Source organism: Nerophis lumbriciformis, linkage group LG11, assembly GCF_033978685.3.
Source record: "Nerophis lumbriciformis linkage group LG11, RoL_Nlum_v2.1, whole genome shotgun sequence".
Taxonomy (NCBI): Eukaryota; Metazoa; Chordata; class Actinopteri; order Syngnathiformes; family Syngnathidae; genus Nerophis; species Nerophis lumbriciformis.
The window spans coordinates 4361005-4433093 of record NC_084558.2 but is presented as its reverse complement, the minus strand read 5'-3'; the positions used below and the strand labels follow the sequence as shown (position 1 = coordinate 4433093).

Genomic DNA, 72089 nt, shown 5'->3' with positions numbered 1-72089 from the left:
GGACTCGATACCGGTACTCTTTGGTACCTGTTTGTTCATGCATTAATATACGTTAATTTCTAAAATCTAAAACTAAAATACATTTTTTAATTTAAGTTTTAGCAGTGAGCTGATAATAACTGTGCTGTCCTTTTCTTAAACTTCGGGGTATCATTTGCAAAAATTATATAGCAGACCTTGCATGCAGTTGCAAGCCCAAGACATTAGATAGTAGTGTATAGACCAGTGGTGTCAAATGTACGGTGCGCGGGCCGGATCTAAGAATAAAAATTAGCTGCAATTTTTTTTATGAAAGAAACTGTGGTCCTAAATGTGTCTACTGGATGTCGCAATAGCAATACTAGTGTATTGTTTGAAGATGACGTGTCAGCTGACTTTAAGCGCCCTCTGGATTGGAGCAATCAGCAGGATTGGAGCAATCAGTTGCTCCTGTTGTGGATGGCTGCAGACTAATGCTGTAGCGACGCACAATACCTTCTTTAATTGTAAATTATCCACTCAACAGATAAAATAATGAAACTGTAAGATGCATCCTTGTAGTTAGTTCCATGCAGCGCTCGCAATTTGTGATGTGCACTCTGAAATCCATTGTAAAAATGTGTTTTTAAATTTGTTGTTCGTTCTTTTATTTTATGCTTAAATCTACCATGTTCACATTGGTTAGGTTTGTAGTTATGTTACCTTTAATTAGGCTGTTATGGTGTCAATATTATAATTGTTTTGTTTATATTATAATTGTAATATATGAATGTTGATAAATGAATGTGTTGTGGCAGTTACGGATGTCACCAATTTTGAGGAAACACTTGATTGCTTTTCCAAACACGTCTTTAATGGTGAACTGCCAACATGAAAATGCTAAACAGGAAGGGTTTCAAGTTTAATGGCTTTGTAAAAACATTGAGACAAAGTCTATTGTGTAAAGTTAGTGTTCTTCATGGTGTTTTTGAAACGGCACTGATTCTTTCCTCAGAATTTTCAACTTTTGCCAAGAGGATAATTTGTAATTTGTACATTTTCAGAATGTGCTTGTTCTATTTTTTTTAATTAGTTTTACTATGCCATGAGTTTACCAGTCCGGCCTGCGTGGGAATAGATTTTCCTCCATGCCACCCCTGAGCTAAAATTAGTTTGACACCCCTGGCAGAGACTATGCGGTGTGTTGCCGAGTCAGGGAGTAGTATTTGCCATTAAGCTAAATATACTCTTTTGTTGCGTCCTATAAAATGTTTGTACTGTAAGTATTGTACTAATTACTACACACCAGCTGTTTTACAGTAATGTGCATCTCACTGGTAGTTTTCATTACCAAATTGTGAGGTGTTGAATTAGCCATGTAAAATTGCTAATGCTAATCAGTAGCATGTCTATGTAAAATCTAATATAAATTAGCATGGAGCTAGCCTTACTGTATGTTTGAGTGTTTTCTATAAGGCATACTTGCTTTGTTGGCATGGGAAATTGCAACATTTCCCAGAAATAGTCCAAATGAGTCTGCTCTGAGTGCTTACTGAGTGCTTTGTAGCTTGCCAAGTGTTTGCAGCGGACATGACGTGACGAGCAACAAAGGTATTGAAATATGGAACAGTTTGATTTTACGTGAATTGATACACGATAATACCGACGGAATTAGGTCGGTGCCTATAAAAGTACCTAATTCGGTACTCATCCCTACATCTTTAGGAGCTAACAGTGAAATTTTAGCAAAATTGGTTGAATTGCCACGAACCAAAACATATTTAAAAGTAATTGTCTATAAGTCCTTTTTTATTATAACATTTTGAAGATATCCTTATTACATGTATGCTACCATGTCTTCCAACACATTAACACAACCCATTCGGGGCTCAAAAAAGATATTTATCTGATGTTACACATACTTTTTTAATGTCTTTTTATTTCATTAGTGTTTTAATGATTTTTGGAATTTGAAAAGTCTTGCCAAAAATGTCATGCAAGCATCACTCAAAGAAGAAAATCTCTTGCTGTTGCAATTCTTGTTTTAAAAAATGAATTTCAGGGATGGAGTCTGCTTATAAAAGATTAGGAGTGACTCTTGCCAAGACGGATGGAACATTGATCAATGGCATGTGTCTGAGTGTGAGGAAGCCAAAGTGGGAGGAGTTGATCAGCCAAGGCACTCCATCAAAAAGACTGGCTACTATTTTAAAAGTGAGCTGGACACTAAGGGGCAACTGATGGAATTAGTAATTCATTAGCATTCAGGCCCAGCTTCCAAAAGTAGCAAGTTCGTCCAAAAAAAAGAGAAGAAGGCAAAGAGAGAAAAAGTGGTTGGAAGGTTGCAGAGATGGAACGATAACACAGGAGGTAGAGGAGGAAGTTGATCAAGATCAGATAAAACTGGAAGGAAATATGTTTAAAATTAAGAGAGACAGAGAAGGAAGGTGACAAGCTAGATGGAGTGAGACACTGAGCGGGGACATATAAAGGTGGACAACTGCAACGTTCTGTGTCTGTGCTTGGAATGACTAAATATGGCCTTTTCCATGCATGCTGCTGGGCCTGCCAGGAGATTCTTGCAGTGGGTGCTTAAACAGACTGGGAACATTGATAAAGCAATCCCTCTTGAAGTGACACTAGTCTTTTTTTCATTAAATTCCAATGACTTGCAGTCGCTACATATCATCAGGACCATTAGCCACACGTTTTGCGTAATCTTTTAAGATCTTTAATTATTGTCAGGGTGTTGCTATTGTGGTCTCGCTGGCTGATATTTCAAAGACTTACCATCCGTCTGAGGAATATAATTTTTAACACTCAGTATTGGTATTTCCCTTTGGGAGTGGGTGGGCACACATTGTGTTTCATTAGATGTGGTCTAAAGCTGACACTGCTGCAGGAAAATACTACAAGCAGGTTATATATATATATATATATATATATATATATATATATATATATATATATATATATATATGTCTTAATAAGGTTATCCAAAAAATAGTGCTCGATACCGTAGTAGAGCGCAATATATGTATGTGTGGGAAAAAAAATCACAAGACTATTTCATCTCTACAGGCCTGTTTCATGAGGGGGGTACCCTCAATCATCAGGAGATTTTTAATGGGAGCATTCGCATACCATGGTTTATATAGGGCACAGAGTGGGTGGGTACAGGCTGGCGTAGGGGCGTGGTGATTGGCTCATGTGTTACCTAGGAGGTGTTTCCGTCTATGGCGGCATGCTGCGAAATTGTAACAGCATGCCGCCATAGACGGAAACACCTCCTAGGTAACACATGAGCCAATCACCACGCCCCTACGCCAGCCTGTACCCACCCACTCTGTGCCCTATATAAACCATGGTATGCGAATGCTCCCATTAAAATCTCCTGATGATTGAGGGTACCCCCCCTCATGAAACAGGCCTGTAGAGATGAAATAGTCTTGTGATATTTTTCCCCACACATACATATATATATATATATATATATATATATATATATATATAGAGTTAGTGCTGGCATTTTCAGAAAAAAACAAGGAATGGTTTGAATTATAAATAATTCAAATTTTTTTGGGATATACAAAAAATGGCTGACATTTTTTTTTTAAATACCAAGAGTTTCACTCCACGATAGAGCTTTTAATACTATTTTCATATCGTGATAATGCAGGTTGACACATTCTAGCCTTGTCTCGGAAATTTGACAGCAACAAGGGAACAACCATGTCAACGTAATCTCGCGTCCTCGCGAGCTAACTAATCCTTGCCTCCATGGCAGCAAATAAAGTTTCTTACAAGTAGGAAGACAAGGACTAGCTAAACATGTTGCACTATACACCGTGGGAGGATACAAGAAGTCATGCTAACCGCTAAGCTAGAGCTCTTGATTGTAAACACGGGTGGGCGCATAGATACAAATATCGACAAACGATACCAAGTATAATGACAGTATATGGTCGGCAGTACAGTGATTAGATCAATATTTTTTTATTATCACAGTTATTTTTGGGTGGTTTCTGTTGTTGTTTACAAACTCAGGAAATATGGTCCTGGACACAGGAGAACTTCAAGGGCAAAAATCTAAGGTTTAAAAGAGAGCCAATAGTACTTTTTGCTCATGTTTAAATATTTTGCACTATTGATTTTATTTCAAAATATTTTATATATTTAAAGGGAATAAGGAAATACTTATTCAATAGAAATTGTTACGTCGCCATCCTGTGTTCTTGTCTAATTATAGTTGTGAACAAAACTGTAATCAGCTAATGATCTTACCTCGGAAAGTAACCAGCTATCCATCCATCCATTTTCTACCGCTTATTCCCTTTGGGGTCGCGGGGGGCGCTGGAGCCTATCTCAGCTACAATCGGGCGGAAGGCGGGGTACACCCTGGACAAGTCGCCAACTCATCGCAGGGCCAACACAGATAGACAGACAACATTCACACACTAGGGCCAATTTAGTGTTGCCAATCAACCTATCCCCAGGTGCATGTCTTTGGAGGTGGGAGGAAGCTGGAGTACCCGGAGGGAACCCACGCAGTCACGGGGAGAACATGCAAACTCCACACAGAAAGATCCCGAGCCCGGGATTGAACCCAGGACTGCTCAGGACCTTCGTATTGTGAGGCAGACGCACTAACCCCTCTTCCACCGTGCTGCCCAGTAACCAGCTAATAACAGTAAATTAGCAAGTAGATGAATAATAGTTTGGATAAAATAATACAACCAAACTATTATCTGGTACTATCAATCAATCAAGCAAAATGTCAGTGCATGCCAATTAAGGAGCCTTTGTAATGGTTCCATTATAATTCATATGCCACAAAATATATTGTAATATATATCGTTATCGCAGGAGGCTGCAATATATATTGCAATATAGTTTTTTGGCCATATTGCCCATACCTTTCCATCCATCCATCCATTTTCTACCGCTTATTCCCTTTTGGGGTCGCGGGGGGCGCTGGAGCCTATCTCAGCTACAATCGGGCGGAAGGCGGGGTACACCCTGGACAAGTCGCCACCTCATCGCAGGGCCAACACAGAATAACAGACAACATTCACACTCACATCCACACACTAGGGCCAATTTAGTGTTGCCAATCAACTTATCCCCAGGTGCATGTCTTTGGAGGTGGGAGGAAGCCGGAGTACCCGGAGGGAACCCACGCAGTCACGGGGAGAACATGCAAACTCCACACAGAAAGATCCCGAGCCCGGGATTGAACCCAAGACTACTCAGGACCTTCGTATTGTGAGGCAGATGCACTAACCCCTCTCCCACCGTGCTGCCCTGCCCATACCTAGTTAGAATGTATTCTTCCACGGCGTTGCAACTTTCTGTTTAAGTCCTGTGTTCTGTCATTGATCAGCTTTTTGGTCATAAAACAAGTAATTGAGATTGATGCATTATTTACAGAGATGCTAAATAATATGCCAGGAATATTAACATACGTTTAAATATCTGCATCAGTACCAACACTTTCTTGGTTCTACTTCTTTCCATACACCATTACTCTATACAGTTTAACAAAATCTGATTCAATATCCCAGCTGCATATGCATTCTTCCGCTCTGTTGTGACTTTTTGTCTGACAAGTAGTGTTATATTACTACAGTAACAAATACATGATAAATAAGTCACCAACTACTGCATTTTAAGGCAAACTGCTTCAAATAAAGAGCTGCTTGGAGTGTTGGGAAATAATCTATACTGTATAATGTAAGATATAGCATTTGTCTGGGGACTAATGGCAAGGAAAAAACACTTTTGTCCATTAGGACTGCGATAAAATATGATAAGAGAATTAGGCTTTCCATGTCCAAGCTGTACATTGCCACCACTCAGGCCATTTGGCAAGTGGAACACAGTCAATGGTTTTAATCATCCAATGACAGGCCAATTAGCAAAGGTAGATGATAGAGGGCAAGAGGGAAGGGAAATGAGATTAGAAAATAGCGGGGGAGCGGGAAGGACAAGAATGGGAGGATGGCAGGGTGGTCTTGTGGTTTCAGCAGAGACATTCCGGGATTCGTTTTTTCAGCTTCTCCCTGTCACCGGGAGATCATCCCATGTTGAGTTGTCTCTCTTTCAAGCGTGGGCTGCCTCAGTCAGAGTTCACAGATTAGGAAAACAGAAGTCGCTGAGAGGCTTTATTTGGCTTGGGTGTATGGATGGCTGGAGCAGGGGGTTTGGTGGTGGTGGGATGTGAGGATAGGAGTGGGACAGCTGAGCTGCTTTGTATCCCAAGTGGGAGCCTATCACGCTGCTCGAGTAGCTTCTCTGTCTCAGACGGGGGGCGGAGAGGGGTCTTGCGGGTCTGACACTCTCAGATGACTGCCAGCAGAGACCCAAGTGGTACCCCTGCTGTCCCCCCAAGCTGCTTTACAGTAATCCCTGGTGGGGTTATTAGTGGCGTTGCACAACTACTCAAGCTTTTTTAATAAGGCTGTCACCTCCAATGTCACTGTCGCTGCTGCAAGATGTATTGGATAAACACTACTGTACAAAAACAGCCAACGATAGCACAACACTTGACAGAAGTAGCCACGTTGGACCCCCATCCGCTTTGTCAGAACTTCAAAACAAACACTACATTTCCATCCACTAAATTAGTCTGATTTCTCAAATAATTAGTTTTTTTGTATTTTCACACCTACGTGTGAGTGAAGTGCAAGTGTCCATGCACTTTCTCTAATGCGACTATTGGTCACACGCCATGTGCCTCATACACAGGGGGGCACTTATTTAATTTCATTCAAATGCATTCCTTTTCCGGTTGACCTATGAAGTTACACTAGCCATCTGTGGATCCTTACAACTTGATTTAAGTGATGTCTGCTGTAATATCGACACAGATTACAAATAATATGTCTCTAATGGCTATTTTGATGTTAAATTGCAGACGGTATCAAGAAATGATCTTGGATTGCGCTACAAATATGACGCTACTACCAAGAATCGGGGCGGATGCAGGTCCGAAGCAAAGACAGACCGGCGGAAGAGTTTTTTGAAGGAATTTTCGGACGAAGAATCATGGAAACAAAACTTTTGAATGTCTCGGGGTTCATTCATAAGGCTCTAATCCCGAAGGAAAAGATTGTTCGTGCCACGGTTTGCAATGTTCTGGACTATCTTGCCAGTTGTGCAGAATACAGAGTTATCAGTTTCATCTGCGGTCCCCTCCAAGGTTTCTCATTGTCCCATTGGGTTGAGTTTTTCCTTGCCCTGATGTGGGATCTGAGCAGAGGATGTCGTTGTGGCTTGTGCAGCCCTTTGAGACACTTGTGATTTAGGGCTATAGAAGTAAACATTGATTTATTGATATTTTTACTCAAATAATATTTTGGATAAATTGTACTTGTCAGAGTAGTTTTAGTGCAACATACATTTGTTTTTTGAGTAATTTTGTGAAGATGAAACATTACTTATACTCTGTTGTATTGAGTTTCATTCCCATTGCTACATTGATTTATATCATCTTTATATATATCTATGTAAAATCTATTAATTACTGCTGGCAAAGAAACATGCATTCTCTTAGAGAGCATTCTTCCAGAGGGAATTGTCTCATGGCAATCAAACTAAGCCTGGCAGTCACATGACGGCACGCAAACTACGCACTGTTAAAAAGTAACAATGTCCGACGAGGCGATGTTTACCTAACAAACTAGGAAAAAGAACATATATATCATACACTGTAATCTGTCAGTACAAATGTTCACATTTTAAACGACAATAATTCTACTATTAACTTGAGAAAACACTGTAGTAGGTTGTAGATGTTTTAGTTGTGCACCTACTCAGTGGCCTAGTACCTACTCAGTGGCCTAGTGGTTAGAGTGTCCGTCCTGAGATCGGTAGGTTGGGAGTTCAAACCCCGGCCGAGTCATACCAAAGACTATAAAAATGGGACCCATTACCTCCCTGCTTGGCACTCAGCATCAAGGGTTGGAATTGGGGGTTAAATCACCAAAATGATTCCCGGGCGCGGCCACCGCTGCTGCCCACTGCTCCCCACTGCTCCCCTCACCTCCCAGAGGGTGATCAAGGGTGATGGGTCAAATGCAGAGAATAATTTCGCCACACCTAGTGTGTGTGTGACAATCATTGGTACTTTAACTTTTAACTTTAACTTTATATGCTAAGATTAGCCTTGTTACAACGTCGAGACAGTAAAAAGTGCAGCGTCTGTGGTAAATGCAGTAGTGGGGTCTCTCTGTCTCTCTCTCCCATACACACAAGGACCATAGGTTGTAGTGCAAGGAACATTAAAAAATAGCTACTAAATAAATCACCAGTTACTCCCAAAGGCTCCATTGTAAAATGACTTTTGGTATTTGGAATACATTAAAAAAAATCCATCCGTCGTCATGTCTTTCATAAAGATTGTGAATGATATGCACTATTCTAAAGGGGAACTGCAGTTTTTGGAATTTTGCCTATCGTTCACAATCTTTATGTAAGACAAGAACACATATGATTTTCTTTTTTTATGCATTCTAAATTGTAAATAAATGCGATCAAAAGTCTGCTTACAATGGAGCTTTTGGGAGTCACTCTATTCTGTCTATAAAGCACTTAAAAACATACAAACACCTCCATTAAGGTTTTATATTCATACTGTAAGTATATATGTAATGTAGTAATGGGCACATTTATAATAACATTTAATATTTACGTAATTTGCTCATTTAAAGCATACGCAGCGCATTAATTTAAAAAACGCATCACGAAGTTCACTTTTTTCCAACATATAGTTTGTCTGCGTTAGCGCTTCTAATAACAATGTCACTAAGACTTGGTTAATATCCAAGTCACAAAATGAAAATAGAGTGTTGTTGACTCTTTTTGGATGTTTTTTTTATTGGGTTTTAGGGGCGGAATACAGTACCTCCCATTGGCTCCGCTGTAAGCGGACTTTTATGCACGTTTATTTACGAGTTAGAATGCATGAAAAAAAGACAACAGTCGTCATGTCTTTCACAAGAATTGTAAAAGATAAAAGGGACCCTATTATTCAAAACCAACTTTTCTTACTTGTTGGTACGTGCTGTTGTGGATTTGGCATTTGCATAAGTCCCGAAAATTTTGTGTAGGCATTGTGGAGATATTTATAAAATAATCTTGCCTTCTTTCAGCCGAGAAATGAGCCATTTGGAATTTGCCCATTTTATGACGTTTTTCCCATTGGTGATGTCAGCGGTTTATCCATATATGGTATAAAACCCAAAGGGTTTTGCGCAAGTCCGCCACTGTAGTCCGACAGTGTAGTCAAAAAGCTCCTTTTTCGCTATCTTATTGTGGGGCAGACTGGTTTGTACATCGACATGCATCCTCCGCTGTTGCCGTTTGTATTACAAAGTGGCGTATATTTTTAACTTAATCTGTCAGTATACTCGCTCTTAAAGCGCAAAAACTACAACAAAGACGGCAGGGAGAAGACGCAATCAAAGTGGAGCATCGTAAATAAGATCGCCAACAAAACGGCGCATTCTGAGGAGTCGGAACACAGCTTGAAAATGGTCTGTAAAACATAATCTATGCAACATTTTGACCAAAAACACTATTACATGTTATGCAGACCACAAAGAAGTGTTTTAAATTAATACAAATACAATATGACCACTTTAAATGTAGTTTTTTCCTTATTGCAAAACAATTTTCAAACAGTGTTCGATTGGTCAGATCTAGTCAGACTATAGATCTGACCAATCTAAGTCTATGAGCACGAACTGATGAAACCTACTCGGATGAGAGGCGAAACATCTTCCAAGACAAACCAAACAGTCCAGTTGCGATCGATTGAATGCCCTGGGAGACATAACACAATTATAACTTCTAAAGTTGGTATCCAGCTCCGTAGTGATGCATATTCCACATCTTCAATGTTAAGCCAGAAAACAGAAAAAACATCCTGGATAACTGGTAAAGTTTTCTTCAACGGTTGTTTACTGGCAAAGTGCAGGTCCATGTAAAACCTCATATTGGATTTAAATATATACGGTATATAAAATAAGAACAAAACGTTTTTGAATTTTTTGTTTTACTTAAGAAAGAAAAAAGATAAAAATCAAATGAACAATTGATACACCGATTCAATTTATACCAGCATGCAACAGTTGCCAGTATAAAACCTCCATTAACCATGCAGGCAATGTATTTAGTAACATTATGTGTAAAAATAAGTGAATACCTCTACTTTTAACAGTTTCACTCCTGTGTGCATTTTTGTTCAGGAATAGAGGCTGTGGATCTAGTCTTATATGTAACCCACACAAGGTTAGAGCAAATAAACCTGTCCATATGAGTCAACATGACTGACAGGCCTCAGGTAACAGGGGTCACACGCCCTAATGACGGCTATCTCCACAGCGGTGACGACAATGCTGGTGTTTGTATAAGCCTGTGTGTTGGAGGTGGCTGGGTGGAGCAGTGGGGGTTTGGCGGTGGGAACCCAGGCCAGAAGGGGGTCAACTCTCCCAGCTGAGGGCATCATTAGCAGAGGGATCACTGACAAATTTCCGAAGCCTGCTCATTCTAAGGAGGGGCGTCTGCAGGATTAATAATGCACATTTTTTCTAATCCAATTAAAAATTTGCTCATCCTCACTTTAAATTTCAATGATACATTTAAGATAAAGTGCAAAGTTGCATCCCTTTCTCCCCTATTCCTATTTTTGCATCTGATAAAATGAGACACATACCAATGTAACATGTTCTAGCCCAAACTCCAAACAAGATTCTAAAGATCAACACCCAGAACCATACTGCAAGAGAGGGTGGGGGGTTCAAGGTGTATTTCGAGGTCAAGGCAGTTCTCACAGTATCTGCACAAAAGTAAGACAAAATTGCTGATTGAACAAGCTACAGTGTATTTTTTCTGTGTCTGGAGGGTTCTGTGAGGTCAGTATTTTGGTGAGAAAATAGGAGGAGGAGGAAAAAAAAACATGAGCTGAGGTAACAGTTTGAGGTACTAGGACTTGGGGGTTAAAGAGGGTTAATTTGCCAAAATCGAATTAAGCAGCCTTGCACAACGATGGTGTGATATCTTGTTTATCTAAAAATTCTTAGAATAAAACCTCTATTTTAACATCAAACAAGACAAAACTTGACTTTCCTTTTTAAAGCAACAATATGTAAAATTGTTAAACTACTACAGAATGTCAATGATACCGTGTTGGCAGGAACTACTTTACTGTCGCCTCTTACTATAAGCAGTGCATATTCAAAAAATTGGTCCACTTTTCAGTTCATTGTAATCTGTCTGTCGTGTCAATATCACAGTAATAATAAGTATAAACAAAGGCTCTCAAAATACAATTTTCTTTAGATCAGATTAACCATATCCATCCATTTTGGAATTTGGATTAATCATGATTAATCACAGGAGATACTCGCTTGCTTAAGAAAAGACCCCAATATTTGTACACAAATGCAATTTTATTGTAAGAATATCATCCAGGAACGTTTTTAAACATGTTGCTTGAATATATGTCATGTATTTGCACACAACTTGGTAACAGTTTCATCTGAAGTCCAGTCAGGGTGTATTTTAGAGTGAAACCAGTTTGAGTCTCCTCACTCATTTTTGTACTGATGCATGCATTGCAGTCACTGACTGTATCGCAGTTATGGTAAAAGAACTTGTACGGTTGAAATAAATTGCATGATTATTTTAAGTGTGTACATGGGAAATGCAATATATTTTTGTAATTAATCACATGAGTTAACTTGGTAATTTTGACAGTCCTAGTAGAACAATTATACAGGTATAAAAAGGTATGTAGTAAAAGTAACCAATATAGACCTGTATCTATTCTGTATATTAGTATGCTATGGTATTGGTAAGTATAATTGTATGTTGTACCCGTGCATAGCTGATCAATACTTTGAGCAACATAAAGTTAAAATATGAGTCTGATTAGACTACTATAGTATCTGCATTGTTATTGTCGATACCAAGCCCTGTTACTTGATTTAATATGGGTAGGAAAACTTGCGTTATCACCCAAGACTAGCTTGTTATCAAAAGAACAGTGTATATTCATCGGCCTGGTATACAGCAATTGGTGGGCCAGTCAGGCCATCTCTTGCGCTGCATGGCAAAGCAAGGGCAGTAACATACTGTATTTGCATTTACTGCTATTGTGATAAAAACACAAACAACTGTAGAAGAAGCCCTGTATGCAAAAAAGTGCCACCATTATTACTTAATAGTGCTTTACATTTTCCATTTGGATTGTGTGGGAAATTTGGAGCCGTAAGGCTGAATAATGTTCAAAATAAGTGTTAATGGCTTTAGAAAGATGTGACTTGTTTGGTGGGATGGAAGACTTTAAAGAAAGAAGTGGGCAGTCTTTCAAACACCTTTGAAAGCATTCAGCCACTATGAATTTGTATTAAGTGCTTGGAATTCTGGGATTATTGTGTGAATTCCACTTAAACACACATGTACACACAAGATGGCCTTTGAGCGGTAAATAACTTTAATACCAGCGTAAAATTCAACTCAAAATGTGTGTGTTTGAATGAAAAATCTAGTTGGTGGGCAGAGGTGCAGACCTCACACACACATATACACACAAACACACACACACCTGCATCTGGAGGAAACGTGTGGCCAACACATGCATGCAGGCCAAGCGGGATGCGGGGAGTACTGTACAGGCAGGATGAAGCATGCGCATGTTCGGCCCTGGTCCGTCTTCTCTCCGCGAAGAGACATCTGAGGTGTCACGCTGACGAACGACAGGTATTTTAACACTTTAACAGGCGCCGCGAAAGGTGAGCGCCCACGCAATTTGTCAGGAGAACAGAAATAACAACAAAAGACCACTTTGACTTTACTCTCACCTCTTAAAAAGAGAATGTGCAATTTGTGTAGACTCACACCCCCATTCACTGCAGTAAAACGTCATTTTCCACACATGGAATATAAATTGGGTGATGCATTCAGAGACAACTATAGGCCATGTTTGATGATTTTTTACATGTAGCACATTTTTTTTTTTTTTATTTATTTATTTTTTTTTTTAAATGTCCTGTCCAGCTTCTCAGGCAAATCATATAGTTGATGTAGATGCCCATGTCGGCTGTTCAGATTTACTTTACAAAAGAGAAGTGTAGGATACTTCTCTTGTTGCCTTATTTGTATTTGACTTTATTAAATGTATTTATATTATCATTTAGTGCAGCCGGGCCGGAGCAGGAGGGGATAGAAAGAGAAAAAAAAAGAAGACAGAGGGGGAAATTGTGGGGACAAGAGGGGGATTAGACAGAGAGACAAAAACAACAACAGCAAACAACAACAACAACAATAGAGCAACATCAGCAAATATGACATGTACAAATATGATGGTAAAAGTAATAGCAAATAAGCAGTTAGCGAAAAATAAAAAATAATACAGAAATGACAATGAGCATTATTACACTACAAATGGATCAATACAAATACCAATAGAAATAGCGCTATTGATAATGAACAATACCAATAATTTACCTTTATTATCAACAATACAGTTGTTTAAATGCAACAATACATATACGTAATGATAACTTGAGATACGAAAGAATGCAGAAAAATGGAGGGGGAGAAAGAGAAGCAACCTACATTAACCTTGTAGATTGTTATAGTCACAATAGGTTAAGCTTTGTCAGTGTGCCATGTGTTACACCCAGTTTACCCTAGGGCAACAACGTTAATATATGTTTGATGAAACGTGATTATGTGCATGAGTGTAAGTATGCATATGTACTTGTATATGTACAGAATGTGTATATGTGTTTGTACAATGAATGTATATGTACAGAATGTGTATATGTGTTTCATATAGCACATTTATGACACCATGAACAAAAAAATTAAACACATTATAAGTAGCAAATCTGGTCTATTTTAGAGAGATACATCTTGTTTTTACATCCACCATAATTGTATTAATAACTGTGTGCTTGACTGAATCAATTTTCACAAAAATATTCAAAGATCTAAGAATAAAAACCTATTAGGTTTTGGTGCAGATCCATAAAAAGGTGCGGACACTGGCTTCTAATTGTGAGATTTAGCATTATTCTAGATTTGTATGTATAATAATGCTTAAATATTCCTGACAACAATTCAGGCATATACGGTAGTCTGCGTGCACTTAAATACGATTATGATTTTTAAAATAACAACACTTGTTGTGCGGTCTGAATTGTAAAAGAGGGCTAGTGCAAGACGGCTACAAAAGTAGCTAATGGGATTCATCTATTCCGTTCCGTTTATAAAGCCCCCTACAAAAACATCCAAAACTGTCAACACATGCATACTAACCAAGTATTAGCAGCGTTGTTATTGCTAATGCCAAGGAACTATTTTTTTAGTAACACGCCACCATAATCACAGATGTAATGTAACTATTGCAGCTCTTGACATACTGAGCTGCTGCGTTGCCTCTGAATTGGTCAAAGTTTGTGCTAGTTTATAAATTATGTCTTACATCTGTATAGTAGAAGGTTGGCCATAAGGCGAGAAGTTGGTCAACTTTGAAATTAAAAGACCCAAAGATATCGCTAGGAAAACACAAACATATGCTTATTTGCTCCCAGCATTTATTTACCTGAGAAGTGAGGATTATGATGAAGTAATTTAAACGGGAGTTTTGAGCTGAAAGACAAACATCCCATCAGCTGGCATCCCAGTGAGAGCAGACATTGTACAGTAAGTGATTGGTTTATTATTTTTTGCAGTTTGTATTTCTTGTTTAGCACTTAGCACTACAGCTGCATGATGCTTAAGAGTTTTACTGGAGCATTATCTTCTTAGAACCTAGCTTCTAAAACTGTAGTGCATCCTCTGTATATTCAGGCTCAAAAAGATAAGGTTCTGGATCATCATTTTCCCCCAAAGTAGTCTTTGTTGGCACTCATGAAGTCTGCCATGATTAGTAGTTGTAGTAGTAGTAGTTGCTGTTGTTGTTGTTAAAAGAAATAGCAAATATTGTTACGCATTCCGTGAAATCAATAAAGCCCAAAAAAATGTTGCAGACATTTTCCATATTTTTTTTTGTTGCTTGAAAAGTAATTTTTAGGCTTGACCATTGATTTTATGTTCCAACACATTTACTCCCGTACATTAAGGGCATTTGTGAACCGTTGAGAGGGATTTATAGCTGTAATTTTTGTGGGTAAATGAGACACAATGAAAGATCATCATCACACTTCAACATCTCTGTTATGCAATGCTACGTCGGCTGGTGATGTGCGGATTGATACTGAAATAACGAAACCGCCGATACCAGATCTTATGCTAAAAATATAGATTCCCAAATCAAACTATCAATACTTTTGATACTTTAGTTATTTGAGATAAATAACACATCCGTCGAGCAAAGTGCGACATTATATGCTCTTTCAAGTTGCAGCATTAAAAAACATCCTCGATAGGACGATAAATCGCTTATTATTAACAGAAACACAGTGTAAAGTAACTAAATCATTGTCTAAATGAAACACAATTGGTGGGAACTTCTTTTTGTTCCGCCTGAGTAAGTACGTAATGCAGCGGCACACTGTGCTGTCATTTAGTCCGTCATTTATTTAAGAACATTACTGGCAATTAAAATAAGTCTCTTAGTATAATTAAACAGCAAGTGTATGTATCCTTTTATCGTAGACTATTTAGAGACACTACATAGAGTTGAATATTAATAAGATAACTCACTCAGTGCAGAATAATGCTACCATTTGTTTTGCCCAGTGATTTTATATCGTTTAAGATGATTCCACAAAAGCATCAACATTTGAAATACACTCCTTTTTAAATTTTATCAGACACATTAGGTATATGTGCACAAAGTATTGCTATCGGATCGGAATCGTCGATACCAGCCTGAATTTTACTCTGTATCGGATCGGAAAGAAAATCAGGGGTATCACACATCACTATCGGCGGAATTGCAAATGAAACTCTGTTACTAATTGGCTGGATAAATAAAGGTTATATATATAAACAAATACATGTGAACTAGCAAAGTGAGTGTGTTGCTAAATGTTGATTGTTGAAGCCTGGAAGGCCTACTAGCGCTGTAGACGGGAACGGGAAAGATTGATATATCGTTACACGTTCAAAGTCAATCAAGTATATCTGTAATCTTAATCACATGTGCCTCAATGGGCTTCACAAACCACTACGGCACCCCCTTTGATTGGGAAAAATGACCATGATTGGCCACAATGTGCATAATCCGCAGGGATTTGAATTGGCGTGAATTGGTGCAATCGCAACATCGCAAATTCTTTGGAAGGATAGAAAAGGGATGGATTTTTTAGTTCCTATATTTGGAGTGTAAATCGAAATAGGTTTTAGGTTGAGCAGAAAACACCACGAAATATGCTCCAGAAAAATGAGTCAGAGAGTGAGGGAGGCCTGCAAGCATATTATGTTCTCTGAGGGGAGGCTCACTGTGCCACACTTTGAAAACCACTGATTACTAAGGTTAAATTTGTTCAACTCATGAAACAATAAAAAACACGAGTCAAGAAGGGGAAGGATAGCTACAGGCATTACAAATTAAATAAAAGACTCGGGGAAAGAGTGCGTATTTTCATGACTTTGCCGTGTTGAACTGTTGGAGGAGCCAAAGTAGAAAAACATATTGGAAATGTTGACTTTACTTGTTCACGTGAAGGGAGCCAAGTTATTCAAAGGAGTTGAAAATTATCTGCTTATGTTACAGCCTTCTCTGTCCCAGTGCAACCACCTTTTCTTGTGGGTTCATAAATACCTCACACAGTCACGCACGCACACACACACACACGCACACACACACACACGCACACTCACATAACAGGATGACCAAAATCTGCAGATTGGTGCCTTGGATTAGCTTGTACACATCATGTGGCTCGCTCCTGCCTCTACCTTCTCTTGCTGGTGTTATTGATGGACGCACAATGCAATTAAATGATGATGATTAATCAACAAAGAGCAACGCTGATGGGGTTGATTCATGACACATTCTGAGAGTTTTCTTCTTGCTTGTGGATTGGCTCCAGGGGTTAGTGGTGAGAAGTAGGTCAAGTGGCTGACACTGTTTCAGGGGGCAATAGGGGCATACTTTAAGTCTATTGAAGCAGTTAAGATAAGAAAGCTTGGACGGGACTCTCGCTTTCAGGTGCCGACGGGCTTAATAGTAGAGACTGTGTGAGCTTTGAGGAGGTGAAGTTCATTTTGGGGGGTTGATATCACCCTGGGAGAGCTAAAGGTCTCCTATCATGCAGAATAGACATTTTCAACTATGTTATAAACAGTTGAGAGAGCTTCAGGGTTTCTCCCAAATCGCCATATGCCTGTGTCGGTGGGGCCGTGGCTAGGGGTGTGGTCAATATGATGTCAGCATATAATTTGCATAATCTGCAATGATGCATATATTTTCATTAAAAAGGCTAAACAAAATGTTACACATGCATTTAAAAACAAATATGTGTTAATTAGTATTAACATATATATTTTTATATTGTTTTGCTCAATTTTTTTTTTAATGTTGCTGCTTATTGTACTTTGTTATATGTTTCAAGTTTCGACTTCTCCGATTGGTACCGGGCCGCACAAGAAATTTTAAAATAAATAAATAAATAAACCTTTTTTTTTTTTTAATTAAACATAAACATAAAAAACACAAGATACACTTACAATTAGTGCACCAACCCCAAAAACCTCCCTCTCCCATTTACACTCATTCACACTCATTCGCACAAAAGGGTTGTTTCTTTCTGTTATTAATATTTCTGGTTCCTACATTATATATCAATATAGATCAATACAGTCAGCAGGGATACAGTCCGTAAGCACACATGATTGTATTTTTTTATGACAAAAAACCCCCCCAAAAAACCAACCAAATTTTCAAGCGTTGACCGGTCCGCAGTTACAAAAAGGTTGGGGACCACTGCTTTTAGTGACTTTTTCTTTAGTACAGTGGTTCTTAACCTTGTTGGAGGAACCGAACCCCACCAGTTTCATATGCGCATTCACCGAACCCTTCTTTAGTCAAAAATAAAATGTTTTTTTTTCAAATTCAAGACAAAGTTATATGTTTTTGGTAACACTTTAGTATGGGGAACATATTCTAAGTAACAAAGACTTAATTTAGAGTTTTTTGGACACTAGGGGAACATATTCTAAATAACAAAGACTTAATTTAGAGTTATTTGGTTAGGGTTAGGGCCAGGTTTAGATAGGTCAGGGTTATAATAAGGCCATGCCGAATAAGGCATTAATAAGTACTTAATAATGACAAGTTAAGAGCCAATATGTTACTAATTTGCATGTTAATAAGCAACTAATTAATGGTGAATATGTTCCCCATACTAAAGTGTTACCATGTTTAACTGGTGCACAAAATGAACCGTGCATGAACATCACCTTGTTCAAACAACAAAACCAACACAGTGCATAAACTCACAACACATTACACACTTGCAAAACAGTGTGACTTCTGCTGTTGCCGTATCCGTAATACGCCGATAGGGAGAAGTTTTTATTTACACGATGAGTCGTGTGTTTTGACCTCCGCCGAACCCCTGAGCCCGACTCACCGAACCCCTAGGGTTCAATCGAACCCAGGTTAAGAACCACTGCTTTAGTATAAACGACTATCAACACATTTCATATTTTTTTGGTGTTATTGAAAACTTGTGTTTAGAGACTCTTTACATCAGCCGCTCGATGTCCGCAACAAACAGCGAGCCTGAAGTCACACTTGCTTCACTTTCTCTCCTTAAAAGAGCACCACTGTCCTCTTGATATTTGCACATTGCACATTTTGTATATCGCTGTCCACGGGCATATCTCAAATATATTACCCTACTCAGTGGCCTAGTGTTTAGAGTGTCCGCCCTGAGATCAGTAGGTTGTGAGTTCAAACCCTGGCCGAGTCATACCAAAGACTATAAAAATGGGACCCATTACCTCCCTGCTTGGCACTCAGCATCAAGGGTTGGAATTGGGGGTTAAATCCCCAAAGATGAGTCCCGGGCGCGGCCACCGCTGCTCCCCTCATCTCCCAGGGGGTGGACAAGGGGATGGGTCAAATGCAGAGGACAACTTTCACCACACCTAGTGTGTGCGTGTGACAATCATTGGTACTTTAACTTAACTTTAACTTCATTGGTACTTTAACTTAACTTGAACTTAATTTATTAAAGTATGTGCTACCTCTGCTCCAGAGAATTGCATGCATATTGCTTACATCGTTACAACATCCCGTTTCAGCAGTGTGTTCAATGGTCCAAGTCATTTTACGGTGGTCAAATTTTCGGTGCATCACTAGTCAATAGTGTGGAAATAATAGGGTAAACATATCCATTCATACAATATATTCTTTGAATTTGTTTTCACATGGGAAATTTGTTTTTTTTTAAGTGTGGCGGCTTTTATTTTGCAGTGGCAGGGCGTCACGATCAATGTAGGGGAAACCCTGAGCTGGTTTATGACTTTCCTTCCTTATGGACATCATACCACCTCAGCTGATGGGCCCGCACCATGTATAGATATGCCATTTCACAGAGAACAGCTTTGAAAAAAAATACAAAATGAAAAAAAATAATAATCAGGTTTCACTACACATCTTAAAAAAATGCAGATAATTCTTCCAACTATTTGTCAGTCAGCTACAGATGTGTGAGTTGTAAGCTTTCTTAAGCTAACTTAGCATGATGTTGTTGTTAAAATGTGAGTCAACACTAACTTAGACAACGCTAGGCTAGTGTTGCAAACATTTGTTTCCTCCTGTCCCACTATTTCTTTTTTCTTTAAGTACACACCTCAATGTTTCCATTAGAGATGTGCCAATCGAACCGCCTTAAATCAGTATCAGACGATTTTTCTGAAAAAGTATGCGATCATCATAGCCGATTAATGCTTTTTTTTTTGCCGATCACAAACACCAATCTTATTAATTTTTTGGTCCCCAGCCTAACAAGAAGCTAGCAGCTATAGCTATGTGTCTCCATACACAATGTGAAGCTGCTCCTCTAAGCTAACAATAATCACGTGCAATATAATACGACAAATAAACTGCAATTCTGTCTTAAGTAGCATTATCACTGGAGGACGAGATAAAACATATTAATGTACACACAGAGGAAGAGAATAAGGTACGAGTTCAAATATTGTATTGGTATTGTTAAACTGTCAATAGCACTCACCATAAATACATAAAAAAAATGTAGAGATATTACATGTGATTGGTATCAGTTTTGGTATCGGAATCGGCAGCATAAAACCCTGATCAGAACATCCCCAGTTACCTTTTTGTGATGTATGACAAGAGTTTAAACAAGTTAGAGTGTACATGTAAATGTGGATAAAGTGCACAACATCGCCACATGGAGCCACACGTTTTGTCAGAAACAGGTGTGGACAAATACAACTCATTAGCATTAAAACTGCAGACACACAAAACTGCATGGTCCCTACTAAAAACACTTTTAAACAGTCTAAATTCCAAGGCTACATTTTGGACAATATTGATGGACTGACTATGCAGTCAGTCAATATTGATAGAATAAAGCAACACAGAAAATAACACTTGGGGTCTTTTTTGTAATGTGCAATAGACATTAAATCACTCAGTAATGTACACAACTAAACTCCAGTGTGACTGTCCAAAGAAAGCACAGGTATGTTCCCAATCTGTACAAGTCAAGTGTCAACAAAACAAAAACAAGCAGTAGTTTTACGGGTACCATGTTAATGAAAAGCAATTGTGTCATTAAAGCTACAATAAAGTATGTTTTACACTTTATCCATCCATCTATGTGGTATTCCTAAAAGCACACTTTTCGGCTGATTAAACCACCAGCTGCCCTGCACAGGATCAATAATAATACAACCTTGGAAGTGTCTTACTTTAAATTGTCTTCCTAGAATTTAATTCCTGCAGACACGTGTTCAGGTGGCGAGAGTGTGAGCTGGAAAAATATTGGAAGTGACACACGCATGTTGAAGGAATACTGCAGCCGAGAGGTGCACTGCTTGCTTTGGCATGCACACTTTGGCTCAAGAGTGGCTCCTAAAAAGCTTGCGCCTCCTCTGCAGAGAAATACTTTCTCGTGTGTCGTTTAACTAGTGAGAGTGACACCTGTCTGTGGGATGCGCTCACATCCCACAGACAGACAGGATCCCACAAAGCTGAGCCTATAATAATAAAGTAATGACAGTCATTTGCTTTATTTCTCAGTAATGACAGGTTGAAGTAATCTGCCATTGCACACATGCAAGTATCCAAATATAATACAACTTACCCTGCAAGGACCTTTATTTGTGACACACCAATTAGGCTTTAAGATGTCCTACGCGTCCTTAAATGTCTCTTTCCCTTAAAGGCAAGCAACAAAGTCCACCTCTCTCTCTCTCATGCTCGCCTCGACCCAACTGAGATGTGAGCAGTCGTCCATATGTTGTAAAGCGAGAGCAGGGTAGGCAACTCCCTATTCAAATCAAACACACATTTCCCCAACCATGTGTGCGGGAGAGGAGGGGGTGAGAGGTGTGCGTGTGTGTGTGTGTGTGTGTACGCACAGATGAGGGCTGAGAATATTCAAATTACACTACATGTGTTTGGTCCTTGTTTAACTTGATTGCACACTAATTACAGTGTTGCCAATGAGTCACCATCAAACCAAAACACTCAAATAAAAACGACCAATTGTGTCAATATCCTGTTTTCCCACCACAAACACCAACACTGCTCCCACCATTCTTTCTTTTTTAACACACACACACACACACATACCTCTGCATCACTATTGTGCTTCCCTGTGCAGAAGGTTTCCATTTTAAATATAAATGTAAATTATATGGTTGCTGTAGTGTGAGAAGAGCATATAATAATATAAATAAATATATGTGGATTGTGATTCAAAATATTATATATTTAATTAAATCTACTGCATTAAGACTGTACACTAACTGTTGTATTTGTGTTTAATTCAAATTAATACCAATACTGTTGTTTAACACTTGTTTGTTCACTTGTTTTTTTTTTGGTTTTTTTTTGTCTATGGTCTGAGCTTATGGAATGCTTGTAATGTCTTGTGATTTATGTATTCTTTTGTATCATGACCTGTTGAATGTTTATCAGATTAACCTGCCTTAGGACAACGGTGAAAATGAGCTATTTTGCTAACTCCAGCATATTTACATTGTTGCTCTTTGTTGATGAATATGCATTGTCCTAATTCAAATAAATACATAAATAAATACATCTATTATTTCATTTATACTATAGTTTATATGATTATAATATGTTCCAAACACTCACAATTATGAACAAAAAAAACTGAAGCATCTACCAAGATTTAAGCAGAGCCTGTTCAGGGCATAACACATAGGTCCACGATCTAAAAAGAAAAAAATGATTTACAAACTTAACTGTAGTCCTCTTCCACCCGCACATACACAATCAGAAATCAACCCGTCGTGTTCACAGACAGTGGGAAATCACAAACCTCCCAATTGCTAGTTTCTACAACATATTTCTTAGAGAATAATTAAGGTTTTACAAGCAAGAAAACAATGTCAAATAAATATGAATTCCATTTATCATTGCGTTTAGCTTTATTGAAGACTCTTGTTGGCAAACGCGGCAAGAACAAGACAGTTTCCAAAAAAACGGGGCATTGTGTTGAATTTCTTGCCAAAACTAAATTATGCAAAAAATTGTCCATACGAAAACTGTCTGTATTTGTACTTATTTGTTCACTTTTTGTTTTATTCAATTTATTATGTATTTTATCTATAAGTGTAAATGTATTATTCAGCATGTTAATATAATAGGACTAATAACATGTTAAAGATGATTGTTTTTTTGTTTTATTTATTACTTGCATCGTCTGGCGGTGGTTTGGCTTCTAGCGGGAAGATGTTGAACAGACAACCGTAATATGTAAAGTATTCGGCAAAAGCGTAGCTAAAAAAGTAACGGCACTACTAATTTGTAGCATCATTTGAAAAGTCACCCGCGAGAGAATACGGCGTGCTTGAAACTCTGCATGTCAACATCTCCGGCCGGTGCCACACCAACAAAATGCCCAAGCAAGCAGCACTGACCCAATTGAGCCTGGCGTCTTCCATTTCCACATCAACGCCGTATGAAAAAAATAGTCAACAACAGACGGAGAGAACGTCCGCACTCCACAGTAACCTACCACATAGCGAAGGACATACACTATTTGATTTCCTATTATGCAGCTCATTTGTATTTGACAGTTATTGTCTTGTGTGACATCATGCACAAAAGTGCACTTTATTTGTTTTAAACTATTGTAGTGGCGTTCTGTACAAAAAAGTGTACATTAATTTGGTGTTGTTTTGATACGTCATCTTAGTGACATCATGCACAAAAGTGCATTCATAGCTTGTTTTAAAAAATGTCTCTGACAATCTTGCACTTTCTGTTTTGAAATTACATGAATGTTTGTGCCACTGCTTAATAAATACAGTTTTGGTAAATTGACTTAGTTGTGATTTCCCTCTCTGCATGAAAGTTAAAAATGTGCATATATTAATGCAGTATGAACAAGATTGGTTTAATGTAGACACATTGAATCATCATACTAGTGTGATTATATGCATCAAGTGTTAATTCAAGACTAAGGCAAAATATTGAGATGTATAACATGTATCCTGACATGGCCTAAAAATATTGAGATATTAATAAAAGGCCATATCGCCCAGCCCTACTTGTGTATATGTTTGCCTGTACTGTACCACTTATGTTATGTATGTGTTTTTATTATTAGTAGAATTATCGTTATCATTAAAAGGATGATGTGGATGAATGAGAACATCCGTATAAACATATAAGGATGACATTGTTACGATCCGCTGCCCGGATCATAGTTTGTTTATGTTTGAGTCACGTGTTTTCAGCACCTTGATTTTGTTTGTTTTCAGTTGCCATGTCAACCGATTACATGCACCTGCCTCTGGTTAGTGTTCGGGACGCGCACCTGTTGCCCGGGCACTAATCAGAGGGCTATTTAGTCTTTGCCCTGGCTTCCTAGTTTGTTCCCATACAACTGATAACGATAACTTAGATTTCTGCTAGCTTTTCACACTATGCTATTTTTTTCCTGCTAGCTCCCACGCTAGTCCTTTTGTTTTGCCTTTTGTGCTACATGCATGTTTTTTTGTTTATTCATCTTATGATTTATATTTAAAATAAATCATTTTCCTACCTGCAAGCTGTGTCCGAAGCCGTCTGCATCCTTGGGAGAACCACACCCGCATCACTATGCGACCCAGTCGTTTCAGACATCATATAATCTGTTTATAGTAAGAATAACAAGAATGTTTAAAGTTGTTTATTGTTAACATTATTACTATTTCATTCATTAATGTATTCTTTTTAATATTGGATAATCTTGTTATTCATGCATGTCCTGTTTATATCCTGTTTGTGAAAGTTTTTGTATTATCTAATCAATTCACTTATTTTATTCTAACAATTTGATTTTTTTAATGGAAAATTGTCCAATATCAAATCAAATCAACTTTATTTATAGAGCACATTTAAAATTTACCACAGGTAGCCAAAGTGCTGTACAATGAGCAGGTTAAAAGATAAAACGAGTACCGAGCAAACACAACACAACACAAACAGAACACGATAAAAAATAAATAATTAAAATAGAATTAATAAAAACATAAAAACATAAAAACAGGATCACAGCAGGTGTATTATGGGGCGCCATTGCAGGATGGATATCACTCAGTGTTAAAAGCCATGGAATAAAAGTATGTTTTTAAGAGAGATTTAAAAACAGGAAGAGAGGAGGCTTGTCTAACACTCAGGGGTAGGTCGTTCCAGAGCTTGGGAGCAGCAACGGCGAAAGCTCTGTCACCTCTAAGCTTCAGCCTTGTGTCAGGGACCGTCAACAGCAGCTGATCGGCTGATCTTAAGGATCGGGTGGGGCAGTAAGGCTGAAGGAGGTCGGAGAGATAGGTTGGCGCGAGGTTGTTTAGACATTTAAAAACAAATAAAAGGAGTTTAAAATGTATTCGGTAACGCACAGGGAGCCAGTGAAGGGACGCTAAAATAGGGGTGATGTGCTCATGTCTGCGGGTCTGTGTTAGCAGACGAGCAGCAGAGTTCTGCACGAGCTGCAGGCGGGCGAGGGAGGCCTGGCTAATGCCAACATACAGGGCATTACAATAATCAAGACGAGTCGAGATAAAAGCGTGGATTAATTTCTCAAGATCATGTCTTGATAGAAGCGGTTTCACTTTCGCTATTTGGCGTAATTGATAAAAGCTTTTTTGAACGACGCTGCTGATTTGTTTTTCGAATTTAAAATCTGAGTCAAACTTTACCCCCAGGTTTGTGACAGAGTCGCTGAGATACGGGGTCAGAGTGCCGAGGTCATCGTTGGGGGAGGGAGAGCGACTTGGACCGAACAACATAACTTCTGTTTTATCTTCATTTAGGCTCAGGAAGTTAGCTGAAAGCCAGACTTTGATGTCGTGCAGGCAGTCAATAAGACGTTGAACCGTGTTATTTTGTGCCATGGGAAAATAAATCTGGCAATCATCGGCATAAAAATGAAATGCAATACTGTACTTCCTAAAAATAGAACCAAGGGGGAGAATAAAGCGCAAATAAAATTGGGGCAAGGATTGAGCCCTGGGGGACCCCATGTGGTAAAGGAGCTGTGGACGACATAAAACTGTCTACTTTTACACAAAAACTTGTGTAAATTAACTATATTTAACTTGATTGTTAAATATAGTTAACAATCAACATGAACGTGTGCAAAAAAGTCACAGTACAGTACAATAGGCCCTTTAAAGGTGCATTACCTTCATCAAAAATTCTTTTTTTAAGCTGATCAACATTCCTCTTGAATCCAGTGTACCATCCTCTTAAGGAAACAGGGCTCTTATTATTATTCAACTCAGCCAACACAAGCCAGCTTCATAATACAGGGCTACACGAAGGTGCGCATGCGCATAAACAAACACCGCTGAAGCCAATCAGCTGCTGCTAATTAGCAAACGGGAAGAACACTCCCAGCTGACACGTCAATCAAAGTCCAATACATTTGACACATATTTTAGTCAGGATATGTCCCACGTGGGGCTTTAAATGCTAATAATCTTCATTAAAGATGTCTTTCAATATCTTATGAGTCAGGTTTCAAAGCACAGAAGCATGTAGAAGTAGCAGAAGAAACTCACATGAGATGGAAGCTTCTCCTTCAAGTTGTCACACTTGGGAGCCTAAAGTGGTCGTTTTTGTCCGAAATGTGAGACCTCTTTTATGGACATCCCATACACAACGACGACGGCGTCTGTAGTTATAGGCCTGCTGCAAAGAAAGCACCTATATTAACATTTTTTTATTAATTGGCTTCATTTTTGTTAACTCTTACAAAGTCAAAAAGATGCTTACCTTCTTCTTCGGCAATTGCTTTAACAGGGAATGGGCGTCCTCTGGTGGCCAAACACCTCATAGCGCCTACTCATGGCTTCAATTGGGCTAACTAAAAGTTTATTTGTAAACCTTTTTTAAATAAATAAAAATGAATGCCATTATTATTATTTTTTATTTTGCCATAAAAAAAATGTCAACATTAAACATGTTAAACACCTCTTATTGACAACAGACAAGTAAATAAATACATATGCTTTTGACAAGAACAAGAAAGTTTGATCATATTACGCCTATACTGGCTCACCTGCACTGGCTTCCTGTGCACTTAAGATGCGACTTTAAGGTTTTACTACTTACGTATAAAATACTACACGGTCTAGCTCCGTCCTATCTTGCCGATTGCATTGTACCATACGTCCCGGCAAGAAATCTGCGTTCAAAGAACTCCGGCTTATTAGTGATTCCCAGAGCCCAAAAAAAGTCTGCGGGCTATAGAGCGTTTTCTATTCGGGCTCCAGCACTATGGAATGCCCTCCCGGTAACAGTTAGAGATGCTCAGTAGAAACATTTAAGTCCCATCTCAAAACTCATTTGTATACTCTAGCCTTTGAATAGCCCCCCTTTTTTTAGACCAGTTGATCTGCCGTTTCTTTTCTTTTCTCCTCTGCTCCCCCCTATCTCTTGTGGAAGGGGAGACACACAGATCCGGTGGCCATGGATGGGGTGCTGGCTGTGCGGGGTCGGGACCCGGGGTGGACCGCTCGCCTGTATATCGGTTGGGAACATCTCTGCGCTGCTGACCCGTCTCCGCTCGGGATGGTTTCCTGCTGACCCCACTGTGGACTGGACTCTTACTGTTATGCTGGATCCACTATGGACTGGACTCTCACAATATTATGTTAGACCCACTCGACATCCATTGCATTCGGTCTCCCTAGAGGGGGGGGGTTACCCACATATGCGGTCCTCTCCAAGGTTTCTCATAGTCATTCACATCGACGTCCCACTGGGGTGAGTTTTTCCTTGCCCTTATGTGGGCTATACCGAGGATGTCGTTGTGGCTTGTGCAGCCCTTTGAGACACTTGTGATTTAGGGCTATATAAATAAACATTGATTGATTGATTGATTGATGTGATTTAATGTAATGTTACATGCTTGTATTGGGACCCAAAATACATAATTAACCTCATAATCATATCAAATGCACTCAAATAAAGTGTTTGAATGGGTATTTGAATTAAATGCACATTTCAATTACACCATTTGTTCATCCATCCATTTTCTACCCCTTGTCCCTTTTGGGGTCGCGGGGGGTGCTGGAGCCTATCCCAGCTACACATGGGCGGAAGGCGGGGTACACCCTGAACAAGTCGCCACCTCATCGCAGGGCCAACACAAGACAGACGGACAAGATTCACACTCACATTCACACACTAGGGTCAATTTAGTGTTGCCAATTAACCTATCCCCAGGTGCATGTCTTTGGAGGTGGGAGGAAGCCGGAGTAGTGAAGTGAAGTGAATTACATTTATATAGCGCTTTTCTCTAGTGACTCAAAGCGCTTTACATAGTGAAACCCAATATCTAAGTTACATTTAAACCAGTGTGGGTGGCACTGGGAGCAGGTGGGTAAAGTGTCTTGCCCAAGGACACAACGGCAGTGACTAGGATGGCGGAAGCGGGGATCGAACCTGCAACCCTCAAGTTGCTGGCGCGGCCGTTCTACCAACCGAGCTATGCCGCCCAGAGGGAACCCACTCAGTCACAGGGAAAACGTGCAAACTCCACACAGAAAGATCCCGAGGCCAGGATTGAACCCAGGACCTTTGTATTGTATAACCCCTGTACCACAGTGCTGCACCTTTTGTTCATTGGAAGCTAAAACAGAATGCATGAAATGATAGTATGTGGCTTGTACTAGCAGTTTTGAAGTATGTGCCTTCCCTGAAAAATGCAATCAAAAAACAACATTATCAAAAACAACCTTCTTAGCTAACTTCAGTTGTTTAAAGGCAGAATGAACTGATTTTTTAATGGAAACAATGCTGAAAAACATGCTAAGGAAAATACATTTGTCTGTAAAATGTGTTTGCAACCATGTTTTTTTGAGAAGATGCTCAGTGTGCCAGTTTGTAAACCCGTAAACTACATACAGGTAAAAGCCAGTAAATTAGAATATTTTTAAAAACTTGATTTATTTCAGTAATTGCATTCAAAAGGTGTAACTTGTACATTATATTTATTCATTGCACACAGACTGATGCATTCAAATGTTTATTTCATTTAATTTTGATGATTTGAAGTGGCAACAAATGAAAATCCAAAATTCCGTGTGTCACAAAATTAGAATATTACTTAAGGCTAATACAAAAAAGGGATTTTTAGAAATGTTGGCCAACTGAAAAGTATGAAAATGAAAAATATGAGCATGTACAATACTCAATACTTGGTTGGAGCTCCTTTTGCCTCAATTACTGCGTTAATGCGGCGTGGCATGGAGTCGATGAGTTTCTGGCACTGCTCAGGTGTTATGAGAGCCCAGGTTGCTCTGATAGTGGCCTTCAACTCTTCTGCGTTTTTGGGTCTGGCATTCTGCATCTTCCTTTTCACAATACCCCACATTTTTTCTATGGGGCTAAGGTCAGGGGAGTTGGCGGGCCAATTTAGAACAGAAATACCATGGTCCGTAAACCAGGCACGGTAGATTTTGCGCTGTGTGCAGGCGCCAAGTCCTGTTGGAACTTGAAATCTCCATCTCCATAGAGCAGGTCAGCAGCAGGAAGCATGAAGTGCTCTAAAACTTGCTGGTAGACGGCTGCGTTGACCCTGGATCTCAGGAAACAGAGTAGACCGACACCAGCAGATGACATGGCACCCCAAACCATCACCCAACCATGCAAATTTTGCATTTGCTTTGGAAATCGAGGTCCCAGAGTCTGGAGGAAGACAGGAGAGGCACAGGATCCACGTTGCCTGAAGTCTAGTGTAAAGTTTCCACCATCAGTGATGGTTTGGGGTGCCATGTCATCTGCTGGTGTCGGTCCACTCTGTTTCCTGAGATCCAGGGTCAACGCAGCCGTCTACCAGCAAGTTTTAGAGCACTTCATGCTTCCTGCTGCTGACCTGCTCTATGGAGATGGAGATTTCAAGTTCCAACAGGACTTGGCGCCTGCACACAGCGCAAAATCTACCCGTGCCTGGTTTACGGACCATGGTATTTCTGTTCTAAATTGGCCCGCCAACTCCCCTGACCTTAGCCCCATAGAAAATCTGTGGGGTATTGTGAAAAGGAAGATGCAGAATGCCAGACCCAAAAACGCAGAAGAGTTGAAGGCCACTATCAGAGCAACCTGGGCTCTCATAACACCTGAGCAGTGCCAGAAACTCATCGACTCCATGCCACGCCGCATTAACGCAGTAATTGAGGCAAAAGGAGCTCCAACCAAGTATTGAGTATTGTACATGCTCACATTTTTCATTTTCATACTTTTCAGTTGGCCAACATTTCTAAAAATCCCTTTTTTGTATTAGCCTTAAGTAATATTCTAATTTTGTGACACACGGAATTTTGGATTTTCATTTGTTGCCACTTCAAATCATCAAAATTAAATGAAATAAACATTTGAATGCATCAGTCTGTGTGCAATGAATAAATATAATGTACAAGTTACACCTTTTGAATGCAATTACTGAAATAAATCAAGTTTTTAAAAATATTCTAATTTACTGGCTTTTACCTGTATATTAAAGCTAATATTTGTAAATTGTGGGTCATTAAGTTTATGTCTGCACATACATTACAGAACTGCACATGGCTGGCATTCAAGTAATCAAGAGCAGCTTTTTATCAATAAACTATATGTAAGTGTACCACACATCCTACAGCATTGAAATATGGACATTTGATAAGACAGTATCTGGTGGGAATTTGGCTTCTCAAGTGTAAGTGTGATCAAGCCATAGATTGCTATAGCATGCATGTGCAGCCATAGAGCACGGTGCAGGTATGGCATTTGGACCCTTCATCTGTGTGGAATTCACCATCATTATCCTAAAGCGTTGCCAGCTGCAAAGCGCTTGGGAGTTCTTATTTGAACTTGATGTGTGTTCTGAAAATAGAGCGAGAGAAACAGTGACCTCTGGAAAATTCTAATAAAAAAACTGTGGGTTAACATTAGAGATATTTAAAAGTATATGTGGTTTTTGCAGATTTAGAGATATAAAATTGGTAAAATGAAAACAAAACAATTTGCTGTAAAAGTGAGCGAAATGTGAGCAGGCTGTACAAATTATAAAAATGTAAACGTAGAAAAAATGATAAACAGCACAAAGACAAGCAAGTCACACACGTATTTTTTTTCCACCTAAAGAAATTTAAAAAATATTTCGTTTTTTGCCGAACTGCTAAGAAAGTCAGTTTAAAACTAACATGTTGCTGCAGATTAATTCAAAGATTATTTAGAGAAGATAACTCTTATCCTATAAAGGACCTTTAAGTAGCAAAAACATACTGCTTGTTTTAATTTATGACTTCACAGTGGCATGGCAGAGCCTTGCATAATAATACTATATTGAGTCGAACATAATAAGACAGTCCTCATTTTCAAGACCCTTTATTAAATGTTATTTTAGGAGAGGAAAAATGCTGTTGTTTTTTTTCCATTATTTTGTTTTAAAATATTTCTATAGAAAATATATTTTAACGTTTCAGTTTAACTTTCTCTGTTGTTTTTACCGCAAACTCTTGAACTGGGTAAAAATCCCAGCTGGACTCGATTTCATTGAATAAAAATATGAGCAAAATGATTGTGTTAAAAAAAATAACTGTATATTTATATTTTTTGTTTCATTTTTGACATAAATAATTCACCTATTTCAAAAGCAAAGAAACAGTTATAAATTCAATGTAAAAAAAACCCACATTTGATAATAAAGACACATACTAACCTCCACTGATTGCTTTTTGGACATGTGATGAGGAACTGGAAATGTGATGTACCTTATTGTAACTGTATGCATGTTGGAAAATAACTTTAAACCATAACCATAACTTGTCCAATCTTTGAACCCTCTTTGTTGGGTCCAAATATTGCCCAAAAGCATTGAAATCAATAGGAAACAGGCTCCTATGCATGTTTTTTTTGTTTTAAACTCATTTGTATACTCTAGCCTTTAAATAGCCCCCCTGTTAGACCAGTTGATCTGCCGTTTCTTTTCTTTTCTCCTCTGCTCCCCTTTTCCTTGAGGGGGGGGCACAGGTCCGGTGGCCATGGATGAAGTGCTGGCTGTCCAGAGTCGGGACCCGGGGTGGACCGCTCGCCTGTGCATCGGCTGGGAACATCTCTGCGCTGCTGACCCGTCTCCGCTCGGGATGGTGTCCTGCTGGCCCCACTATGGACTGGACTCTTACTATTATGTTGGATCCACTATGGACTGGACTCTCACAATATTATATCAGACCCACTCGACATCCATTGCTTTCGGTCTCCCCTAGAGGGGGGGGGGTTACCCACATATGCGGTCCTCTCCAAGGTTTCTCATAGTCATTCACATCGACGTCCCACTGGGGTGAGTTTTTCCTTGCCCGTATGTGGGCTTTGTACCGAGGATGTCGTTGTGGCTTGTGCAGCCCTTTGAGACACTTGTGATTTAGGGCTATATAAATAAAGATTGATTGATTGATTGATTGATTAATGGTTCCCTGGAAGTAAATGTTCATGCTTTTAGTGCAGGGGTGTCAAGGCCCACGAACAGGTTTTATCCGGGATGAGTTTGATAAGTATAAAAATAGAGATGCCGATAAATACTTTAGAATGTAATATCGGAAATTATCGGTATCGTTTTTTTTTTATTATCGGTGTTTTTTTTTTTTTTGTTTTGTTTTTTAATTAAATCAACATAAAAAAACACAAGATACACTTACAATTAGTACGCCAATCCAAAAAACCTCACTCCCCCACTCATTCACACTCATTCACACAAAAGGGTTGTTTTTTTCTGTTATTAATATTCTGGTTCCTACATTATATATCAATATATATCAATACAGTCTGCAGGGATACAGTCCGTAAGCACACATGATTGTGCGTGCTGCTGGTCCACAAATAGTACTAACCTTTAACAGTTAATTTTACTAATTTTCATTAATTACCAGTTTCTGTGTAACTGTTTTTATATTGTTTTACTTTATTTTTTTATTCAAGAAAATGTTTTTAATTTATTTATCTTATTTTTTTTTTTTTTTTAAAAGGACCTTCTCTTCACCATACCTGTTTGTCCAAATTAGGCATAATAATTTAATATAATATAATAAAGTCAATATCGGAATATCGGATATCGGCAAAAAGCCATTATCGGACATCCCTATATAAAAATTAACCTGACATTTTTTAGTGAGACACAGCTGTTCTAAATGTGTTCACTGGATGTCGCAATAGCAATTTGTTGTATCTTTGTAGATGATGCTACATATGTACAAAATAAACCAAGTGTGCACCAGTCGAGGAAAATGAGCAAACTACATAAATAACATCCTGTAATTTGATTTTGATATATTTTTTTGTATCTAGATGGATTGAAAATTAACACCAAAGAGTTGACTGATGAACATGATCACATAATTTATTCAGAAAGTATAAATAACGACAAATAAAGGTAGAATACTATTAAACACAACATGTTAGTGTAAAAACAACAACATTATGATTTGTACATTTTCAGAATGTGCTTGTTCTATTTACAAACAAAGAAAACAATCTGAAGTTGTCTTTATTTTGAAGTTATCGTGTCGTGATTTTACCAGTCTGGCCCAATTCGGAGTAGATTTTTCTCATGTGGCCTCCTATCTAAAATGACTTTGACACCCCTTTTTTAGTGTGTGAAGTGTTTGATAAGTGGTCAAACATTGGATTAGTTTTAGTCCCCACGGGGAAATTCCTGACTGGCGTGCGTGCGTGTGTGTATGTTTGTGTGTGTGAGTGACAGTAAGAAAAGGGCTAAAAACCTACCTTTTTAACAAAGCATATAGCTAATTTTAATATTTTTTACTGTCTTGTTTTATTGCTTTTATGATGTTTTTACTCTGTAGCACTCTGAGATTTGTTGTTCAAATGTAAAGTGCCATACAAATACATGTATTATTATTATTATTATTATTATTATTAAAAGCACAGACTCTCTCCTGGGTGGTGTTTGCATGCAAAAATATAAGACGATCCATCTTTTTGGGACTTTTTGATGTCGGGAGAAAGGTCTACTCGTGAGTTTCTTTCGAGTCGTCTAAGTCTGGGCTGCCGTCAGAGTTGTTATCGTTCTGGGGACAGAAACGCTTTCTGCGTCCTGTTTCAAATTGATGTCTCGAGCCCTCGTCTCTCGGCCTCTTTCTGGACGGTCCAGGTAAAGGGTCTTCCTCCGCCTCCGGATTACCAAAGCAAGTGATGCCATCATCCGGTGCTTCCCGTTCCTCAGCCAAATCTCCATTACTGGTGCTGTGATCACGTTTATCGCTCAAGTCTACCCGTGGTTCTGATTTCTCCGCTTTCCCGTCTTGTGGGTCCGGGTCTTCCTCGTCAACACTCTCAGAGCTGTTATAATCATGCCACCATTGCACATCTTTCTCTTCCCGTTCCTCATGTTTAGGATTTTCACTCACCAGCGGCAAGGGCAAAGGCAAGGAGATCTCCTCCACTTCCTCCGGACACTGGACGACGTCGGCCTCTCCCTCGTTGTCCTCACCGACGTGGTCGTCGCTTTCGATGTTGTCATTACCTTCGTTTTCTTCGACGTGCTCCTGGATGACATCGAAGGCACGAATGATCAGATCCTCCTCGTGAACGCCGTGGAATTCGAAGACGATTTCCTCGAATATGTTGCCGCAGGAAAACGGCCACACCTGCCAGATGAAGCGGATCCACGCAAAGTGATCGGCTTCCAGCAGCGAACTGTTATCGCTATCCTCGTTTTGGCCGTCGCTGTCTGTATCGGCGTTGTCCGCCTCACCCTCTTCACGCTCGCTGTCACTGTCAGCAATGACATCATCGTTGTCTTCGTTGTTGTCCCCCTCCTCGTCAGTGTCTTCAATATTGTCCCCCTCCACGCCATGGTGTTCATTATGGGCCTCCTCGTTATTGTCGTCACTCTCAATATCGTTATCAGATTGTCTGGGCGCCGCCGAAATTATGAATGAGATCTCATCGCTATGCAGGGAAATGCAAAATCTACGAAATCTTAAATTTGGTTCCCCTCTTCCCAATTCCAGTGGAATACGGTAGCCTGCAACACAGTGATAACACATAGTTAATACCGCTACTACTACAGTCAGGAAGGGCAAATGGCCCCATTCCTGGGTGGATCTTGTGTGAGAGGAAGGTGGAGGGGGTTAGTCATTTTGCAATGCAGTCTGCTGAAAATGATGGAAAGCGTCACTCCACATAGCAACTGACGCTGTGGTCAACGTTGGAATGGCCACAAAACGCATCTTAAAGGGGAACATTATCACAATTTCAGAATGGTTAAAACAATTAAAAATCAGTTCTCAGTGGCTTATTCTATTTTTCGAAGTTTTTTTCAAAATTTTACCCATCACGCAATATCCCTAAAAAAAGCTTCAAAGTGCCTGATTTTAACCATCGTTATAAACACCCGTCCATTTTCCTGTGACGTCACATAGTGAAGCCAACACAAGCAAACATGGCGGAAAGAACAGCAAGCTATAGCGACATTAGCTCGGATTCAGACCCGGATTTCAGCGGCTTAATCGATTCAACAGATTACGAATGTATTGAAACGGACGGTTGTAGTGTGGAGGCAGGTAGCGAAAACGAAATTGAAGAAGAAACTGAAGCTATTGAGCCAAATCGGTTTGAACCGTATGCAAGCGAAACCGACGAAAACGACACGACAGCCAGCGACACGGGAGAAAGCGAGGACGAATTCGGCGATCGCCTTCCAACCAACGATTGGTATGTGTTTGTTTGGCATTAAAGGAAACTAACAACTATGAACTAGGTTTACAGCATATGAAATACATTTGGCAACAACATGCACTTTGAGAGTGCAGACAGCCCAATTTTCATCAATTAATATATTCTGTAGACATACCCTCATCCGCGCTCTTTTCCTGAAAGCTGATCTGTCCAGTTTTGGGGTTGATGTGAGCAAAGACATCCAGGGGGTTTTGCTCGCTCGTCTGCGGGAACAAACTGCCGCCATTACTTGCCGTGCTAGCGAGGTCCTTTGTCCCTTAATTGCTCACACACTCCGGCAGATTCAATGGGGGTCTGGCGGCAGATTTCTTTGACTTTATCGTTGGAAATGCATCTGCTTTGAGTGTCGCAGGATATCCACACATTCTTGCCATCTCTGTCGTAGCATAGATTTCGTCGGTAAAGTGTGCGGAACAAACGTCCAATTTCTTGCCACTTTCGCATCTTTGGGCCACTGGTGCAACTTGAATCCGTCCCTGTTCGTGTTGTTACACCCTCCGACAACACACCGACGAGGCATGATGTCTCCAAGGTATGGAAAACAGTCGAAAAAAACGGAAAATAACAGAGCTGATTTGACTAGGTGTTTGAGAAAATGGCGGATTGCTTCCCGATGTGACATCACGTTGTGACGTCATCGCTCCGAGAGTGAATATTAGAAAGGCGTTTAATTCGCCAAAATTCACCCATTTAGAGTTCGGAAATTGGTTAAAAAAATATATATGGTCTTTTTTCTGCAACATCAAGGTATATATTGACGCTTACATAGGTCTGGTAATAATGTTCCCCTTTAAGATATTCAACACTCTACTGCCATCTGGCGGCTAAAGTGGAACATGCACTCCCCAATTCGTCACGTTTCTTGTGTCAGGTGAACCGCGATGAATGGGGCCATATGAATCCCCTTCCTACTGTATATAACCATTTGCAATACAAGTCACTGTCAACCACAGTATCTCACAAAAGTCATTGCGTTGCGCTTCAGAATGTCACAACACATCTTGTAATTGAACCGTAGCTCTTAAGTGCTGGCGGCAGTCATGCAACCCCAAAACATGACACTAAACCCCCGCCTCCCACCCAAATAATGACTGTGTTAAGTCTTTTTTAGTTTATTGTAAATGTATTTTGCTATACAAGCTGTACACCGACTACTCTAAAGTACATCCAAATTTAATTTGTTGAGTTGGGGAGAGCAGGATTGGCTGTCACACTCATCATACCTCGCCAGCAGAGGGTGCCATCAAATTGTGGCGTTTGCGGAATTAGGATCAGAGCTCATCTGTCAAGTCTTTTCTGAAGTAAAACAGTAGGGATGTACGTATCCAATTTTTAAATTGGATATCGGCCCGATATCAGCAAACAGGCCAAAGAGAAAGAGCACAGGCATTTGAGGGAAGCCCTCATAAGCCCTCAAAACCTGTGTTTACCCCAGCTTGTCGTTTGTGAAAAGTGCATCCAGTTCCAGAAATATCAAGAACAGTGGATGAGAAGGAAAAAGGTGACAGAGGTAAACATTTTGTCATTCCATATGTATCAGGTCTTTCTGAGAAACTCAGAATACTTTTTAACCAACACACCATCCCAGTACACTTCAAATCAGGCAACACCCTGAGACAGAGACTAGTGCATCCTAAAAACCGGACACCCCACACCCACAAAAATAATCTGGTGTATGGTATCCAGTCTAATGATGAATGCACTGATTCATATATTGTGGAAACAAAACAACCTCTAAGCCAACGTATGGCACAGCATTGATTGGGAAAACTCTTCAGGCCAAGACTCAGCTCTCTACTTGCACCTCAGGGAGAAACCGCACTCCTTTGAGAACAAAAATTTACAGATTCTGGACAGGTAGGACAGCTAGTATGAAAGAGGATTGAGGGAAGCCATCTATGTCAAAGTTGAAAAACCATCCCTGAACAGAGGAGATGGTCTGTGACACAACCTGTCTCCCACATACAACACGTCCTGTCAACCATTCCTAAAAGACTGCAATTTAGCCTCCAACAAATAAACAGGAGTTAGTAACATTCTGGTCACAGACGGTGACCAGAATACCATTTGTGCCATTTGTTTACAACTGAATGGAATGCTTACGCGGGGGATTCCGACTATTTTGGACTGGTAGAAGTCGATCCAAAACAGTAGCAATTGTTCTGCCACACAATACCTCAGTGCTAACGAGTGGAAATTACACTTCACGACTGTCGTTGGCTTTGACAGTTAGGATTGCTCGTTTGCATCAAACAGTTTTTTTTTCTCACTACGATAGGTCGAAACAATCCTTGCCCAGGCACATCCTCCTGGTTTTTGGAGTATAAACATTTGGGGTGTTGGCACCAGCTGCTAGACTAGATCTGATAAATCTAAGTCTATTAGCATGAGCTGATGAAGCCTAGTCGGATGAGGGGCAAAACGTCTTCCAAGACAAACCAAGCAGTCCAGTTGTAATCGATTGAATGCCCTGAGATTACAATGACCTGGATGAATGAGAACATTCGGAGACATGATACATTCCTAATTTTTCCCACCCATCGACAACACAAAATGAAATGATTGGATTTCGTTTCTGTCAACTTCTTTGTCTCGTATTTATACTTTTACTTTGTCAGTTACTTGTTTTATCGTTTTAGTCAACGTGCCTTTGTTTTGATTACTGATCATCTTATTTGATTTAAATAAAATTAAAATACAATAAACAGCTTCGTTTGGACCAATGCAATGTCCAGCCATCCATTTTCTACCGCTTGTCCCTTTTTGGGGTCGCAAGGGGTGCTGGAGCCTATCTCAGCTGCATTCGGGCGGTAGGCAAGGTACACCCTAGACAAGTCGCCCTCATCGCAGGGCCGACACAGATAGACAGACAACATTCACACTCATTCACACACTAGGGCCAATTTATTCCCAGGTGCATGTCTTTGGAAGTAGGAGGAAGCCGGAGAACCAGGAGAGAACCCATGCAGTCACGGGGAGAACATGCAAACTCCACACAGAAAGATCCCGAGCTCAGGATTGAACCCAGGATCTTTGTATTGTGAGGCACATGCACTAACCCCTGATCCACCGTGCAATGTGACGAAAACTATAATCTGCTATTTACACAACGATTCCTTTTCATGTGTGCAACATTATGTAATAAACTTTGCATGCAGTTGCAATTCAAAGATATTAGACAGCGGTGGCAGTATTGTATAGACTACACTGTGTTGCATGCCTTTGCCATATTGGACCAAAAATATGTCTAGTCTTGTTCTCTGTACTCTAAGTACTGTACTTATTACACACTTGCTGTTTGATTGTAACGTGTATCTTAGGTGTAGTTTTAATTACCAAATTTCAAAGGTGTTGAAATCTCCATGTAATATTGCTAATGTTAATCAATAACATTAATATGGCAAAGCCAATGTAAATTAGCATCAATCTAGCGCATTTTGGCAAAAAATGGAGCCTTACTTTAGGTCCGAGCATTTTCTATCAGGCATACTTGATTTTCTGCATTGAAGGCAAAATGATGATGAATTTAAGAGTCAGAACGGACAACTAGAGCAAACAAACCTATTGGAATGCATCTGCTTGCCCTAATCAACACAACCCTTATTTACAATTCAGCTCCTGCACTCGCTTTGGCAAGGTCATGCTGTAACTGTAAACACACCCAGTGAGACCCATCCATCCATCCATTTGCTACCGCTTGTCCCTTGCAGGGGGGGGGGTGCGCTAGCCTATCCCAACCGCACTTGGGCGTAAGGCGGGGTACACCCTGGCAGCAAAGGACGCTCTGAAATCCCTTCCCTCCTTCCTTCAAGGGCACGTGGAATATTGTTGACTATGTTGGGCAGACTTCGAACGCCTACATAGCAACCAGCTACGTTATCGTGAAGTCACTCTGCGAAATGAGGCAAAAGGCTTTAACGCCGAATGAACGACTTCCAAACTTATGGACACACACGCACCCATGGACTACTACTATACAGACACACACACATACGCCCCACACACCATCCCCCTGGTGGCTGCAGCTTCCCCCCATTGAAAGTTTCGAGTTTGGTATGTACTCCAATGTGCAAATGTTGCTTGACATTTTTTGATTTTTTTTTCTGGTCTAAAACTGACATTGTCAACCTGGCAAGAGGTTTTTCTTTCCCCGACTGCAGTTCAGCGCCAGTTTGAGAAGCTTTACGGCTGTCACTCTTCAAACGCATAGCACAATTTACGGTATCCATTGTAAGTTTCTTAAAACAGAATCTGTTCTTTAAAACCAAGCAGCGGATGGCCTAAGACATTTTAGGAAAACACCTTCAGATTTTATTTAATGTAGTAATCACTATTGGAATGTTTTGATAAGCAATTCACACTGCAGTAAAAACATGTGACAACCAACGCCGTTCTCTCCTCTTGTCTTTTGACAAAATATAGAGAAATTAAAATGGCTGCTAAAATGTAAGGCGAGTACTCACTCTTGTGAGATACTGTCAATTGTAATGGGGAAACAAATATCAAGTACCAGAGCACCGTCCATCTCCCCGTCCTTCTTCCATGGTGTCCAACGGAATTCTAGAAAACAAACATCAGTGAATCAAGATTAAATGATGGATCTGCACCACAGTAGTTTTAATCTTGAAGTACGTTGTCATTTATAATCGTTATTTAAAGCCTCAGCCGATGGCTGCAATTGGTTGACAATGGGAGAATTGTGATACTTACCTTAACTTCAGGGAACTGGTCTATAAAAACGACGTTTACAAAGCAGTCCAAAGTTTCTTTCGCAGATGTTAGTCCTTCTCATGTTGAACTAAATATATTCAATGATGTGTCACCTATTTGAAATTTGGGTAAGAGGTCAGTATGCTGACAATAACACAGTGGTATTATGTAATAATACCGTAGTTAGATTTTTATTGCTCTCTGTGTAACATTCAGTCAACATGCTTTGACCAAAGCACTTGATGTCATTACATGATTACATCATTGGGATGATGCATATATTCTGCGGGTGATGTCACTTTGAATGTTGGCCCTACAAACAGGATGTGTATTGTGTGTGTTCTTGATATTCTCAGATCTATTACAGATCGGGATGACAGCTGGCAAAAATTGCTCCATTTTGATCAGATAGCCGTTAAAGCAACTAATCTCTAAAACTACCTTATTGACCAGAATATTATATTTCCCCCTAGAAAACGGTCTGAAAAACACGTTGTTTTATGTTCGGGGGTTAGATTTTTTTACACGCAAATCAGCGGGTGGCATCACTTGACTTCCCCTTAAGAAAGTCAGAGCATTTCTTCTAGTCACTCACACAACAATGACCTGGAACATTTATTTAGCTGTTTTAGAAAAATGTTTTACTTTTATTAAAAATGTGTTTTCAGGTTAACCTTCTATTCGGGTCAATATGGTATTTCAATAGTATAGCACAACCTAATACCTACTGTATGTCTATTTGTCATTTTTCTGCTTATCACTTTGGACACAGTGCATGCTTTTCACAGAACAGCTATGCAAACTATTCTCAACCTATGGATTAATTGTTATGTAGTTTGAGAACATATTTCACTTGTATGTTTACTATTTTATGTTTGATCTCAAACCCATTGATGTTTCACCTAAATCGATGGAATTAAACTAAATGTTGTCATGATTTGGAACTGGATGCAAAGTTAGATTAGCTACATGCATCCACAGTCCATTTCAGTTTTAAGAGGATAGAAATAAATCAGCTCTCTTCTTCCTCACTCAAGCTCTTAGTCTTCTGTGCTAACGGTGGGCTTTCTTCCGCTTCCGCACCACTGGAACGTTCTTTCGAAGTTCTTCCCTCCTGGAACGTGACTATTCTCCTACTGCCGCTCAGATTCAAGCGCTCCAGGTTGTCCTGCAAACTTAAATTGACAGGTTCCTCTTGGCCAGAGCCGGTGCTGTCGGAACTGTTTTCACATTCATGCCCTACTTGGAAACTTTTCAGGCTTCTCCTCTCAAGTCTCCATGTCTTGTCCTTGGATGGCGGAAGCAGAGGGGTATCATCAGACTCTTGGTCACTAAAACCAGATGTTAATTCTTGGGGACCATTTAGGATGTCGTGAGCAGGAACGTAGTCACATTTGTGCCTAACAGGAAACTTGTCCCGCCACCTTAATCTTTTCTTCCCTTTGTGCAAATCCAAGTGTTTTTTAGAACCATTCCAGTCTTCCATATCAGAGCCACTATCAGAATTATGCTGAAACGTGACACGGAAACGTTTGTTTCTTCTCATTTCATCTTCGTCTTTTTCATTATCTACAGATCTCTTCCTTGACGGTCCAGGCAGACAAACTTGCTGGCTATCGTCGAAGTCCGTGCTGCTGTCTGAACTATTACCACTAAACTCTCGCCACCACTGCAACTGACTGCTGCGTGTCATGTCGACCTGGTGTGTAGCTTCTTCACTCGATATTCTGCTGGACGGGCCAGGCAGTGGGTCTTCATCTGCACCCTCGGAAAGCCCGGTTTTGTCAGCCTTGTAAGAATTGTTACTTTTAGGGATTTCAGAAACATTGTTCAGTCCTAAAGTTGTCTTTTGCTCTTCTGAATCCAAGTAATCTATTTGAGGGATCAATCCAGCAGACGGAGAGTCTTCTTCAGGACCATCTTTGTTCCTGCTGTTCTCAGAGCTGTCTATCTCACATCCAGGCCACCACTGGAAACATTTATGTGGGGACTTGATCCTGACTGGTGGCTCCTCCTCTGCCTCTTGTCTGATTAAATCTTTTAACCTCTCCTCACAGTCTGATCCTTCTTCAGCCTTATCACTATTGCAGACACTTTTGGATGCTCCACAAAAGTCTATCATTGTCTTCATTCCTTTTTCCTCTTGTAAATCCAAGTTGTTTCTCAAGGTTTTCTTACATCTATCAAGTAAAAGGTTTAGTTCAAATATATCTGAGTCTGTGCTACTGTCAGAACTGTTGTGTTGTAACAATAGTTTATCGTCATCTTCTGATCTCATCCTTGACGGTCCTGGCTGAGGGTTAGCATCATCTAAGCCCAAGCTAGGTGACCTCCTAATACCCTCACTGTTTCTAACATCATTCTCTTCATCATCATCTTCTCGAGACTGGTGCCCTGGTAGCTCAGACAAAGCCTCAGCTTCTTCCAAACGCTGGTTCACGTCCATCTGACCCTCAGCCCCAACTGCATCGGCAAGCAGAGCTTCACCACCAATGACATTGTCGATATTCTCTTCAACAACGCCGTCTTCCATGTTCACGTTGTTGGGAATGTCATTGTTGTTGTCCAGGTCCCACTGCTCGGGCTGGTTTACAAAGATAATCTCTTGATTAACGATAAAGTCGAGGATGGCAATGAATTCCATGTTTGGTTCATCGTTTGGTGGCCGGTGTCCTCTTGGGATTGGCAGACGGAAACCTGAAAGATGATTGACACATGCACTACTACTATTACCTACACAAATCAATTAGTGGAAAACCGGATGACGACCAAACTTACTATTTGGGCCATTGTGCCATCCATCCCCTTGTCCATCCATGTTGCCTGAAAGACAATCATAAAATTCTACATAGGACAGTCTCACCAATATATTGATATGTTTTCACCGTATACAGTACATCATAAAAGTGAGTAACCCCCCTCCATATCTTTTTAAAAGAGAATACTGTAAAAATTAAACTTAGATTTAGATTTACAGTAATCAGTGTACAGCAGGGCTATTCAACCTCATAATGAAGAGGGCCGCAGTTTCAAGAGTCCAAGGTCTTGGGGGCCGCAGATCAAAATGTGGATGTTTCATCAGAAAGTGCCTGTGCAGGTCATATTCCTTTGAGACTAAGTTTACTCACTTACAACGTAAACACATCGACTTTCATATTGCACTGCGGATAAATTCATTATGTTGCCTTCCCCACCTGATTTCAACGTGTACAACTAGTTAACAGTTTGAAGAAACAGAAGCTCCAGAGGTTTTGTTGGGGGATTGATGTTCCTTGTCTGGAATTATTTTCCTTCCTCAGTTTTATTTCTTTATTTTTTTTTAAATTTATGATTACAACTACGTTTGTTTACGCATATAGAAATTAAACAAAATTTGCAGTACATCAAACATTGCACACAATGTACCGGTATGTGAGTCATCCCAATGTGTCTTTGTGCCTTTTGTTGTCTGCAAAGTGCTATTTGTCAACTTTGTGTGCTTCTTTAAATGCTTTGTAGCCTTCTTAAACCCTTCTCCAACATTTTTAGTCTCATTAACTATACAAAGCATTAAGTCTTTTTTTCACGCTTCACTCTCAAGCTAGCTTAGCTCTGCGGTGCTAGCCCCAGTCCAAAGCCCCCGCTTCGAAGACAGCAAGAAACCGGACCAGAAAAAATCACGAGTATGGCTTTGTGTACTTCTTGCACTTCTCATGGAAAGGTTGTCCCTGCTGGATTGAGGTGTTAGAGCAGAGTAACAACGTAACTTGAGATGTCCTGGACACGCTTGCTAACGTTAGCTGTACTGAGCTAACTAGCCCAGTGAGCCTTAGCCCTAAGTGGCTAGCTAACTGCGAAGAGCTGTTAATGATGCATAACAAATTTAGCCTGTTAGCTAGTCCTACACTTCAGTCTACTGGCCACCACACCTTAGTTATAGGTGATTATATCAGTTTAGTTAACCAGTCACAGTAATGTGTATCCCGGGGGCCAGAGCTAATTTTCGAGAGATGACTCGCAAAATTCCTAAACACGCACACCCTGCTAATTACACCACTAGCTGTATACACAAAATACCTATTGCTCTCAAATATTGATCACAAATTAGTGAGCATGTCTTCATTGCAAAATAGCCCATCCCTCCTCAAAAGTGTGGCATATCAAGATGCTGATTAAACAGCATGATTATTGCACAGGTGTGCCTTAGGCTGCCCACAAATAAAAGGCCACTCTGAAATGTGCAGTTTTGTCACACAGCACAATGCCACGGATGTTGCAAGTTTTGAGGGAGTGTGCAGTTGGCATGCTGACTGCAGGAATGTCCACCAGAGCTGTTGCCCATGAATTGTATGTTCATTTCTCTACCATAAGTCAGATAATTTGGCAGTATATACAACCGGCCTCACAAACGCAGACCAACGTGTAACCACACCAGCCCAGGACCACCACATCCAGCAGGTGCACCTCCATGATCGCCAGTGACTCAGACAGCTGCTGCAACAATTGGTTTGCATAACCAAATAATTTCTGCACAAACTGTGAGAAACCATCTCAAGGAAGCTCATCTGCATGCTCGTCATTGGTGTCTCAACCTGACTGCAGTTTGTCGTCTTAACTGGCGTCTGGGACGTTAGAGAGGTGTTCTCTTCACGGATGAATCCCGGTTTTCACTGTTCAGGGCAGATGGCAGACAGTGTGTGGGGCACCGTGTGGAAGAGTGGTTTGCTAACGTCAACGTTGTGAATCAAGTGACCCATGATGGAGGTGGGGTTATGGTATGGGCAGGCGTATGTTATTGACAACGAACGCAAGTGCAGATATACTGTGACGAGATCCTGAGGCCCATTGTTGTGCCATTCACCCCAGACCATCGCCTCATGTTGCAGCATGACAATGCACGGCCCCATGTTGCTAGGATCTGTTCACAATTCCTGGAAGCTGACACATCCTAGTTCATTCATGGCCAGCATACTCACCGGACATGTCACCCATTGAGTATGTTTGGGATGCTGTGGATCGACGTATACAACAGTGTGTTCCAGTTCCTGCCAATATCCAGCAACTTGGCACAAGCATTGAAGAGCGGACCAACATTCCACAATCAACAACCTGGTCAACTCTATGCGAAGGAGATTTGTAGCACTGCGTTGGTCGTGAGATGGTCACACCAGATACTGACCCCCCCCCAGAGCCCCAGTAAAGCAAAATTGCACATTTCAGAGTGGCCTTTTATTCTGGGCAGTCCTAAGGCACACCTGTGCAATAATCATTCTGTTTAATCAGCATATTGATATGCCACACCTGATGGATTATCTTGGCAATGAAGACATGCTCACTAACACAGATTTAGACCAATTTGTAAACAATATTTGAGAGGAATAGGTATTTTGTGTATCTAGTAAATTTTTACATCTTTCAGTTTAACTCGTGAAAAATGGGAGCAAAAACAAAAGTGTTGAGTTTATATTTTTGTTCAGTATACTTGAGTTGTTTTCTATTTATAAAATAAAAGCTGCACACTGACTACAGTACTATAAGTTCTGTACATCTAAGTTTACCTACTCAGTGGCCTAGTGGTTAGAGTGTCCGCCCTGAGATCGGTAGGTTGTGAGTTCAAACCCCGGCCGAGTCATACCAAAGACTATAAAAATGGGACCCATTACCTCCCTGCTTGGCACTCAGCATCAAGGGTTGGAATTGGGGGTTAAATCACCAAAAATGATTCCCGGGCGCGGCACCGCTGCTGCCCACTGCTCCCCTCACCTCCCAGGGGGTGATCAAGGGGATGGGTCAAATGCAGAGGACAAATTTCACCACACCTCGTGTGTGTGTGACAATCATTGGGACTTTAACTTTAACTTTAACTTTAATTCATGTCATAGTGCCCCTAGATAAAAAAAAATTGTGAGGAGTGTACTCACTTTTGTCAGAAATATTTTTTTGTTTTGTGCAGGCTTGAGTGTCTCACCTACGTTCAGGGAACTGGTCTCTAAAGCTGACGATGAAGTCCTTTGACAGCTTCTCCAAAATTTTAGCTGTGATCATGCTGATCTCGACAAAACGATATCAAAAGTAAAGCCGTAATTCGATTCGTGTTTCATGATTGCGTCCATGTTAGACTTCAAGACGTCAATCACGGCGGAAAAAGAGCGCTCCCCCAACAATGTATCACAAAGCTGACATTGTGGTCCTACGCTCTGTAGGACCACAATGTCAGCTTTGTGATACGACGCAACAAAGCATTTCATGACATAGGACACCATTACATCATTGTGATGTTCCCAATTTGTGTGATGTCACTTTGAGTTGAATTGCTGAAGCTGATGTCAAAGGTTGGCATCTAAATTTTGACATTGCTCAAGCTTTGTGCTAACTCTTGGGGTTTGAGTGCTTAAAATAAAAATTTAAAATAAATTACAAAAAAGTTGCAAAAATAAAACAGTACCAGAATAACATCTAATACATTGTTATCTTGCAAAAGTATAATGTAAAAATAATAAATACAAATGATGTCTAATTAATTCTCACAATTCTATTTATTGTCAGCGTAATTTTTTCAGTGTAAGTATTGCCCTGAATATAAGACGTCTTGTAGGGGAGCTGAAAAAAAAGATTCAATTTTGAATTCTTATTTATTCAGATTCTAAATCGATTCATAATATTCTGGAATGGATTTTTGAAAATATGTGTTTTAAGTTGTCTACGTGCTTACTCGCTGTCCATGTATGGCATACATCAGCAGCCAAGAAGAGCTTTTGTAATCTGCAACCTGCTTTAAATAGGTTTTATTGGCATTTTATACCAATCATCGTACTGCGAGAATTGGTTTCTATGAGACTCGTGTTGAATAGAGAACCGATTCTGAATTGAATCATCACCCTAAGATTCAGAGTATTCAGAGTCGAATCGAATCATGAGTTGCTGTAAGACACACATTCCTTTTGTCTTGAATAGTATGGCGTAGCAATGTAACAAAATATTGACATTGGCAACTAATTACAAAACGTAAATTGATAAATGATGTACTCTCACTATTTATCGTTGACACAAATGTTATATATATACAGTGGGGCAAAAAAGTATTTAGTCAGCAACCGATTGTGCAAGTTATCCCACTTAAAATGATGACAGAGGTCTGTAATTTTCATCATAGGTACACTTCAACTGTGAGAGACAGAATGTGAAAAAAAAATCCAGGAATTCACATTGTAGGAATTTTAAAGAATTTATTTGTAAATTATGGTGGAAAATAAGTATTTGGTCACTTCAAACAAGGAAGATCTCTGGCTCTCACAGACCTGTAACTTCTTCTTTGAGAAGCTCTTCTGTCCTCCACTTGTTACCTGTATTAATGGCACCTGTTTGAACTCGTTATCTGTATAAAAGACACCTGTCCACAGCCTCAAACAGTCAAACTCCAAACTCCACTATGGCCAAGACCAAAGAGCTGTCGAAGGACACCAGGAAAAGAATTGTAGACCTGCACCAGACTGAAGTTTGCCAGAGAGCACATGGATGATACAGCAAAGGATTGGGGGAATGTCATGTGGTCAGATGAAACCAAAATAGAACTTTTTGGTATAAACTCAACCTGTCGTGTTAGGAGGAAGAAGAATACTGAGTTGCATCCCAAGAACGCCATACCTACTGTGAAGCTTGGGGGTGGAAACATCATGCTTTGGGGTTGTTTTTCTGCTAAGGGGACAGGCCGACTGATCCGTGTTAAGGAAAGAATGAATGGGGCCATGTATCATGAGATTTTGAGCCAAAACCTCCTTCCATCAGTGAGAGTTTTGAAGATGAAACGTGGCTGGGTCTTCCAGCATGACAATGATCACAAACACACCGCCCGGGCAACGAAGGAGTGGCTCCGTAAGAAGCATTTGAAAGTCCTGGAGTGGCCTAGCCAGTCTCCAGACCTCAACTCCATAGAAAATCTGTGGAGGGAGTTGAAAGTCCATGTTGCTCGGCGACAGCCCCAAAACATCACTGCTCTCGAGAAGATCTGCATGGAGGAATGGGCCAAAATACCAGCTACTGTGTGTGCAAACCTGGTAAAGACCTATAGTAATCGTTTGACCTCTGTAATAACAAAGTATTGAGTTGAATTTTTGTTATTGACCAAATACTTATTTTCCACCATAATTTACAAATAAATTATTCAAAAATCCTACAATGTGAAGTCCTGGATTTTTTGTTCACATTCTGTCTCTCACAGTTGAAGTGTACCTATGATGAAAATTACAGACCTCTGTCATCATTTTAAGTGGGAGAACTTGCACAATTGGTGGCTGACTAAATACTTTTTTGCCCCACTGTATGTATATATATATATGAACTATATATACATATGGGTTTTAATGGGCCGTCACAGAAGAAGTAAAAACAAACAACAGCAAGCACTAATATGGTGGACTAAAGCCTTGAAGTTAAACTAAAAAGATGCATTGGTAGACTTGATTTATTATTTTAGAATGTGAATGAGCAATAAAAGTATGTTGTTTTTGTGTCACCCGTATAAAAACAGACACATTGAAGATTATTAGGATAATTTCGAGGTTTATACATGCAAAACAGCACGTGGCACCAAGCGACTTCTCCCCAAAGCAAGTCAGTGCTTTTCTTCCTGTCACTCACTCCACTGATCAAAGAATCAAAGGGTGGCCAAGTTATAGAACAACAGAGTAGGGGTTATGATGCTAATTTTAGGATTAAATGTCAAAAAATATTATTTTCAAAACAGCTCTTGAAAAAGGAGTCTTACATGCAGAGTAGTTTTACATTTACGTCTGTAAAAAGGAAATGGCTCAAGCAAACATCTCATAACAAACATTTAATCATTAGAACAGTGTTTAGACACTTCAGATTAGAATGTTTCATCGTTTCTATAAACTTTGCGATTAATTTAATCTCATGTTTAGAATCAGTACATTATGCTGCTGCTTCCTTCCTCGTGGCTTTCTCTCAACCTCTCTGTGGACTGCGATGGTATGAGGTCCTCCTCTGCCCCCTGCTCCCAGAAACCATCGCCCTCCTTGGAAGCGATCCCTCCCTCGGCAACGACTAAGATTCCCGAGCTGTGAGCCGCCAGGTGGCCACTTAAGCTCATGAGGTACAGGTTGGCCTGTGCTTGTAACTTCGTCGGGCCTTCAGCGACGTCAAGCTCAGCGTTGCTGTCCGAACTATTACCGTCAAACTCATCCCACCAACGGAAACTACTTTCGTCGTCGTCATTGTTCCTCGCGGATTCCGGCAGAGGTCTTTCTCCTTCCTCTTCCACTCCTCGATTGACTCCGATCTCCACCTCCGCCCCGACAGCGGCATCCAAGTCGCGGTCATTGTCACTCATATTTGCACAATTTTCTTCATTCTCACTAACGTTCATGTCGTCGTCAGTTGGCCACGGCTCCCCCTCGTTTACGAAGATGATCTCCTGGTTCACGATAAAATCGAGTACGACAATGTATTCCATGTTAGGTTCATCGTTTGGTGGTCGATTTCCTATTATCAGCGGAATGTGGTAACCTGTAATTCATTGATATGAAACGTCCATAATGCTGACGGTACCAATAATGACTGAATTATTTTTTTCACATGACTGTAAATGACATCAGAGGCGCCCCCTTGGGTTCGTGGTCAAGATTCTTTAGAGGTCATGCCAGCATACATGAGATACAGATTTCCTCAAAGTAGGGTTGTACGGTATACCAATATTAGTATAGTACCGCAATACTAATGAATCATATTCGGTACAATACCGCCTCTGAAATCATAGTAGTATCAGTTGATACTACTATGATTCCGTCGATATTTTTTGGCATCACAACATCTTCTTTCATTTAAAAAAAATGTATGTTATGTTTATAAACTCAGGAAATACGTCCCTGGACACATGAGGACTTTAAATATGACCAATGTATGATCCTGGAACGACTTGGTATCGGATTGATACCCAAATTTGTGGTGTCATCCAAAACTAATGTTAAGTATCAAACAACAGAAGAATAAGTGGTTATTACATTTTAACAGAAGTGTAGATAGAACATGTTAAAATAGAAAGTAAGCAGATACTAAAAGTAAATGAACAAGTAGATTGATAATTAATTTTCTACCATTTGTCCTTAATAATGTTGACAAAATAATAGAATGATAAATGACACAATATGTAACTGCATATGTCAGCAGCTAAATTAGGAGCCTCTGTTTGTTTACTTACTAATAAAAGACAAGTAGCCCTGTATGTTCACTATTTTATTTAAAACAAGCTTGCAATAAAAAACATATGTTTAATGTACCGTAAGATTTTTTTGTTAAAATAAAGCCAATACAATTTTTTGTGGTACCGAAAAGTATTGAAAAAAATGTTGGTACCCATACCGGTATTAAAATATTGGTATTGGGACAACACTACCTTAAAGTTTTATAGTCTGCAATGACGTTTTGCTTGATGACGGCCATGTTTTTCAACCAATTCTACTTAAATTTTACACTCTTGAGCCTGTCAGTTCCTTCAAGATGCGTACCATATCTTATGGTGTTTTGGCTGAAGACCTAAAGTCACATTGGGGGTTTTGTAGAGTGCATTGAGCTGTTTTAGAGATATCAAGTTAATCCGATTTAAGGGGCTTTATTGACAGTGTCACCATCAATCAATCAATCATCCATCCATCCATCCATTTTCTACCGCTTATTCCCTTTTTGGGGTCGCGGGGGCGCTGGAGCCTATCTCATAGAGATGCGCGGTTTGCGGGCACAACCGCGGAGTCCGCGGATTATCCGCGGATCGGGCGGATGAAATAAAAAAAACTAAGATTTTATCCGCTCGCGGGTCGGGTCGGGCGGATTAATTTTTTTTTTTTTTTTTTTTTTTTGCTGGTGGCAGTTAAACCAATTGGTAAATATATATACATAGTTAAATGTTGTTACCCACATACGAAAAACGAGCAGGCACCTGCTGCATATGCCACAACAGAAGAAAAAAAAAGAAAAGAGATGGACACTTTTACGGAGCGGAGAAGGGACGCCTCGCCGGGGTCCGGGACCGAGGCCCCTTCCCCCGAGAGGGCCCCACCGGGAGCCGTAGCTGAGGCGATCCGCGAGAAGGGCCCGACGCACGTCCAGGGTCACTACCGCGCCCACCGCACCGACACCCCGCCTCGTCCGCTTTCGCCGCGGCCGGCGTCACGCGCAGCAGGTAAGCAGCTTACCTGCCCGCCACCCCCGTGGCCGGGGGCTCGTAACATGGGTCACTCCGCGCGCTCCGCCCGCGCAGCTTACCTGCTTGCCACCCCTGTTGCCGGGGGCGCGTAACAAGGGTCACTCCGCGCGTAGTGCGCTCATGGAAGGGGTGGGGCTCACCCTGGTTGATATAGAGAGCAGGACGGTGGCCATGGAAGTTGGAACCCGCTAAGGAGTGTGTAACAACCCACCTGCCGAATCAACTAGCCCTGAAAATGGATGGCGCTGGAGCGTCGGCACCATACCTGGCCGTCGCCGGCAGCGAGACGCGCTTGGAGGTGCGCTCAGCGCGGCTCCCATATGATTGCGCACTGGTGTGCGTCTGGGTCGTGACAGCGTGGCACGCAAATGTCTGTGCTGCATTGGATCAGTCTCCTTTCTTTAACAGGCAAAAGCTTTATAACCTCACCATACCTGCCAACTTTTAAATCAGAAAAACCTAGTAGCCAGGGTCCAAGGGCCGCAGGCCCCGGTAGGTCCAGGACAAAGTCCTGGTGGAGGGTTCAGGGCTTCGCCCCCCGACGCAAAATGACTATTAGCATTCAGACAGGTTAAAATGTTGCTAAAACCATCACTTTTCCATCAGTCACAGTGACTTTTCAAAACAAAAATATTACAGCAAAAATCATATGGGTTGATTGACATGTTTATTCTGTAAGCTAACTTCAATAGTTTGAAATTATTTTGACAGTTAATGCCAGTTATCCTGTCAACCTTTCACAAGACTTCAATTTGTTAATTGAAAGTATAAATAGTATAAACACTTTTTACAGTATGTCGTGCTGTGAAATACAGCCGACAGGATTGCGCATGCATGGTGCAGGAGAACAAAGGACTTCTTTCATTTAAGGTTTGTGATAAACCATCAAACTCATTCGTTAAAAGGACTCTATAGTAATATAAAGCGAATTTTTCTGGACATTATCATGCAAGAAAAGTTTATTTTTGGGATCGCGATCACCGCGTAATGATTTTTAAAGGTTGCATTACATTATTAACTGTCCCATGTGATCAGCCAGTGCGATTGGAAGTCCATGCTCAATTATTGCCTCCGTAAATAAAACTTCGGCATTTATCACATCCAAAGAATCTGTTTGGGCGACGAAAAACGTTGAAAGTTTTCCACTTGTATCGCTAGCAACGGCATTAGACTTGTGTTTTTTTGTCCCAACGTGGTCTTTTACATCGCTAATTCCTCCGTGTCCGATCGAAAAATCTTGTCTGCACAAGGTGCAATTCGCGTAGTTTTCAACCTTTTTTTTTCTTTTTTTATTAATATTAGATATATAACAACGGGCGGATGGTGGGCGGGTGCAGTTCTGATCAAACGTTACATCGGGTGGATGGCGGATGGTTGACGACTTTCTGATGCGGTTGCGGATGAAATAATTGCCTATCCGCGCATCTCTACTATCTCAGCTACAATCGGGCGGAAGGCGGGGTACACCCTGGACAAGTCGCCACCTCATCGCAGGGCCAACACAGATAGACAGACAACATTCACACTCACATTCACACACTAGGGCCAATTTAGTGTTGCCAATCAACCTATCCCCAGGTGCATGTCTTTGGAGGTGGGAGGAAGCCGGAGTACCCGGAGGGAACCCACGCAGCCACGGGGAGAACATGTTAACTCCACACAGAAAGATCCCGAGCCTGGGATTGAACCCAAGACTACTCAGGACCTTCGTATTGTGAGGCAGACACACTAACCCCTCTTTCACCGTGCTGCCCATCAATCAATCAATCAGTTTATTTATATAGCCCTTAATCACAAGTGTCTCAAAGGGTCGTGGTGTATTCGTCAAGAAAATAGTAGCAATATGGGTGCATTTTTTGACAAATGTTCAACCTTTTGTGTGCGGCGGTTCAAAAGTAGAAGAGTTATCTTCAAAAGTAGAAGAGTTATCTGGCACAAACATATAAAGTACAGTCATGTGAAAAGATTTAGGACACTGAGCTGTCACAAAACTTACTACTAGGACCATTGTGCCAGCCATCTCCTTGTCCTTCCATGGGCCCTAAAAGGATTAAAAATGAATACAATAAAAGCTTAAATTGTAATGTTGCAAATACAAAATATTTCAGAGATCATATTTATATTTTAAAGAGGAAAATACAAAACACATTTAAAATGATTATTTTAGATTTATGTAATGTGTATATACATGCAATTTAATTTATTTAAAGTCTGGTCATCAGTTTCAATGTGTTCCATACTTTGGCTGTAACATAACACTACATTATTTACCCATCCATTAATCCATTTTTTTTCGCTTATCCGATCTGGATTGCAGGGGCAACAGTCTCAGTAGGGACGCCCAAACTTTCAAGTGTCCGACCACCTCTTTCAGATCCATTGGAAGCAAACCCTGGCATTCCTAAGGCCAGCTGCGAGACATAATCTTTCCAGTGTGTCCTAGGTCCACCCTGGGGTCTTCTTCCAGCTGGGTATGCTCTGAACGCCTCACCAGGGAGGCATCCAGGAGGCATCCGGACTAGATCCCCTGCTCTCAATGCGAAGTAGCAGCAGCTCTACTCTGAGCTCCTACCGAATGACTGAGCTCCTCACCCTGTTTAGGCTACGTTCACAATGAAGGGTAGGATGTCCCATTCAGATTTTTTGTCAAATCCAAATTTTTAGTAGTCTTTCACATTACTAAAAAAATGTGATGTCTAATATGAACACAATCTAACCCGTATGCAGTCATGAAGTCATGTGCTGCAGTGTTTACGAACGTAATCATGCTTCACTTCTAGTAGGTGTCAGTCTTTAAGTGTATCTTTGGCAATGTCAAAGATTTTGTGCAATCAATATCAACATTTTCTGAACCGATTTATTATGTGTAGAAGATTAAGAAGGAAGGAGGCAAACATTTTGGCTCTTGTAGTTTGCGAGACTTTTGCTTCGACGTCTGCTCCGGAAGCTTGTTGGCGAGCAGTCGGAGACACGAGTAGTGGAACATTGACATGAGTTCCTAAAAAATATTATTCCTGACTTTTTTCTGCTCATTTGCTAACTATTTATTTTGAAACTGTCTATCTTGGCGAAGAATTATGACGTTTATCGCTATTTGTTGGCGTACTGGTCAGATGAACGTGACCGGAGCGTTCAGATTGCAATAGCATATTAAATCGGATAGATATTCGATTTATATCCACATATGAATGAAGTCCGGGTCTGATATGAAAACATTTGGAATTGTACTGTTCTCATTGACGTGAAATAATCCAATATTGGTCATATATGAGAAAAATCGGAATTTACCTGTAGTGTGAATAAGGCCTATTGATGCAGCCACTATATGGAGGAAACTTTTATATCCGCAAATCTTGCATTTTTGGTCACTACCCAAAGCTTGTGACCATTTGTGAGGGTAGTATCGAAGATCGGCCTTCAACTGGAGGGCTTTGCCTTTGCCTTTTCACCTCGACACCGCGGACACTTGCCTTCCCTCACTTGTGAACAAGCTCCTGAGATATTTGAACTCCTCTACTTGGGGCAACAGCTTTCTCCCAGGGTGCAATCCACTCTATTCCGGCTGACAACTATGGTCTCAGCTTTGGAGTTTTCCAAAGAGCTGCAAATTTATCCCAGAAAATGCTGAAGATCACATGGAGTCCACATCATCTGCACACAGCAGCGATGAGATCTATAGGGCCCCCAAATTGGACACCCCCAAAGCCTTGGCTGCTCTTAGAAACTGTCCATAAATTGATGAACAGAACTAGTGACGAATGGCAGCCTTGGCAGAAACCAAAATTTACAGTGAACAGGCTCGACTTACTGCTGGCAATGTGATCCAGGCTGCCGGTTGTACAAATACCAAACATCACTTAGTAACATGCCACAAATCCCGAACTCCTGGAGCACAATCCACAGGGCACCATAAGGGCTTTTCCAAGTCTACAAAGCACATGTCGACCGGTTGAACAAACTCCCATGCACCATCCATTACCCTTGCAAGGGTGTAGCGCGGCCCAGTGTTCCACCACTAGGTCGAAAACCACACTGCACCTCGTTCAACTGACGGCGGTATCCCTCTCAAGAACTTTGGATTTCATTTTCCCCAGGGAGACTCAGGAGTGTGATCCCCCAGTAGACAGAAAACACCCTTTATGAAAAGGGGACCACCGATCCGCCGATCCAGAAGTACATTTCTTGACTTCTATGCAATGTTGAAGAGACATGCCAACCAAGACAGACCCACAACACCCAGGACTTTAGGGGATTCAGGGTGAAACTCATCCATCCCAGCAGCCTTGCCACTGAGGAGTATCTTGACTACCTCAGTAACCTAAGCCATGGTGATGGACGTGTCCACGTTCGGATTTTTAGAATATGCTTGCTCTACAGAAAATATGTCAGCGGGGTAAAAAACTAAATTTTGCCATAAAATAATAAAATTCAGAATCAGTAAACCAATACATAACAAACATAACATAGCATAACATTGTTAACATATTACTACACATTTTTTTGCTAAAAAATAATTTGTTGGGTGATTAATAAAAACTTCCAAAAACATAAAACATAGCGTGATGCAATGTACCGCGGCATAGCGTACCATGGCATAACTCACAACGTAGAGTAACACCACGTAGAGTAACACAATGTAGACTAAAATGACTTAAAGTAACACGTAACGTAACACGTGACGTAACACGTGACGTAACACGTAACGTAACACAACGTAACGTACCAAGAGAATGCCAAGAGTGTGCAAAGCAGTAATCAAAGCAAAGGGTGGCTATTTTGAAGAAACTAGAATATAAAACATGTTTTCCGTTATTTCATCTTTTTTTGTTAAGTACATAACTCCACATGTGTTCATTCATAGTTTTGATGCCTTCAGTGACAATCTACAATGTAAATAGTCATGAAAATAAAGAAAACACATTGAATGAGAAGGTGTGTCCAAGCTTCTGGCCTGTACTGTATATGTATGTATATATATATATATATATATATATATATATATATATATATATATATATATATATATATATATATATATATATATATACAGGTAAAAGCCAGTAAATTAGAATATTTTGAAAAACTTGATTTATTTCAGTAATTGCATTCAAAAGGTGTAACTTGTACATTATATTTATTCATTGCACACAGACTGATGCATTCAAATGTTTATTTCATTTAATTTTGATGATTTGAAGTGGCAACAAATGAAAATCCAAAATTCCGTGTGTCACAAAATTAGAATATTACTTAAGGCTAATACAAAAAAGGGATTTTTAGAAATGTTGGCCAACTGAAAAGTATGAAAATGATCATGTACAATACTCAATACTTGGTTGGAGCTCCTTTTGCCTCAATTACTGCGTTAATGCGGCGTGGCATGGAGTCGATGAGTTTCTGGCACTGCTCAGGTGTTATGAGAGCCCAGGTTGCTCTGATAGTGGCCTTCAACTCTTCTGCGTTTTTGGGTCTGGCATTCTGCATCTTCCTTTTCACAATACCCCACAGATTTTCTATGGGGCTAAGGTCAGGGGAGTTGGCGGGCCAATTTAGAACAGAAATACCATGGTCCGTAAACCAGGCACGGGTAGATTTTGCGCTGTGTGCAGGCGCCAAGTCCTGTTGGAACTTGAAATCTCCATCTCCATAGAGCAGGTCAGCAGCAGGAAGCATGAAGTGCTCTAAAACTTGCTGGTAGACGGCTGCGTTGACCCTGGATCTCAGGAAACAGAGTGGACCGACACCAGCAGATGACATGGCACCCCAAACCATCACTGATGGTGGAAACTTTACACTAGACTTCAGGCAACGTGGATCCTGTGCCTCTCCTGTCTTCCTCCAGACTCTGGGACCTCGATTTCCAAAGGAAATGCAAAATTTGCATGGTTGGGTGATGGTTTGGGGTGCCATGTCATCTGCTGGTGTCGGTCCACTCTGTTTCCTGAGATCCAGGGTCAACGCAGCCGTCTACCAGCAAGTTTTAGAGCACTTCATGCTTCCTGCTGCTGACCTGCTCTATGGAGATGGAGATTTCAAGTTCCAACAGGACTTGGCGCCTGCACACAGCGCAAAATCTACCCGTGCCTGGTTTACGGACCATGGTATTTCTGTTCTAAATTGGCCCGCCAACTCCCCTGACCTTAGCCCCATAGAAAATCTGTGGGGTATTGTGAAAAGGAAGATGCAGAATGCCAGATCCAAAAACGCAGAAGAGTTGAAGGCCACTATCAGAGCAACCTGGGCTCTCATAACACCTGAGCAGTGCCAGAAACTCATCGACTCCATGCCACGCCGCATTAACGCAGTAATTGAGGCAAAAGGAGCTCCAACCAAGTATTGAGTATTGTACATGCTCATATTTTTCATTTTCATACTTTTCAGTTGGCCAACATTTCTAAAAATCCCTTTTTTGTATTAGCCTTAAGTAATATTCTAATTTTGTGACACACGGAATTTTGGATTTTCATTTGTTGCCACTTCAAATCATCAAAATTAAATGAAATAAACATTTGAATGCATCAGTCTGTGTGCAATGAATAAATATAATGTACAAGTTACACCTTTTGAATGCAATTACTGAAATAAATCAAGTTTTTCAAAATATTCTAATTTACTGGCTTTTACCTGTATATACATATACATATACATATACATATACATATACATATACATATACATATATATATATATATATATATATATATATATATATATATAAATATATACACATATACATATACGTATACGTATACATATATACATATATATATATATATATATATATATATATATATATATATATATATATATATATATATATATATATATATATATATATATATGTATATATAATATATTGATTGAAACCTTTATTAGTAGATTACATATTCCGTACAATTGACCACTAAATGGTAACACCCGAATAAGCTTTCCAACTTGTTTAAGTCGGTGTCCACGTTAATCAATTCATGGTTATATATATATATATATAGTTTGCCAATCCCTCATTTTTAGATAATTAACAAAACAAGCTCCAAACAATAATATTTTTTTTACTAGTGCAGTCTTGCAAGATGCTGGCTTACATAACAATACAATATATATATCGTATGCCAAGCTCTCATTTTTAGATGATTAGCAAAACAAGCTACAACCAAACAATAATGTTTTTTTAACTAGAAGCTGGCTTACATAACAATACAATAAAGATAATATAAACTTCTGTCAGGTGTGATGCTGTTAAAAAAATAAAGTGTATTACTGTATACTTTTATGAGACGGTCCGTTTTGAGACCCAAAGGTGCAAAGTGTATATTTTTTAAAGGAAGGCATTGACGTTGCTCCCACCCCAAAAGTCATTAACTAAAACACATGTAATAATGATATATTCATATACTGATGGAAACAGTGTTATTATTATTCTAAATGACTTACCTTCACGTCAGGATTTTTATTTATTTATTATAATACAAAAATATTGCAAGTTGTGACAAGTGTTTGCTCAAGCTGGTATATCAAAGTACTGACTGGAAATATTTGGATGTGAGGTTGAAGACACACACACTTCAAACATCAGTCACAGCGCATGTAGGTATACACAATGGTGGCTTTAACGCTCTGTGTCATCGTCACATCTTTGTTACCAGCGTTCCAAATGCTTTGATCAAAGCAATGTATGTCATCAACACATGATCATGTGTGGGTGGGTGTGTGATGTCGCTTCTACGGCGACACTGCTCAACTCGTTAAAAAGCCATTCGTCATTGGAACTATGGGAAATACTGTACTCAAATCATTTATAACAAAATATATATTTATTCAAGTATTTTTATTTCACTCAAGTATAGAGTGAACAATTTAAAACATGCTACCTAATGGGGATACCAAAAAAAGAAAAACAAACTAAAGAAATGATAAAATAATGAGAATGCCATTTGATAATATTTTTTTTCTTTAAATGAAATTGACACTTTACACCTATTTTACTTAGGTTACATTTGAAATGTAAAAACATATGATACTTGGAACTGAAGAAAACTATAACAGTACTTAAAATAACCGTAAAAGTACTTCATTAGCTGCAATTGTAATGAGTTGTACTGCATTGTGTATTTGATAAGTAAAACAAAACCCTTTTTGAGTAAAACATATTTTTATTTTTTTAATTGCATAAATAATTACAAGTTTAACAAAAAAATTAATTGGGGTTGCCTTCATTTTTATTTTACTCAGTAAAGGGTTATTTTTCAAATGTGATAATATGAACAAAACCTACATCAGTATACTCTTAAGTTCAAGTGAAATCATTTAAAAACTACAACAGTTTACACCGGACTGGCAGTAAATTTAAAGTTAAAGTACCACTGATAGTCACACACACACACACTAGGTGTGGTGAAATTACTCTCTGCATTTGACCTATCCCCTTGTTCCACCCCCTGGGAGGTGAGGAGAGCAGTGAGCAGCAGCGGTGGCCGTGCTCGGGAATCATTTTGGTGGTTTAACCCCTAATTCCAACCCTTGATGCTAAGTGGGAGGTAATGGGTCCCGTTTTTATAGTCTTTGGTATGACTCGGCCGGGGTTTGAACTCACAACCAATTTGAAGTAAGTAATACTTCAAACCATATGCGGTATGAGTACTGGTGGGACCCAGGGTCCATCTATTAGTATTTTTTTTTTCTCATACATAAGTGACATAATTGCGCAAATACAAATTTATTAAACAATATTCACTGAAATTGAATACATTAAATGACATTGTACTGAAATATTAATTGTAATTCACCTCATACGCCACAAATGAATTACCAGCAAGTACACGCCACATGTTGGAAGCTGAACATGATGGTAAGCGGAGGTAGCAAAGACGGTAGTACTTGCAAAACAAAATACGTTTTACAAATGTACTTGTAAAACCATTGCTTTAAACAAATCCTACTTCAGTATAATACAACAACAACGAAAATACTTAAAAAGTACACATAAAGACTATTTAATTTCAGTAACACAAGTAAATGTTACTTCACTGGATCAGAACTTGGTATAACTATCATTAAAAGATGTATACACAATAAAACTTTCCTTTAGTACGGAAAATGGAACAAAGAATTGGAATCCTGGTTTCAGATCCAGATCTTCCATAGTCCACTGTTGTCGCTCTCAGAATGTTCTGTGCTCCTGTTTCCATGCCAGCATCCTATTGAGCAGAATAATGCTGCCTAGTGGCATGGCGTGGATGTTGCTCAACTTCCCATGCGTCATGTTCTTCTTTGGACTCGTTGAGAATCAAACCACAGCGCCTCTGCTGGTTGCAGCAAGGTATTGCGCTCTATTTTGCTTCAAAAGATGTGCATTCAAATCGTTAGTGCTTACATTATTTTTCTCCATCCTTGCTTTCTTCTTCTTTGTTGCTTCTTGACGACGCCGGTCGAGGGTTTTGGTCGACATCGTCAAAGTCGTTTTCAGAGTCCATTCCTTGCCGGGAACGCTTCTTGTGGTTTCCGGTATCGACCGGGTGTCCCGTTTCCCCTCGCGACCTCTTCCTGGGCGATCCAGTGAGCGTGTCCACGTCGCCCTCTTGTTCGCTCAAACAAGGCTCCTCCTCCTTGGAAGGAACTTCGTCGTCCGAGTTGGGTGCGGAAGAAATGTTTTTCTTCCGCGTTTGCTTCCCGCCTCGTTTGTCGTCTTGCGAGTCCGCGTCGTCGCTCGATCTCTGAGTCCATTTGCCACACCGATGCTCTTCGTCTTCTTCGAGGAAGTTGTCGGAAAAACTATCCGAGTTGGAATCGTCCCACCACTGTGACTGTTTACTACCTTCGTTCTGGTCATCGTCTTCTCTACGCTCCTTTGACGGTCCGGGTAAAGGATCGTCTTCCTGCCGCTCCACTTCCTGGATTAAATTATTTGTGTTTTCTTGAACAATATTGTCAACATTTTCAGTGTTGTGGTTTTCGTTTTCATCAAAGCCTTCGTCGTTGTTGTTGCAGTCGTTGTCTTCGAAACCCTCGTCGTCATTATTGTCCTCCGCGTCAGTTGCCGCGTCGATGCTTTCGTCGCCGATGTAATTGTCGTCGTCGATATTGTCGTCGTTCAGGTCGCCGTTGTCGATGTTGTTGTCCAGGTCGTCCAGGTCGTCGTTATTCACCAAGCGCAACTCCAGGAAAATGTCGTCAAAGACGTCGCCGTGCAGCAGCGGCCTTACCCAAATTCGAAAGGAGAAGGCGTTTTCATCAGGCGCGTCGTTTGGATTGTTGTTAGCCGCGTGATACTCGTTATGCGGGCCGTTGTCGTTGATTTCGAAATCGGCCTCGTTCTCTTCACCGTCAGCGTCGCTTTCCTCCGTGACGTCCTCCTCGTAATCGATGTTGTCATCGTTGTCCTCCATGTTGTCTTCGTGATCGACATCCTCCAGGTTTTCCTCGATAATTTCATCGTTATCTTCGATATTGACGTCCTCGTCGTTGTCGTTGTCCTCCGTGTTGTTGTCGTTTTCGTTCGCATCGTCGTTCTCGGGCGGCCTTATCAGGGCGTGAATGGAAAAGATGATCTCCTGATTCGAAATAACCACTCTCAGTCCCAGGGTCTCTATATTCCGTGCTCCGTTTCCTATCGGCAACGGAATACGGTAGCCTGTAACAGAGTGGACAGGCAGGGATGATGCTACTACTTGCAGTCACTTTTAGTCAAGCATAGGTAGGACATGAGATTCAATATCATTCATTTTATACCGCTTGTCCCTTTTGGGGTCGCGGGTGGGCCTGGAGGCTATCCCAGCTGCACTCTGGTGGAAGGCGGCGTACACCCTGGACAAGTCGCCACCTCACCCAGGGCCAACACAGATAGACGACATTCACACTCACATTCACACAATATAGTGTTGCCAATCGGCCTATCTCCAGGTGCATATCCTTGAAGGTGGGAGGAGTACCAGGTACTTACAATTTGGACCGTTGTGCCGTCCGTCCCCTTGTCCTTCCATTTCGTCTGAAAACAAAATTCGGGAAATACTTATCACTTCAACATGACAGTAGTCGACGTAAAACTAAGGACCAAGGTCTTTAGATCAGGGCTGTCAAACGTACGATCAGGAGTTTGCGAAGTACAAACCACGTTTCCATATGAGTTGGGAAATTGTGTTAGATGTAAATATAAACGGAATACAACGATTTGCAAATCCTTTTCAACCCATATTCAATTGAATGCACTACAAAGACAAGATATTTGATGTTCAAACTCATAAACCTAATTTTTTTTTGTGCATATAATTAACTTAGAAATTCATGGCTGCAACACGTGCCAAAGTAGTTGGGAAAGGGCATGTTCACCACTGTGTTACATGGCCTTTCCTTTTAACAACACTCAGTAAACGTTTGGGAACTGAGGAGACACATTTTTTAAGCTTCTCAGGTGGAATTATTTCCCATTCTTGCTTGATGTACAGCTTAAGTTGTTCAACAGTCCGGGGGTCTCCGTTGTGGTATTTTAGGCTTCATAATGCGCCACACATTTTCAATGGGAGACAAGTCTGGACTACAGGCAGGCCAGTCTAGTACCCGCACTCTTTTACTATGAAGCCACGTTGATATAACACGTGGCTTGGCATTGTCTTGCTGAAATAAGCAGGGGCGTCCATGGTAACGTTGCTTGGATGGCAACATATGTTGCTCCAAAACCTGTATGTACCTTTCAGCATTAATGGCGCCTTCACAGATGTGTAAGTTACCCATGTCTTGGACACTAATACACCCCCATACCATCACAGATGCTGGCTTTTCAACTTTGCGCCTTTAACAATCCGGATGGTTCTTTTCCTCTTTTGTCCGGAGGACACGACGTCCACAGTTTCCAAAAACAATTTGAAATGTGGACTCGTCAGACCACAGAACACTTTTCCACTTTGTATCAGTCCATCTTAGATGAGCTCAGGCCCAGCGAAGCCGACGGCGTTTCTGGGTGTTGTTGATAAACGGTTTTCGCCTCGCATAGGAGAGTTTTAACTTGCACTTACAGATGTCGCGACCAACTGTAGTTACTGACAGTGGGTTTCTGAAGTGTCCCTGAGCCCATGTGGTGATATCCTTTACACACTGATGTCGCTTGTTGATGCAGTACAGCCTGAGGGATCGAAGGTCACGGGCTTAGCTGCTTACAAGCAGTGATTTCTCCAGATTCTCTGAACCCTTTGATGATATTACAAACCGTAGATGGTGAAATCCCTAAATACCTTGCAATAGCTGGTTGAGAAAGGTTTTTCTTAAACTGTTCAACAATTTGCTCACGCATTTGTTGACAAAGTGGTGACCCTCGCCCCATCCTTGTTTGTGAATGACTGAGCATTTCATGGAATCTATTTTTATACCCAATCATGGCACCCACCTGTTCCCAATTTGCCTGTTCACCTGTGGGATGTTCCAAATAAGTGTTTGATGAGCATTCCTCAACTTTATCAGTATTTATTGCCACCTTTCCCAACTTCTTTGTCACGTGTTGCTGGCATCAAATTCTAAAGTTAATGATTATTTGCAAAAAAAAAAATGTTTATCAGTTTGAACATCAAATATGTTGTCTTTGTAGCATACTCAACTGAATATGGGTTGAAAATGATTTACAAATCATTGTATTCCGTTTTTTTTTTTTTTACGTCTAACACAATTTCCCAACTCATATGGAAACCGGGTTTGTATAAAAACAACCTGACATTTTTGAATGAAATAAACAACTGTACTAAATGTGTCCACAGGATGTCGCAATAGCAATTGTTTGTATCTTTGTAGATGATGCTACATATGTACAAAATAAACCACATGTTGCTAGTACATCAGTCGAGGAAAATGATCACTGTAATTTGATTTTGATATAATTTTTTTATCTTGATAGATTGAAACTTAATACCAATGAGTTGCCTGACGAACATTATCACATAATTTATCCAGAAAATATAAATAACGACAAATAAAGTATATATACCATTAACCGCAACAAGTAATTGTAAAAAAAATCCCCAATTGTACAATTTCAGAATGTGCTTGTTCTATTTTAAAACACAGAAAACAATCTGAAGTTGTCTTTATTTTTAAGATATCGTGCCGTGATTGTACCAGTCCGGTAGAAGTGATGTTAACAACCAAACCTAACCCCCCCCCCCCCCCCCTCCACATCCACCACCCCAGATTGTAAATAATGTAAATAATTCAATGTATATACCCTGATGATTATCTTGTGTGATGACTGTATTATGATGATAGTATACAGGTAAAAGCCAGTAAATTAGAATATTTTGAAAAACTTGATTTATTTCAGTAATTGCATTCAAAAGGTGTAACTTGTACATTATATTTATTCATTGCACACAGACTGATGCATTCAAATGTTTATTTCATTTAATTTTGATGATTTGAAGTGGCAACAAATGAAAATCCAAAATTCCGTGTGTCACAAAATTAGAATATTACTTAAGGCTAATACAAAAAAGGGATTTTTAGAAATGTTGGCCAACTGAAAAGTATGAAAATGAAAAATATGAGCATGTACAATACTCAATACTTGGTTGGAGCTCCTTTTGCCTCAATTACTGCGTTAATGCGGCGTGGCATGGAGTCGATGAGTTTCTGGCACTGCTCAGGTGTTATGAGAGCCCAGGTTGCTCTGATAGTGGCCTTCAACTCTTCTGCGTTTTTGGGTCTGGCATTCTGCATCTTCCTTTTCACAATACCCCACAGATTTTCTATGGGGCTAAGGTCAGGGGAGTTGGCGGGCCAATTTAGAACAGAAATACCATGGTCCGTAAACCAGGCACGGGTAGATTTTGCGCTGTGTGCAGGCGCCAAGTCCTGTTGGAACTTGAAATCTCCATCTCCATAGAGCAGGTCAGCAGCAGGAAGCATGAAGTGCTCTAAAACTTGCTGGTAGACGGCTGCGTTGACCCTGGATCTCAGGAAACAGAGTGGACCGACACCAGCAGATGACATGGCACCCCAAACCATCACCCAACCATGCAAATTTTGCATTTCCTTTGGAAATCGAGGTCCCAGAGTCTGGAGGAAGACAGGAGAGGCACAGGATCCACGTTGCCTGAAGTCTAGTGTAAAGTTTCCACCATCAGTGATGGTTTGGGGTGCCATGTCATCTGCTGGTGTCGGTCCACTCTGTTTCCTGAGATCCAGGGTCAACGCAGCCGTCTACCAGCAAGTTTTAGAGCACTTCATGCTTCCTGCTGCTGACCTGCTCTATGGAGATGGAGATTTCAAGTTCCAACAGGACTTGGCGCCTGTACACAGCGCAAAATCTACCCGTGCCTGGTTTACGGACCATGGTATTTCTGTTCTAAATTGGCCCGCCAACTCCCCTGACCTTAGCCCCATAGAAAATCTGTGGGGTATTGTGAAAAGGAAGATGCAGAATGTCAGACCCAAAAACGCAGAAGAGTTGAAGGCCACTATCAGAGCAACCTGGGCTCTCATAACACCTGAGCAGTGCCAGAAACTCATCGACTCCATGCCACGCCGCATTAACGCAGTAATTGAGGCAAAAGGAGCTCCAACCAAGTATTGAGTATTGTACATGCTCATATTTTTCATTTTCATACTTTTCAGTTGGCCAACATTTCTAAAAATCCCTTTTTTGTATTAGCCTTAAGTAATATTCTAATTTTGTGACACACGGAATTTTGGATTTTCATTTGTTGCCACTTCAAATCATCAAAATTAAATGAAATAAACATTTGAATGCATCAGTCTGTGTGCAATGAATAAATATAATGTACAAGTTACACCTTTTGAATGCAATTACTGAAATAAATCAAGTTTTTCAAAATATTCTAATTTACTGGCTTTTACCTGTATATCTGATAGTATATATCTGTATCATGAATCAATTTAAGTGGACCCCGACTTAAACAAGTTGAAAAACTTATTCGGGTGTTACCATTTAGTGGTCAATTGTACGGAATATGTACTTCAATGTGCAACCTACTAATAAAAGTCTCAATCAATCAATCAAAAAGGCCCACGAGGGAGTAGATTTTTCTCCATGTGGCCCCCCATCTAAAATGAGTTTGACACCCCTGCTTCAGATGGTTATCTTTAGAAAAAACAGTGTTCTCTGCAGTGGACATGTTTTGCTATTTTTCCCCCAAAACTTGTAACAAATGTTTTTAGGCAAAAAAATATCCAATGAGTACACTAGTCGGAGTCTCCTGACTCACTCATCTTTGCACTGACTTATGCATTGAGCTGATCACTGGCCGTACTAACAACCCCACGGTTCAGGTAAAAAAAGAGCAGTATCGCGCCAAATGTATTGCGTATATACATGATTAATGCGATCATTTTTTGTGATTAATCACATCAGTTAACTCGTTATAACTCACAGCCCTCGTTAAAATATATAGAAATATTTTAAAAACTGTAGAAAAATGTTTTTATATATCTTTAAAATATATATTAACATATATTATTCAACAATAGTATTGGAAATGAATTAATCATTATTATTAATGTGTAATAATTATAGAAATAATTAAAAAAATCAGTTTGGGTCATTACTAAGTTGACAAGAACAGTTAAGCAAAAATGTTCTTTGCCTTGTTACATATTTGGACAGTTTTTATACATACAGTACAGGCCAAAAGTTTGGACACACCATATTCTTTATTTTCGTGACTATTTACATTGTAGATTCGTCACTGCAGGCATCAAAACTATGAATGAACACATGTGGAGTTATGTACTTAACAAAAAAAGCTGAAATAACTGAAAACATGTTTTATATTGTAGTTTCTTCAAAATAGCCTCACTTTGCTCTGATTACTTTTTTGCGCACTCTTGGCATTCTCTCGATGAGCTTCAAGAGGTGGTCACCTGAAATGGCTTTCACTTCACAGGTGTGCTTGAAGCTCATCGAGAGAATGCCAAGAGTGTGCGAAAAAGTAATCAGAGCAAAGGGTGGCTATTTTGAAGAAACTAGAATATAAAACATGTTTTCAGTTATTTCACCTTTTTTTCTTAAGTACATAACTCCACATGTGTTCATTCATAGTTTTGATGCCTTCAGTGACTAATCTTCAATGTATAGTCACGAAAATAAAGAAAATGCATTGAATGAGAAGGTGTGTCCAAACTTTTGGCCTGTACTGTATATATAAAAACTGTCCAAATATGTAACAAGGCAAAGAACATTTTGCTTAACTGTTCTTGTCAACTTAGTTTTTTATTATTTCTATCATTATTACACATTAATAATAATGATTGATTCATTTCCAATAGTATTGTTGAATAAAATATGTTAATATATATTTTAAAGATATATAAAACATTTCTCAATATTTTAACAAATATATATATATATATATATATATATATATATATATATATATATATATATATATATATATATATATATATATATATATATATATATCAGAGGTGGGACCAAGTCATTGTTTTGCAAGTCACAAGTAAGTCTCAAGTCTTTGCCCTCAAGTCCGAGTCAAGTCCCGAGTCAAGACAGGCAAGCCCCGAGTCAAGTCCAAAGTCAAGACTGGAAAGTCTCAAGTCAAGTCCTAAGTCCTGCATTTTGAGTTTCGAGTCCTTTCAAGTCCTTTTAACCACAGACTAATATATTAACACAGATTGTGTATGCTTTTCAAACGCTGTATTTATTTATTAAAACAAGTGCATTTTAAATTGCAGGAAAGAAAATTGTGCTGACATTGCACTTCATAATAGCACTATTAACCAGTCATTTTAAACATTAACTCATTCCTTTACAGAACAAACACATTGAAAAATAAAGTGCAAATGTACTTATTTGTACAAAAGTGTTAACATTGAAAAAACATGACATATACGTGAACATAACAAAAAAGTTGTACTTTTTATATGTCAGGGCCCTATGTTGCATTGCATTTGCAAAAGACCAAATTAGCCAAGAGTCTGTCAGTCATTTGTGCACGATGGGGGCGTAGTATGATGCCACCATGGCTGAAAACTCGCTCCACTGGAGCACTGGAGGCAGGCACTGCCAAGACTCTCATGGCCACTCGGAACAGTGAAGGAAGAGTCTTCATGTTCAATGCCCAGAACAAAAGGGGGGAGAGAGTTGTTTTGGGTTGGTGCACTACTTGTAAGTGTATCTTGTGTTTTTTATGTTGATTTAATTAAAAAAAGTAAAAAAAAATTTCTTGTGCGGCCCGATACCAATCGATCCACGGACCAGTACCGGACCGCGGCCCGGTGGTTGGGGACCACTGAGGTAAACAACCAACAGTATGTCAGAAAGCTAGCTAAAACGGTACACATATTCATAATATAGTATACATTTGAACTGACCTTTATTTTACTATTTTTGTCTTTTTTTAGGTGGCTAAAATACGCGGTGCTGCTGACCGCCGTCTAACGTTACGTGTGATATATTGACTAACGTAACCCTGCTTAAAAAAATCACTGAACAAAAAGTATGAATAAGGTAGTGAACTGCAACAGATTCCCGTGTTTGCAATAACGTTATAACGTTAGCAGTGAGTTTACAGCCTCACTGATTTAACTACACAGCAAATAAAAGTCACGTTACTTAGCCAATAAACGTTATCTCACATTCAAAACTTACCGTTCTTTGTGCAACTTCAAATGCCGGACGAAGTTGGAAGTTGTTTCCTCTCCATCAGTAATTTTCGAACCGCATGTGTTGCATACTGCAAACCGTTTTGTGTTGACCACCTCGTAATTTTTATACCCAAACGAAATTATTTTAGGTATCATTTTTTGTTCACTGGCGTGTGGTTTGGACATGTGTTCTTCGTTGGTTGTCCTGCAATTTGATTGGATGAATGCTGTGTGATGAAAACAAAGTAGATCTAATTTGATTGGCTGTTGTACTGAGACCACACCAGCTGACACACGCAACGCTGATAGACAAGTACACGATGAAAAATACGGAGCGCTCCCGAATAACTTTTTCATCTTTGGGTTTTGGGGAAAGTAGCAAGTCATGTCAAGTCATGTCAATTCAAAAGGCTCAAGTCCAAGTGAAGTCACAAGTCATTGATGTTAAAGTCTAAGTTGAGTTGCAAGTCTTTTTACATTTTGTCAAGTCGAGTCTAAAGTCATCAAATTCATGACTCGAGTCTGACTCGAGTCCAAGTCATGTGACTCGAGTCCACACCTCTGATATATATATATATATATATATATATATATATATATATATATATATATATATATATAAATAGTCATGAAAATAAAGAAAATGCATTCAATGAGGAGAAGGTGTGTCCAATATGTTGGCCTGTACGGTATATGCAACTAAAATTATATTATATTAAAAAAAATGTTTTACATAAATGTACATTTTTATTCCTTTTCAAGTTTTTTATGTTAAAAAAAGCCATACAGTATATTCATATGGTTACAGGGTAAAATGTGTTCCTAAAACAAGTTAATTACCAATAAAAAAATAACACAAGGATGATGATGTCATCCCAGACAATGACATCACATTGCTGCACTGTCGCTTTTTGAAGCCTGGCTCAAAAGACACACCTGTAGCCAAGGAAACAATTCTCTACATTACTCCATAGGCTTACCTTGACTTCAGCAAAGCAGCGTGTAACGCTCACACCTGGTGATGACATTTGCAGCATCTTATTCTTGTCATGTTGATGTCAATTCAAGTCGCACTCTATGTATCCTTCATAGCGACAGAGGGGCGACGGGGGATTTGAAAAAAAAAAAAAAAAAGAAAAAACAGCCCAGCAGTATGGAGTCATGCATAGTGGCGGGTTTAATGCTCTGTGACATCACCGCAACTTTGTTACCATTTCATCTCATTGCTTTGTACAAATCACATCATGACATCTACACAACTATGTGTGAGTGTGATGTCACGCTGGGAGTTGATCCTGCAGCAGCTCCAGTACACGGCCGCTAATATTGCATTTTTGTTATTATCGTCCTTGTTCCTTTATGGATGGTTCAGGCTTAAGGTAGTTCTACAGACTGTCTTCAACACTGGCATATTTATTATTATTGTTTTCACCATAAAATTACTTATTTTTGGTACTTCATTGACCTCCTCTTTTGGTTTGCGTACTTTGTAGCCACCTTAAGACTTACCTGACTGCTCCTAATGAATACCCTTTCAGAGCTAACAGTTTTAACAAAAAGTTTTAATGTTGGTATCATTATCTATATATAGTGTCCAAAGTGGGGCCCCGGGGCCATTTTGCGGCTTGCAACTTGTTTTTCTTGCACAGACAAATTAAACATATTTTTGATTAGAAAACAGACAAACAAACAAAAAAAAAGGAAAAATGGAACCAGACCAGGGTGTACCCCGCCTACCGCCCAAATGCAGCTGAGATAGGCTCCAGTGACCCCCCGCTACTCCGAAAGGGACAATCAGTAGAAAATGGATGGATGGATAGACTAAGTTCCCCCCATAAATGGGACTTGGAAGCTAATATGGCTGCTGATCTGTGCATCACATGGTGTTTAATGAACATATCTACACATGCATTGGACAATATGGTAAGATCTTAAATGTATGTAACGACATAGTATTGGTTTATGTTATGTTTCAGTGTATATATGGAACACCGGGGTGCAGAGACAGCAGGCAAGTGCAGGAAAGAGCCCCTTTTTAAGAGGGAAATGCAGGTGCTGCCTGATTTGCTGATGATGGACAGGTGACAGAGCCAGCGCTCAAACCAGAAGGGTAGCAAACAGGAAGTGGGATGAAAAATAACAGTGCTGAGCGGGAAATAATACAAAGATGTGTATGTGAGATCATGATAGGTTTTTTCATAAATGTCCAAAAAAAAGTACAAAGTGGCCCCTACCGATTTTTTTATTTTATTTTTTCCGCTGCAGCTTTTACATATACTGAAATATTGTGCATGGTAATTGGGATTTCTTATATATTGTGTATATTATATAAAAATATAATATAATACAATAATATAATATATCAGTATATATTATATACTGTATATATAATATGTAAATATAGCATATGTTAAATTTTATATTGCTTCTATGGTACATTTTTAGTGTACTTAATACCTGCATTATCTTTTCCATCCTTACCCTTTCCATCCTTATACCCTTTCCATACTTTAAAACTGAGCTACTGTGTGGAACAATTTCCCTTGTGGATCAATAAAGTCTGTCTCTAAGTCTAAAGTCTTCAACTTTTCTGTATGCGACCTTTTGCTGGACACCGCAGGTCTATATCTTCCATATTGGCACCATTAACATCAGTATCATTTTTGTCATTGTTTTCAATGCTGGGATTTATGTTATATTATCGCATAAATGTTTATTTTATAATCTTTTGTGCAGAAAGGTCATGTTCTTTATTTGTTCAGCGTCGCATCCACTGATAACTTTTTTTAATTTTTTTAAACTTATTACTAAGCGGGTGCTCTCATTGACAACCACAGTGAGGCTGCAAAGCTTGATCAACAACAATGATGTGTATTATAAGGACTTTAACCAAGTTTTTACATCATAAGTCTTCTGACCACGTGGTGGCAGTGTTGATCTACTTTGATATTCCACCGACACTCATTGAAATTGAATGCAGCTAAGGAGTATAGGTATAAGAATAATTATCCATACATCCCTATTTTCTACCGCTTGTTCTTCTTGGGGTTGTGGGGCTCCCAGTATATATATACTTGTCCAGGGTGTATATATATATATATATATATATATATATATATATATATATATATATATATATATATATATATATATATATATATATATATATATATATATATATATATATATACAGGTAAAAGCCAG

At 39.8% G+C, this 72089-nt stretch overlaps 4 protein-coding genes across 19 annotated transcripts in view; all 4 read right to left on the bottom strand.

The window, feature by feature from the left end:
- The window catches only part of ntn2 (netrin 2), an 89344-nt gene extending 62873 nt beyond the window's left edge, over positions 1-26471 (bottom strand). For 2 of the 10 annotated variants that reach the window (XM_061967677.1, XM_061967681.1), the window contains exon 1: positions 25819-25931. The gene's annotated coding sequence lies outside the window, so the exon portion shown is untranslated. Of the gene's footprint in view, positions 1-12568; positions 12710-21260; positions 21370-24197; positions 24286-25818; positions 25932-26196; positions 26327-26410 lie in introns of those variants that run through there. The other 8 variants (XM_072914060.1, XM_061967680.1, XM_072914061.1 and 5 more) reach the window with 8 other exon arrangements.
- A 6181-nt stretch (positions 26472-32652) lies between these two features.
- Positions 32653-46230, bottom strand: LOC140679138 (uncharacterized). 6 transcript variants are annotated; one of them, XR_012050705.1, is made up of 4 exons: positions 46039-46230; positions 42866-42910; positions 39841-42784; positions 34629-34664 (listed from the first exon to the last, which is right to left on the bottom strand). XR_012050705.1 is itself a non-coding variant. In XM_072914056.1 (3 exons), exons 1-3 carry the CDS (start codon positions 39919-39921, stop codon positions 33646-33648), a joined length of 951 nt encoding a protein of 316 aa, XP_072770157.1. In that variant the 5' UTR covers positions 39922-41078; the 3' UTR covers positions 32653-33645. The 6 variants fall into 6 exon arrangements, 3 of the variants coding, with proteins under 3 accessions (XP_072770157.1, XP_072770156.1, XP_072770158.1); XR_012050707.1 differs by having other exon boundaries at positions 46035-46206; XR_012050706.1 differs by lacking the exon at positions 34629-34664 and having other exon boundaries at positions 39845-39937; positions 40088-42784.
- Positions 46231-48884: 2654 nt separating this feature from the next.
- Positions 48885-58862, bottom strand: LOC140679139 (uncharacterized). 2 transcript variants are annotated; one of them, XM_072914058.1, is made up of 3 exons: positions 58719-58862; positions 53281-53325; positions 48885-49591 (listed from the first exon to the last, which is right to left on the bottom strand). In XM_072914058.1, exons 2-3 carry the CDS (start codon positions 53318-53320, stop codon positions 48990-48992), a joined length of 642 nt encoding a protein of 213 aa, XP_072770159.1. In that variant the 5' UTR covers positions 53321-53325; positions 58719-58862; the 3' UTR covers positions 48885-48989. The 2 variants fall into 2 exon arrangements, with proteins under 2 accessions (XP_072770159.1, XP_072770160.1); XM_072914059.1 differs by having other exon boundaries at positions 48885-49499; positions 58719-58832.
- A 755-nt stretch (positions 58863-59617) lies between these two features.
- Positions 59618-70000, bottom strand: LOC133610128 (uncharacterized). The gene is made up of 3 exons (XM_061966208.1): positions 69866-70000; positions 62224-62268; positions 59618-61914 (listed from the first exon to the last, which is right to left on the bottom strand). Exons 2-3 carry the CDS (start codon positions 62261-62263, stop codon positions 60659-60661), a joined length of 1296 nt encoding a protein of 431 aa, XP_061822192.1. The 5' UTR covers positions 62264-62268; positions 69866-70000; the 3' UTR covers positions 59618-60658.
- Between the last annotated feature and the right edge of the window lie 2089 nt (positions 70001-72089).

What these genes read in the sequence shown, in the direction of transcription:
- LOC140679139 (XM_072914058.1), bottom strand. Translation starts at nt 53,320, where the DNA reads ATGGAAGGACAAGGAGATGGCTGGCACAATGGTCCTAGTA. An exon ending in CTGGCACAATGGTCCTAGTA is followed by an intron (nt 49,592 to 53,280) that starts GTAAGTTTTGTG and finishes AATGAATTACAG; the next exon opens with GTTACCACATTCCGCTGATA.
- LOC133610128 (XM_061966208.1), bottom strand. Translation starts at nt 62,263, where the DNA reads ATGGAAGGACAAGGGGACGGACGGCACAACGGTCCAAATT. An exon ending in ACGGCACAACGGTCCAAATT is followed by an intron (nt 61,915 to 62,223) that starts GTAAGTACCTGG and finishes ACTCTGTTACAG; the next exon opens with GCTACCGTATTCCGTTGCCG.
- LOC140679138 (XM_072914055.1), bottom strand. Translation starts at nt 39,921, where the DNA reads ATGGAAGAAGGACGGGGAGATGGACGGTGCTCTG. An exon ending in GGGAGATGGACGGTGCTCTG is followed by an intron (nt 34,665 to 39,887) that starts GTACTTGATATT and finishes ACTGTGTTGCAG; the next exon opens with GCTACCGTATTCCACTGGAA.